This window comes from Vicia villosa, unplaced genomic scaffold (assembly GCF_029867415.1).
Source record: "Vicia villosa cultivar HV-30 ecotype Madison, WI unplaced genomic scaffold, Vvil1.0 ctg.000318F_1_1_3, whole genome shotgun sequence".
In the NCBI taxonomy this organism is placed as follows: domain Eukaryota; kingdom Viridiplantae; phylum Streptophyta; class Magnoliopsida; order Fabales; family Fabaceae; genus Vicia; species Vicia villosa.
The window spans coordinates 360,892-432,980 of NW_026705141.1; positions in this window are offsets into that span (position 1 = coordinate 360,892).

Sequence of the window (72,089 nt, forward strand, 5' to 3'; positions counted from 1 at the left end):
TTTTTACCCTTTTCATTTTATTAGCTATAAACTTTATTTCTTGCCATAAACCTATCTTTACAATGTTAGCCTTTAGGAAAGGGTTGAGGGTGCCTAACACCTTCCCTCAACCTGATTATAATAACTTACCCTGAATCTCATATCTGCATAGGGTTTCCTATTCGCCCTTCAGAATAGGTGGCGACTCTAAACCTTTCAATTTTTAGGCAGGTTGCTACACATTAGATGAATGGTAAAGTCGTTATATTCTTATGGAGAATTAACAAATCCACCATACTCAATCCTTTGGTGTATATCTCACTAATTTATAATATAAACTTCATATCCTTATTCGGTCGGTGAAAGTAAAATCAAGCGCTATTATAGTATGTTAATTCAAAAGCCACTACCAGTGGTCTCCTATCCCTATTTAACCTGAAAAAATAGATTAGTTATCCTAGTTCAAACTCATAGGCGCAGGTTCAGTAATCCTTACTCGTATAAGTTCATATTATCAGCACATCCACAAATTATAGGAGTTAAGAACAAGGACAATTAAATAGAAAATATAACTTAAATTATTCATAAAACATAAAACCAAACATCTAACCCAACAAGTTCATCAGGTAAAATTGAATCTAGAGTAATTTAGCTACTCATAGTAATACAATAAAATATCAAGAGTTGAGAAGATGATTGCATGTGAAATCTTTGAAGAGTCTGGCCTTCGATGGCTTCCAATGCTATCAAAAATGCCTTCCTGGGACTCCTTGCTCATCGAGCCCATGATGAGAAGTATTGCCTCACGATGGCTTGTATCGTGCCCATGTTGAGGCGCGATAGGGTACGAGAAATCCAATATCTTTTCATCCTTTTGTGCTTTTTTTCACCAATTTTTACTAAGTCCATATTTTCTCCATACTTGGTCATTCTAAGCACTTCTTTGGCACTTTTGCTTCGTATTGACTCGGTATTTGATTGAAATTGATCCTAATTCATATTGAAAAAATGTAATGACATAGTGTTATCACAATTCTAAACTTAATTTGTCGCTTGTCCTCAAGTAACTTGCTTGCAATTGCACATTTCACCATAAGAACAAAGCGCTACTATTAACCAATGAACATCATATTTATGTATTTTTGTTACTTGATCATCATTTTTGCTCCAAACTTCAACCAAGAAAATTTGGAAAAATCCTTTCAACATGCTAAGTACTCAACCTGTCTCTTTTCTCACCATATTTCACTCAAATTGACAAGGTATTCTCTCAATGAACGTGTAAAAGCATTTTATATTAAATTTCAAAATTTTCTAATAAAGTAGATCAAAGCACACACTATATGAGGACTTTCTCGATAGTAATAGGGCTTTTGTCGGAGTAGGATAATTTGGGGAAAATGGGCTTAAAGTTCCTTGGTTTCTATATAACAAAGCGAGAAATATAAGCCAGCCCCGTCAAATGCAGGGCTTTCTCCGAGCTCCTAACGCCAAGCTCAAAGAAGTCGATTCAAACTCTGAACGGGATGCTCACCTCCCTATCCTGCTTCGTGGCAACATCTACCCAGCACGCCTATTAGTGAATATTAACGGGAACATGAAATTACTAATCAAATTATTGAATATTAACGGGAACATGAAGTTACTGATTAAAATATTGAATATTAACAGGAACGTGAAATTACTAATCAAATTAGTGAATATTAACGGAAACTTGAAGTTACTGATTAAAATATTAAATATTAACCGGAACATGAAATTACTGAACAAAATATTGAATATTAATGGGAACATGAAATTACTAATCACAATATTGATTGTTAACGGGAATCCAGAGTTACTGATTAAAATATTGAATATTAACGGGAACTTGAAGTTACTTATCAAAATATTGAATACTAACGGGAACATGAAGTTACTGATCACAATATTGAATATTAACGTGAATATAAATTTACTGATTAAAATATTGAATATTAACAGGAACATGAAGCTACTGATCACAATATTGAATATTAACGGGAACCTGGAGTTACTTATTAAAATATTGAATATTAACGGGAACATGAAGTTACGGATCAAAATAATGAATATTAACGGGAACTTAAAGTTACTGATCACCATATTGAATATTAACGAGAACCTGAAGTTAGTGATTAAAATAGTGAATATTAACGGGAATATGAAATTATTGATCACAATATTGATTATTAACGGGAACATGAAGTTACAAAAGACTATTTAGACACAATTTAATTTTGGTGGTTTAAATTTTGTTCCTGATTTTTTTAGACACAATTTAATGTTAAATATTCTTTTTTTTCTTCACAAAATGTTAAGGATGACAAGTTTCATAGGAGTAAAAAGGATGACAAAAAGATGACAAAATTAAACCATGATACACATCTTACTTTTGAGGAGATGTAGATGTGTTGTCATCTCATAGGAGTAAAAAGGATGACAAAATTAAACCATGATACACAATAGTATAAGGCATAGGGTATATCATATAACCCTTAATCTTAAGATACATCCCACAACATGGTGTATTACTGTTGAAAGTATTTTTGGGTAAATATTTTCTAGTATATCGTATCCACAGAGACTGAGTAATATTGCTGCCGTTCTATAGTTGATTTATTATGAGTCATGAAAAGTATTGGTTTGATTGTTTGTTCTCAAATTGCATATAACAGAATAATAATTGAATGATAAAAAGCTTAAAGAAGAATAACAATGGTGAATGAATATGTTGAGTTCTAGGGTTCATCAACCTATTCACATACAATAATCAATTAATCCACAAGTGAACATTATCTAAGTTATTATCTTCATTCATCCTCAAAACTGATATTATGTCTAATGATCAATCTAGAACCACCTCTACCGGTATGATATTCGATCTCTCAGAATAACTATAAAGATAAAGGGAATTTAACCGCGATGATTTATGAAAACTTCTTCAAAACCTCATCTCTGAGTATTAATCAACAAGTCAATGTAAAAACCTAGGGCGAAAGTACGAACCCTGTCTCTCGATTGATAGTTCAACAATGATATAAAATAAAGGCAAGGTTTTTCATTGATAATAAACTTAAGGCTTAAATACACTTTTGATCCTCGCGTTTTGATCAACTCACGAAAATGGTCCTACCTTTTTCAAATCCACGAATTTGGTCCTTACCTCCACTTACGCCCACCATAAATGCATATTCTCTAGGTATAATTGGGTTAAGATCTTCCAACAGTAGGTCAATAAACCACTTCCAAGAATCCCTTGTCTCAGATTCAACCATAGAATATGCATTTCTGGAGGGCGTAAGTGGAAGTAAGGACCAAATTCGTGGATTTGAAAAAGGCAGGACCATTTTCGTGACTTGATCAAAACACGATGACTAAAAGTGTATTTAAGCCTAAACTTAAACAATTGTTCACAGGAATTAATCAAGTAATTGTATCTTCATAGGTTAACTACTACCTTAAACTCAACACAATGGGATTTAGCTCTCCATAGTCATGAAGAACATACAAGATTTCATGGAAGGATTCATCTTCATCAAGGGAATGTCTTCAATTGATGTTGAATTCTCCGTCGGAAGTTATTGTTTGCTCTGGAATAGAATTTCTCTCTCAATTTCGCACACCACCGATCTCTCTCTTATGAGGATTAGGGCTTCTATTTATAACAATTAATCTTTGTCACGCAGCCACCGCGCCTCGACACAGATTGGCGCGACGCGAAAGCAAGTCAGAGGCGATGGCGCACCTCGCTTCTTGTTGGCGCGGCTCGGCCTTTGCTTCACCTTCCTTCTTTGTGATTCTTCCTCTCCAGATGCTTTACACTTGCGTGTTTCTTCGGCTTTGCTTCTAAACTTCAATATCTGCACAAATTGCACCCAAAGTGACGCAAGTTGTTCTATAATTAGTATCAAACCGCTAAAGTTCAATTCTAACCATAAAATCCTTAAAATACATAAGATAAGTTCACTTTTAGCTCAAACGGTAGTTAATTTGTCAAATGAAAACACTACTAATTCACTCCTAACAAACTCTCCCCAACTTAGAGTTTTGTTTGTCCCTAAACAAAATTACTTACCTCCATGAATACAACAAAACATACCAACAATCATGCAATAAGTTTTTCAAAAAGGTTTTTCAAGTGGTTCAATACAGTGACCAAGTCAGATACTCCTCCTCTTCCTGCAAACTCAGAACATACACATGAAACAGATTCTGAAAGAAAATTACCTCCAGAAGCTCAAAACACTACACAGTTTCAATTGACTCAGCACTAATCACTCTCATCAAAAAGTATGATGAATAACAGAGGGGTTAAACACTCTGTCATACCCCAAAATTTGCCTTCCTATATTCAATCAAAGGTTCCTCTATGCATCTTCAATGACTCAAGGTTCAAAGGCTTATTCAGGCCACTCTCTCCTAATCAAAGACCTCCAAAACTAGGGTTTTCATTTTATCAAAGGATTGTGATTATTCAAGGCATCAAATGGATCTCAAGGTGTCTCACATACATCAAGGCACCTCCATGTCAAAAGTCAAGCTTCCATTCCAAAGATTGCTCACTCAATGGCTCAAATGACCAACAATCGACTATGTTGACCTAAAAGTCAACCATAGTCAAAGTACAGTCAAACTTCAAGATTTTTTGGTTAACATCAAGTATGTGAGGTTATATCCATCATTTGATCAAAGGTTGATCATGATTCATCAATAGAAACTCAGAAATGAACAAATGCAAAAAGGTTCAAATTAGGGTTTCTTTAGGGGAAAGTCAACTCAACTTTGACTGACCATAACTTTCACATAGAACATCAGAAATCACTCACTCAAAGCCTGTTTGGAGGGAAATTGGATTCTCTACAACTTTGTCTCTCAAAAGCTAAGGCCAGAAATGCTTCATTCAAGAGATATGGTCCAATACATTATAGGTCCTCCAAAAAGTCAATGAAATATACCTTTTGGGTCAAAGCTCATAACTCGAGCATGGAAGCTCCAATCTGAATGAAACCAAAAAGGCCATTTAGAGGAATCTTTGAGCTTTCTAAAAAGTCCTAGAGCGCATTCATATGATTAAAATTGAAGAAGATACAAAGCTTAGAAGTTGGTCGATTTTGGAAAAATACATATAAACCTAATTAAGTGATTTCGGGTTTTCTTGACCAATGGGCCTAAGATGTAGATTTCAAACTTAACCTTGGGCCTTATAATGATTTTTAAATAATTATTTTATTATGATATTTATTTTTATTTATTTATTTGGATTTTAATTCAATAAGTATTAATAATTCATATAAAATATAAAATAAATTGTTTAAAATCAAATATTGATTTTCCAATCAAATAAAATCAATCTATATGTCAAATATATGGTACAAATTCGTGGGCATGGAGATTGGAAAGAGAAGATTGCATTTTAGCCAAATTTGGAAGCTTAAGATCAAGGTTTCAATAAGTTTCAATCCCAATAATGATAGAGATTTGATCCAATGTAATTGACCTAATATGATTCTCTATAAGTACAGAAGCTAGAACCAAGCACAAGGGGCGAAAAATCTGGCCTCCAAGGGGGCGTGGCCGAATTCAAAATTTCAAGGAAAAAAGTGAAGTATGATTTCGTTATTGCAGGGGGATTCAATTGGTTTTAATGGTTCTAACACGTTCCTGGACATTCTCTGAAGTGAATCCCATCTTTATCAATGATCGAAGCGTCATATATCATGGCCGGGACAATCACGGTTTGCTCTAATAAAATTCGCGTTCGTTTCTTTAGATTCACCGCGTATAAACACTGTTTGATTTCATATTACTGATTGGTTTGACGTTTAGATCGTTTCTGGGCAGTTAAATCGTTGTTTTCGCTCGTAAATCGCGATATGCCATTGCTAGGGGTTAGGGTTTCGTTTTGGGGCTTTTGGATATAGGGACGATTCGGTTAAATTGATGGTTCCATCGAAATCGCACGAACAAGACGAGTCCATCAGTGGCATCATTTTTAATTTTGGCGGTTGCATGGGGAGTTTACAAATTAACAGGTGTTATAAACCTTGTTTTTTATAGCTAACATTTAAAGAGGCGCTGTAAAAGTATTTTCAAAGGTTTTATTGGAGAAGACGAAGTGTTGTCGTGACGCTATTGGGGGGTTCAAAAATCGCGCGCGTTTTCCCAGTAAGCGCTACAGATTCTCCATATTATCAAATGAATGCGTAGATATATCACAAAGCACGCTTGGCTGAGTTGGCAAGGCTGGAACGCGAGGTGAAGGTCCTGGGATCGATTCCTAGGTACCACAATAATTTTTAACAAATTAAGCTACTCACGGATCTGGTACATGTGTGTCGCTACCGCGAAAATTAACAGAGTAGCCACTAACATAATTATCCTGAAAAGGAAGGGAATGCCAGCAAACCACAAAAACAAAACAATGGTCTCACGACCAGAGAAAAAGGGTAAGGGAGTCGGTTACGCGAGGGGAAGGTGTTAGCACCCCACGCGCCCATCGTACTCGATGGTATCCACGCTTGTGTCTAAAACTAAGGGAATCTGGACTAAAATGAATGCAGAATGTAGGAAAAAGAAAGGATTATACTCGCACGGGCCCTACCTCGCTGCCTACGTATCCTTTTTGAGGAATAAGAGGTACCGTAGCTCGGCTAACTAGTTTCTGTTTGTTTTGTGTTTTTTAGGTGAACGAGTTACATTCACACTCCGCTGCTCGACCTTTGGAGACTTATGCTTGGGAATGGAGCGGAAATAACAAGCTCTTAAGAAAATAAAATCAAAGAGTGTGGTTTGTGTTTTAAAAGATGCATGAGGAAGACCTAAGCTAAGGGGGGAAAGCTTGCTACCTAATGTTAGCATACAAAGGGTACCAGTCTAAACTAAACTAAACAACCTACGGAGAGAAGCGAAAGCAAACAAATAGCACACAAACGAGCATCCGCTCGTAAAGCAAACAAACCAACGACACTGGCCGAATGGTAGAAAAGCGGTCCCGCCATAGCCAAGGGGAGCAGCTCAACCCAAGTCAACCAAGCATTAGACCTCGCGAAAATGATCGGTCCATAGACAAGAGGGCGGACCCCTCTCAGCAACCAAGCCGTCACGGATCGTAAAGGAAAACGGTGCGTGCGTACACCTAGCATCAACGTCGAGCGACGCGAGCTATAAGAAATGCGGGGGTCCGGCTGCATGAACCCTTTTCCTGACATACTCGATAACAAGATCTTGTGCAGGTTCAGAAGCGAGCCACGCGTAGCATGCGCATAATGAACGGACTCGATGAGACTAGGCGGGGGTTGATTACTAACCCTTTCCGCGTGCCTTCCATGAGGACTTAACGGAGTGCCATATAGGACTTATTACACCGTGACTCCCTGCCGCAAAGCACAAATATAAACACACCAACAAAAACAGAGCCTCTTTCGAGGGCTTGGCCAGATGAATGTCTAGGTCCTACTTCTCATGTTATTGGATGATGCGAGAAAGCGATAAAGTGCAATAGAAATAAAATGAAACGGGATCAATACCAAATGGATGATGATCCGTAAACTACAGCGAAGCAAAGCGAAGAAACTAAGAATCCCGCGAGCGAGCTAGCAAAGCAAAAGCAAGTGATCATCACACCGATTAGCCACAAAAGAACATAAAGGTCGACATGCGCGTCGAGCATAATCACAATACACCTGCAAGAGGAACAAGCAAACCAAGCAAGCAAGTATAAAGTAATAGGAACGTGTCTCCCGGATGAGAACACGATACAAGTGAACAGGGATCGTGTTCCGCAGGTAAAACAGAACACTCAAGCAATAAGCGCCAGTCGGTGACTATCCAAGTGCCTTGCACACTAGCACACAAGTTAAAGATAACAAAACATCGCAATCGGAATTGCGTTATTGCATTCTAATCTAAAAGAAAATGAATAACTAATGCAAACATGAAATGAACAACAAAATTTCAAGGGGAAAACAAAGATGAATAAACCACAATCAATCAATGCCAATTATCTCACAAGATAGCACGTTTCACAAGCTTTCCAACGATATAAAGAACGCGCAAATCGGAGTTACGAGTAAAAAGATATGAAAGATTGAAGTTAGGAAGTAAAGGAAGCAAAAGTAGGTCGACCTACCTTCGACCTAGGTCGACCTAACAGGTCCAGAAACGAAAGAAACAGCTCCAGGTCGACCTAAACTCACCCTGGGTCGACCTAACAGTGCCAGAATCGAAAATGAAGGTTTTAGGTCGACCTAAACTCATCCTGGGTCGACCTAACAGTGCCAAATGCCAAAAATTGAATTTTCTCGCAAGGAAACATGATGCCATTCTTCATGAATGTTCAGCATACAAGCAAATATCAAACATGCAATGCTATGAGTCAAGAGCAAACACATTATTCAGCAAATTGATTGGTCTTTAAGAGCAAAATTAAACATTCCATCGAACAATTAGCATGCAAGCATTGAATCGTAAGCATTGTGATTATATCATCAAGAGTAATCGTTATCAAACCTCAAATGGCATCAATTTAGCATAGGCATCATGAATTATCATTCCACAATCAATCATCACATGCTAGAACTCAAAATTAAGCACAAATGCTTCACACATTCAAATCATCGAACACTTATCATGCAATTTCTTGGATCATAAGCAACATGCATGTGGCATCATCAACAATTCAACGATAAATTTCAAATTCAATCAAATAATCAAGATCAACGCAAATCAATCAATCAACAAGCAATTATCATCATCAATTATCATAAATCCATCATCCACAATCAAAAATCATCATGATCGATGTCGAATGAAGCAACAAAACCAATGATCTAGCAAGGTTTGTAGTGAATTTACCGGATCGAATGAAGAGAATGAGATCAGATGAACACGAACGCGAACACGACGCGAACACGAACGAAATCCAAGAGATGTGAGGGAGAGAGTGGCGCGTGAGATCCTTTGATAGGGAGAGAGACACGCGACACTTCAATCAGAGGAGAAGATCTTGATTTGTGCTTTGATCTTCATTTGTTCTTGAGATTTGATCTTGAATTGATGAAGTTTTTGTGAGTTTTTATGGTTTTGATCCAAGAAAATTGAGAGAGAATTGAGAGAAAGTGTTTTTGATCTTTTGGGTGAGATTGAAGTTATGAGAGTCCTCCCTTGATTTATGAAGAGCAAAATGTGTATATATTGTCAACGCGAAATATCCAAATTGCCCTCAATGCGTCTTATTTTGGCTCGTTTTTAAGGAAACTCGGTTCGGCTCTGAATTTCGGAACGAAACTAATGCCGCTGCGAAGATGACCAAATTTGTGACTCGTCGCCGCGAGAATCGTCTCAATCCGATAAGCGATGAAGAAATTACACGCATTTGAATGACGAGAAACGTCGATTCATCTGGTGCGATTGTGTAGAATTTTGTGAGTACCGCTCAAAGAACTCGATAAAACCCTATCTTCGGCTCAGAATCTGAACAGGCATGTGTGACGAAGAATCGAAGCTAACGAAATTTCCAAGAAAATGCCGCCAGAATGGACTTCATACGATAAAAATCGAAGGAGTTATGAATTTTCGAACTCGGCGCGACATACTCGAAAACACACTTTTTACCGAAACAACGCGACGATCCTTAAAATTCGGGGAATTTTCCGTGCATAATTGGCCTTCGGTCCGAACATATGAAATCTTGGTAATGATGGTACGGAGCTCCAGTTAAATTTTCAAGCGAATCCGACGAGCGGATTAGGAGATATGAATTTTCCGAGGTCCGAAACCCTACATTCAGCACTGTTTTTCACTACGAAACCTCAAGTAAATTGCAAATCTGGCGACCTTCCTCAAAGGATTAGCTTCCAAGCCGAACACAAAAGTTGTAGATATCGTCGAAACGGTCAGGATCACGCGGGAACTTAGCTTATATCACCTTCCAAATATGACTTGCAAATTTTCTCGTATTTCCACTGTTTAAACCATTTTTCACGCCTTTCTTCTAAAACCCATGAAAACTCTTTATTACTTTTCTTCAATTTTTGAATGACGAAATAAATGTCATTATTAACTTATAGCTCAAATTAAGAGGGCAAATTTTGGGGTGCAACAGCTGCCCCTATTCAAACTTCTTGAACCTGGCGAGTGAGAAACGAAAGTTTCGAACCGTTGAGGTGGAAGGAGATTGAATACCAGAATGAACTCAAAAATTTGCGCTCTTGATCAATAGAAGATTCCAACTTTCAATAAGAAGGAATGTACCACACCGCAAGCAGGGAGAAAAACTTCAATTGATCTGGGCATCGAGAATAAGTAAGCCTTCATCTGATCTGACAATTTCAGGAAGAGGGAGACAAACTTCTTCTGATTTAAACATCAGGATGAGCGCCTGTAATGATTAGGCGAGTTGCTCTCTGGGAGGCATTTGTATCTTGATAACTTTCCTGCAGAAAGAAACAGATATGACATGATTTATGCATGGTGCATGTATGAATGTTTGTGGAATAACGTTCCTGAGAAGGAAGACGTTATACGCTTTGAGAATGCAATGGGAATGATGCATGATTTTGCTTTGGGAAACAGCGGAGGAGCAATGAATTGAGGAAGCAGCCCTGGAGAGAGCATAGAACTCTACGGGGAGGATAAGATGAGTGACCAGAAGTCACAAACCGCGAGCTGGCGAAGATGGATCAGAAATCTGCTGGAGATGATCAAATCTGGATGTGAGCTCTGTTTGGGGAATAACTCCTGCTTGGGGATACCCGGGCAACTTCATTGGAGAAGCAAATTCTCGACACCCTGGGGATGTGGAGATAAGGGCAAGTCATGAAGACAACTCTGATGGGGAGTACCAATTTGCTGGTGTAGGATGCATTCCGCTGGGGAAGTCCTAGATGAGAAACAAATCCTGCTGAGGATGCATGTGAATCTCTGTTGAGGAAAGAAACTCAGTGGGGAAGATGAATACTTCTGCACAGCGATCTGCTAGGAAAATGAGAGATCCGCTGGGGATAAGGATCTTAGCATGAGAACCTTTCGTTTAGGCGACTCCACCGGGGAACAAGATGACTCTCCTGGGGAAAACAAGTCAATCTGTTGGGAGAGAAACGCTCTACTGGGGAGAATGAGGAACTCGGTCAAGGAACCTCATTAAGAGCTTGCCGGGGAATTAGATACCATCCAACCATAACTCAACTGGGGAGAAAACATTCCGTCGGGGAATAAGACTTCTGGAGCATGGAGAATGCATCGAGATGTGCTTTGCTGAGGATATGAGAATCTTGGAACAAAGAAAGTCTCGTCTAAATGTACTCAGCTGGGGAATGAGAATCTCTTATTAGGAAGCACTCGACTGGGGAGTAAGAATCTCTCATGGTTGGGTCCACCGACATGCTGATACGAAACGCTTGCAAGGATGTACCTGCGAGACAAACAAATGAAAATGCCCCAGGATATAGCATGGTGTCTTTCACAGGGTCTCCTCACATGGCAGAGAACGGTAATGCTCACCCATAATGGGCAAATGCAAGAGCAAACAGATTGTCAGCCATCTTGGCTTTGAAACTTTCCATACAGGCAATGGATTCAATGAGCTGATAGGCAAGCAATGGTTAGAACACCCAACAAGCATCGGATGGAGCATCAAACAGGCATTAGTTCTTCAAGGGAACGCCGCCAAGAAGTGGGATTAATGGGTCAAGCAAGTGTCGACTTCAAAGGGACCAAACAGGCATTAGCTTTCATAGTGTTCTGCATATTCGTATTGATTGTAAAGATGCCAATCAAGTAATGGGCTTACAGACACATTAGAGTGTATATGACAACTATCCGCAATTGTTAGAAATTCACGACACGAGGGTCGGAAACTCACGACTCGAGGGTCAAAAATGAAATCAAACTCACGACACGAGGGTCGGAAACTCACGACTCGAGGGTCGGAAAGGAGATAAACTCACGACACGAGGGTCGGAAAGGAGGTAAACTCACGACACGAGGGTCAGAAAGGAGATAAACTCACGACTCGAGGGTCGGAAAGGAGATAAACTCACGACTCGAGGGTCGGAAAGCAAAGAACTCACAACACGAGGGTTGGAAAGGAGATAAACTCACGACACGAGGGTCGGAAAGGAATCAAACACACGACACGAGGGTCGGAAAGGAGATAAACTCACAACACGAGGGTTGGAAACTCACGACTCGAGGGTCGGAAAGAAGATAAACTCACGACACGAGGGTCGGAAACTCACGACTCGAGGGTCGGAAACTCACGACTCGAGGGTCGGAAAGAAGATAAACTCACGACACGAGGGTTAGAAACTCACGACTCGAGGGTCGGAAAGCAAAAGACTCACAACACGAGGGTTGGAAACTCACGACTCGAGGGTCGGAAAGTAAAGGACTCACAACACGAGGGTTGGAAACTCATCACGACTCGAGGGTCGGAAAGGAAAGGAATCACACTCACGACACGAGGGTTGGAAACTCACGACTCGAGGGTCAGAAAGGAGAGGAATCACAACACGAGGGTTGGAAACTCACGACTCGAGGGACGGAAAGCAAAGGAATCACAACACGAGGGTTGGAAACTCACGACTCGAGGGTCGGAAAGCAAAGGAATCACAACACGAGGGTTGGAAACTCACGACTCGAGGGTCGGAAAGCAAAGGACTCACAACACGAGGGTTGGAAACTCACGACTCGAGGGTCAGAAAGCAAAGGACTTCGATGTCCACATAACAGGACCCTAGTTGAGGGATACCGATAAGCAACGGGTGCAACCTCTGGAAGGGATTTGAAAATCACACTGAAACGCAAAGAGATGTCATCAAAGATTGGACTTTCAGCTTCTGATTGCTGAGGATGACGACCCTGATGGTTCTCAAGTTTATAAGTTGTTTAGCTCACACCTGAACTTTAAACTGAACACCTCCTGATGAGGATAAAATGCCAATGCATAGTGTCTTGCCCCAACTTGTAAGGACTTTGAAGAGATTCGTCTTGTAAGGACCTTCTGATATTTTTTTACATCAAATTGACTTGCCCCAGTATCAAGAATTTTGGCACCATGCCCCTGCCTGACTTGTATTGTAAGTAGGTTTGACTGTGCTTGGGTGAATGCCCCGGATTGCTTAGCATTTTGAGAGATTTTTGTTGAATCTTGATCTGATTGCCTCAGACTGATTTAAAACTTACTCGATAGAGTAATCAAACGCTTTTGTGCCCCTGAGGGTGATCGGACTTTGAAATATTGCTGCCTCTGCTCAACGGAGTTCTGAAGACAACTCGTCCTTCGGGAGGATACAACTTTTCATCTGAAGTTCATGATGGAAACTTTCCTGATGTTAAGCACTTGTTCATATGCAAAGAATGTTTATTATGAGAAATATAATTCTAATGCAAAGAGTATGTTTGTCCTGAAGTTTAAAGAAAACTTTTGAAAGGATGTCGTAACATCGATTTTTTTTATGAAAGCGAGAAAATATGGTGTGATACCAACTCAAGCATTTAGCGGATCTCCTAGGAGTCAGCTTACCGTATTCTCGTGTATAGTCTGCTTTCGAATTAACCCATGCTTCAGTTAGGACTTTTAAGGGTTATAACGTGGCCAGGTTCACGGTTTAAGAAAAAAAAGATTTATAGCTCAAAATATTTAGTGCCCACCCCCTTCATGATGTTTTCCAGTCCTAAGTTCAGTTAACTCGACACGAGCATTCGTCTTCCAAGAGGAACTTGAGATGGTTGAGGAGTCAACGAGGCGTTCGAACATGGCAGTCACTTTACTTTTCGTTTTTGGTGGCTGATCACACGACTTTGTTCTTTTGATAAGGATTCTTATTTTGTAATCCTTGCTTTGCTTCTTTTTTTTTATTTCTCTAATTTTTGCCTGGACAAATACTTTTGAATTTTGATATGGAAGTCCAGCGGGATGCCCTAACTTTTTCCTAAGTCACATGCTTTCAACTTGTTGACTTAGCGGGCTCTTTTTTCCTTCATTCTTTTTTTCTCTTTTTTTTTGAACAAGTCGTGTGATCCGGCACTACCTTTGCTATATTGGAAGTGATCGTGACTGCCTGAATTCTTGGTAGATGAAGAATTACCATTGTGGTATCGTCATCCTTTGACCTCATGATATGAGGGATAACCACCGCGACTTTGATGTTGGTCTCAACCTCCGGAGGTGAGGGATAATTGATGCCTCGACCTCCTGAGATGAGGGATAACTATTGTGGATTTGAATTTCCTCAACCTTTTGAAAGATAGCCATTATCGTATCTTTGGATGCGTGCTCCTGATGAATTTTGAATGCTCGATCAGGTTAACTGAATACTACCCTGCCCCTGGGTTAAAATAAGGGTTTTTTCGTATAGAAAATAAACTCCTACTTCAAAGGCTCAGAGGGGTTAACGAGGGTTTCACTCCCTTATATCTCCAGTGTTTGGGATTTGAAGCAATGCCTGTACATCATCAACAGGGTTCTACTCAAAAGCATACCATTTGAGGTTATTGGTATTATGCTCATCATTCTCCCTTCAGAGTTATCATGCTTTATTAACAAGAGTTTAGTATCACAAAAAGCATATAAAACATATAAGAGCAAAAGCGAATGAATTTTTTCAAGACAAACATATCCAATGCATTATGATTATAGTTCAAAAACAAACAAGTTTTGCATACAAACAGTATTGAATAAAGAAAGAAAGCTTAAACATGAACATGCATGATGAATTAGGAATTGCCAATGTTGAGGAGATCCTCTCCGTATGGACTTATTGCTTCAAAAGATCCGCTGAGTCGAAGGAGAACTTCAATTCTGGTCTTCAAGTGCGAATGTGATAGCCTTTGCATCAATCAGGTCTTGAACCTTGTCTCTGAACGGCTGACAATCTTCAGTCGAATGACCAAGTGCCCCGGCATGGTAGCCACAACTGACATTAGGGTCAAATCCCTCAGGATACGGGAAAGAAACAGGATCCAACTACTTTGGTTCCACCAAGGAAAGTTTGAGCAATTCAGTTAATAGCTCATCATGAGTCATAGGAATGGCATCATATACTCTTTTTGGCTTTCTACGCCTCTGTCTACCCTGCTGGTGACGATTTTGTTGATGGTTCCGCCATGGCGGCACGTACTGAGCTGATTGATCATGCAAAACCGGCTCCCTTTGGACAAACTGAGTAGGTGGATGACTGAGAGCTGTAGCACAGATTTGTGGGTCATCCTGAATAGAAATAATCGCTTCCATTTCATTACAAGAGATCTGATCGAGAGGATGATTAAGAGGCTCCTCTTCATACTCAAGAATCACACTGGCTCTTCCATCCACACGCCTGGGGATTTCAAAAAGATCATCAACATCTTGGATATTACCGTTCCTAAGACCGTTCTCAATCCGTTCGCCGATGACAACCAATTCTGCAAATTCAGAAGCACCAATCAAGCCTTGGTAGTATGGACCTTCCAACATATCTTTGAACATACCCATGAGCTCTTGTTCTAATAGTGGAGGTTGAACTCTGGCGGCCAGTTCTCTCCATCGTCGGGCATATTCTCTAAAAGACTCATCAGTTCTCTAAGTCAAAGCTTGGAGTTGAATTCTGGTCGGAGCCATGTCACTATTGTGCTTGTAACGCTTGACGAATGCTTCTGCTAATTCTTTCCAAGTTCGGACATGAGTTCGTTCAAGTTGAGTGTACCACTCGAGGATGTACCACTGAGGCTGTCCTGAAAGAAATGCATCAATAGCTTGTCATTCTCAGCATAAGGAGCCATTTTGTTACAAAATGCTTTCACGTGAGTCAACGGACAAGTGGTTCCCTTGTACTTCTCGAAGTTAGGGACTCTGAACTTAACAGGAATCTTGACACCAGGGACTAGGCACAACCCATCAGCATCAAAATCAATGGAATCACGACTTTCTATAGCTTTCAACCTTTTCTCTAAGAGGTGGAACCTTTTGTCAGTTTCATTAATCGGGAACCTGAAGGCTTCAGGTTCTAAGTTGTTCTCATAATGTGCATTCTCCTTAACAGGAATAGGAATTTCAACAACATTTCTGATATTCTGATTCACAAGACCTTCTCCTGGGGTGATATTACCGTCTGTAGCTGGCCTCTGAAGAACCTGTCTCAACTCTTCTTGTCTAAGAGCAAGGGTTTGAATAGCCTCCATAAACTGACCCATGTTAGTCCCCATTTCTGTCCTCATCTCATTCAAGTTTTCACGGATTTATTCCATGGCTAACTCCTGATTGTTGATCGGTGTCGAGAAGTCAGAATCGTACTTCTGTAGAGAAAACCAAATGGAGAGAAGGTTGAGAATAAGAGCTCCATATTTGATTATCTGTCATGAATGCATGTATGCATGAATGGATGCAATGTTATGTTCCCATCATTTCTAAGGAATCCTCATGTTTTGACTGATTTAGCAAGTAAGAGATGGAAAAGCTCGGCACGAGGCTTAAAGATATGATTCCTTGGAAATGAAAGGAACATGTATGCTAGTTATTTTTTGAACATCATTTTTTGGAAAGTAAATATGCAATGATGCAAAGTGGTGGGGCTTGTTGCCGCCCACCAGGCATTCTGGACTGCCGGTAACACACATAGTACAGAGCCAAAGGTTCGGCCCCCAAATGGTATACCACACGGAACATAGAATGTCAGTCCACGGAACCAAAGCCCATAGACAATAACACACTGGAATAGAACACAGACTACTACTCGAACAAGAACCATAGTACCCCACGAACAAGGACCATAGTACACTCGAACGAGAACAGCGGTAACCCACGAACGAGAACAGCGGTAACCCACGAACAAGAACAGCGGTCACCAACAATGTACCTGTTAATATGATCATTTATTCCCGCCCCACTCACGGGTAGAATCTAGGCCAAGGTAAGGTCATGAAACGCAGTATACGGTCCGCCCGAAGGTAAGCATCATCATAGCGCGGATGCGGGTGACGATAATACCTCCGTTTGAAACCACTACTCTGCTCGTGGTGACATAATCCATCCCGAGACGTACACCTCGAGACAAACCATGCTCCCACTCTATCTTAGGGTTCCTATGGTTCACACATAGCCTGGGTATTGGGCCTTTTACCTCTTGAAACACCCACCCAACAGACAGAGATCCAGCCAGTCCAGAATATGATGCAAAAAAGTAAAAGCGCACATAGAATGCAATGCAAACAGGTAAATATGCAAAGCAGTAAAACACCCAAAGATAAACACACAAGCGCTAGGATCGACTTGCTGAGTCCGGACCAGCAACAGGTCGAGACGTCCCCAGCAGAGTCGCCAGCTGTCGCTAACGCGAAAATTAACAGAGTCGCCACTAACATATTTATCCTGAAAAGGAAGGGAATGCCAGCAAACCACAAAAACAAAACAACGGTCTCACGACCAGAGAAAAAGGGTAAGGGAGTCGGTTACGCGAGGGGAAGGTGTTAGCACCCCACGCGCCCATCGTACTCGATGGTATCCACGCTTGTGTCTAAAACTATGGGTGTGTAAGCAAACTACGCTAATCTGGACTAAAATGAATGCAGAATGTAGGGAAAAGAAAGGATTATACTCGCACGGGCCCTACCCCGCTGCCTACGTATCCTTTTTGAGGAATCAGAGGTATCGTAGCTCGGCTAACTAGTTTCTGTTTGTTTTGTGTTTTTTAGGTGAACGAGTTACATTCACACTCCGCTGCTCGACCTTTGGAGACTTATGCTTGGGAATGGAGCGGAAATAACAAGCTCTTAGGAAAAGAAAATCAAAGAGTGTGGTTTGCGTTTTAAAAGATGCATGAGGAAGACCTAAGCTAAGGGGGGAAAGCTTGCTACCTAATGTTAGCATACAAAGGGTACCAGTCTAAACTAAACTAAACAACCTACGGGGAGAAGCGAAAGCAAACAAATAGCACACAAACGAGCATCCGCTCGTAAAGCAAACAAACCAACGGCACTGGCCGAATGGTAGAAAAGCGGTCCCGCCATAGCCAAGGGGAGCAGCTCAACCCAAGTCAACCAAGCATTAGACCTCGCGAAAATGATCGGGCCATAGACAAGAGGGCGGACCCCTCTCAGCAAACCAAGCCGTCACGGATCGTAAAGGAAAACGGTGCGTGCGTACACCGAGCATCAACGTCGAGCGACGCGAGCTATAAGAAATGCGGGGGTCCGACTGCATGAACCCTTTTCCTGACATACTCGATAACAAGATCTTGTGCAGGTTCAGAAGCGAGCCACGCGTAGCATGCGCATAATGAACGGACTCGATGAGACTAGGCGGGGGTTGATTACTAACCCTTTCCGCGTGCCTTCCATGAGGACTTAACGGAGTGCCATATAGGACTTATTACACCGTGACTCCCTGCCGCAAAGCACAAATATAAACACACCAACAAAAACAGAGCCTCTTTCGAGGGCTTGGCCAGATGAATGTCTAGGTCCTACTTCTCATGTTATTGGATGATGCGAGAAAGCGATAAAGTGCAATAGAAATAAAATGAAACGGGATCAATACCAAACGGATGATGATCCGTAAACTACAGCGAAGCAAAGCGAAGAAACTAAGAATCCTGCGAGCGAGCTAGCAAAGCAAAAGCAAATGATCAGCACACTGATTAGCCACAAAAGAACACAAAGGTCGACATGCGCGTCGAGCATAATCACAATACACCTGCAAGAGGAACAAGCAAACCAAGCAAGCAAGTATAAAGTAATAGGAACGTGTCTCCCGGATGAGAACACGATACAAGTGAATAGGGATCGTGTTCCGCAGGTAAAACGGAACACTCAAGCAATAAGCGTCGATCGGTGACTATCCAAGAGCCTTGCACACTAGCACACAAGTTAGAGATAACAAAACATCGCAATCGGAATTGCGTTATTGCATTCTAATCTAAAAGAAAATGAATAACTAATGCAAACATGAAATGAACAACAAACTCAAACGGTAGTTAATTTATCAAATGAAAACACTACTAATTCACTCCTAACAAACTCTCCCCAACTTAGAGTTTTGTTTGTCCCTAAACAAAATTACTTACCTCCATGAATACAACAAAACATACCAACAATCATGCAATAAGTTTTTCAAAAAGGTTTTTCAAGTGGTTCAATATAGTGACCAAGTCAGATACTCCTCCTCTTCTTGCAAACTCAGAACATACACATGAAACAGATTCTGAAAGAAAATTACCTCCAGAAGCTCAAAACACTACACAGTTTCAATTGACTCAGCACTAATCACTCTCATCAAAAAGTATGATGAATAACAGAGGGGTTAAACACTCTGTCATACCCCAAAATTTGCCTTCCTATATTCAATCAAAGGTTCCTCTATGCATCTTCAATGACTCAAGGTTCAAAGGCTTATTCAGGCCACTCTCTCCTAATCAAAGACCTCCAAAACTAGGGTTTTCATTTTATCAAAGGATTGTGAATATTCAAGGCATCAAATGGATCTCAAGGTGTCTCACATACATCAAGGCACCTCCATGTCAAAAGTCAAGCTTCCATTCCAAAGATTGCTCACTCAATGGCTCAAATGACCAACAATCGACTATGTTGACCTAAAAGTCAACCATAGTCAAAGTACAGTCAAACTTCAAGATTTTTTTGGTTAACATCAAGTATGTGAGGTTATATCCATCATTTGATCAAAGGTTGATCATGATTCATCAATAGAAACTCAGAAATGAACAAATGCAAAAAGGTTCAAATTAGGGTTTCTTTAGGAGAAAGTCAACTCAACTTTGACTGACCATAACTTTCACATAGAACATCAGAAATCACTCACTCAAAGCCTGTTTGGAGGGAAATTGGATTCTCTACAACTTTGTCTCTCAAAAGCTAAGGCCAGAAATGCTTCATTCAAGAGATATGGTCCAATACATTATAGGTCCTCCAAAAAGTCAATGAAATATACCTTTTGGGTCAAAGCTCATAACTCGAGCATGCAAGCTCCAATCAAAATGAATCCAAAAAGGCCATTTAGAGGAATCTTTGAGCTTTCTAAAAAGTCCTAGAGTGCATTCATATGATTAAAATTGAAGAAGATACAAAGCTTAGAAGTTGGTCGATTTTGGAAAAATACATATAAACCTAATTAAGTGATTTTGGGTTTTCTTGACCAATGGGCCTAAGATGTAGATTTCAAACTTAACCTTGGGCCTTATAATGATTTTTAAATAATTATTTTATTATGATATTTATTTTTATTTATTTATTTGGATTTTAATTCAATAAGTATTAATAATTCATATAAAATATAAAATAAATTGTTTAAAATCAAATATTGATTTTCCAATCAAATAAAATCAATCTATATGTCAAATATATGGTACAAATTCGTGGGCATGGAGATTGGAAAGAGAAGATTGCATTTTAGCCAAATTTGGAAGCTTAAGATCAAGGTTTCAATAAGTTTCAATCCCAATAATGATAGAGATTTGATCCAATGTAATTGACCTAATATGATTCTCTATAAGTACAGAAGCTAGAACCAAGCACAAGGGGCGAAAAATCTGGCCTCCAAGGGGGCGTGGCCGAATTTAAAATTTCAAGGAAAAAAGTGAAGTATGATTTCGTTATTGCAGGGGGATTCAATTGGTTTTAATGGTTCTAACACGTTCCTGGACATTCTCTGAAGTGAATCCCATCTTTATCAATGATCGAAGCGTCATATATCATGGCCGGGACAATCACGGTTTGCTCTAATAAAATCCGCGTTCGTTTCCTTAGATTCACCGCGTATAAACACTGTTTGATTTCATATTACTGATTGGTTTGACGTTTATATCGTTTCTGGGCAGTTAAATCGTTGTTTTCGCTCGTAAATCGCGATATGCCATTGCTAGGGGTTAGGGTTTCGTTTTGGGGCTTTTGGATATAGGGACGATTCGGTTAAATTGATGGTTCCATCGAAATCGCACGAACAAGACGAGTCCATCAGTGGCATCATTTTTAATTTTGGCGGTTGCATGGGGAGTTTACAAATTAACAGGTGTTATAAACCTTGTTTTTTATAGCTAACATTTAAAGAGGCGCTGTAAAAGTATTTTCAGAGGTTTTATTGGAGAAGACGAAGTGTTGTCGTGACGCTATTGGGGGGTTCAAAAATCGCGCGCGTTTTCCCAGTAAGCGCTACAGATTCTCCATATTATCAAATGAATGCGTAGATATATCACAAAGCACGCTTGGCTGAGTTGGCAAGGCTGGAACGCGAGGTGAAGGTCCTGGGATCGATTCCTAGGTACCACAATAATTTTTAACAAATTAAGCTACTCACGGATCTGGTACATGTGTGTCGCTACCGCGAAAATTAACAGAGTCGCCACTAACATATTTATCCTGAAAAGGAAGGGAATGCCAGCAAACCACAAAAACAAAACAATGGTCTCACGACCAGAGAAAAAGGGTAAGGGAGTCGGTTACGCGAGGGGAAGGTGTTAGCACCCCACGCGCCCATCGTACTCGATGGTATCCACGCTTGTGTCTAAAACTAAGGGAATCTGGACTAAAATGAATGCAGAATGTAGGGAAAAGAAAGGATTATACTCGCACGGGCCCTACCTCGCTGCCTACGTATCCTTTTTGAGGAATCAGAGGTACCGTAGCTCGGCTAACTAGTTTCTGTTTGTTTTGTGTTTTTTAGGTGAACGAGTTACATTCACACTCCGCTGCTCGACCTTTGGAGACTTATGCTTGGGAATGGAGCGGAAATTACAAGCTCTTAAGAAAATAAAATCAAAGAGTGTGGTTTGTGTTTTAAAAGATGCATGAGGAAGACCTAAGCTAAGGGGGGAAAGCTTGCTACCTAATGTTAGCATACAAAGGGTACCAGTCTAAACTAAACTAAACAACCTACGGGGAGAAGCGAAAGCAAACAAATAGCACACAAACGAGCATCCGCTCGTAAAGCAAACAAACCAACGACACTGGCCGAATGGTAGAAAAGCGGTCCCGCCATAGCCAAGGGGAGCAGCTCAACCCAAGTCAACCAAGCATTAGACCTCGCGAAAATGATCGGGCCATAGACAAGAGGGCGGACCCCTCTCAGCAACCAAGCCGTCACGGATCGTAAAGGAAAACGGTGCGTGCGTACACCTAGCATCAACGTCGAGCGACGCGAGCTATAAGAAATGCGGGGGTCCGGCTGCATGAACCCTTTTCCTGACATACTCGATAACAAGATCTTGTGCAGGTTCAGAAGCGAGCCACGCGTAGCATGCGCATAATGAACGGACTCGATGAGACTAGGCGGGGGTTGATTACTAACCCTTTCCGCGTGCCTTCCATGAGGACTTAACGGAGTGCCATATAGGACTTATTACACCGTGACTCCCTGCCGCAAAGCACAAATATAAACACACCAGCAAAAACAGAGCCTCTTTCGAGGGCTTGGCCAGATGAATGTCTAGGTCCTACTTCTCATGTTATTGGATGATGCGAGAAAGCGATAAAGTGCAATAGAAATAAAATGAAACGGGATCAATACCAAACGGATGATGATCCGTAAACTACAGCGAAGCAAAGCGAAGAAACTAAGAATCCCGCGAGCGAGCTAGCAAAGCAAAAGCAAATGATCATCACACCGATTAGCCACAAAAGAACATAAAGGTCGACATGCGCGTCGAGCATAATCACAATACACCTGCAAAAGGAACAAGCAAACCAAGCAAGCAAGTATAAAGTAATAGGAACGTGTCTCCCGGATGAGAACACGATACAAGTGAATAGGGATCGTGTTCCGCAGGTAAAACGGAACACTCAAGCAATAAGCGCCGGTCGGTGACTATCCAAGTGCCTTGCACACTAGCACACAAGTTAGAGATAACAAAACATCGCAATCGGAATTGCGTTATTGCATTCTAATCTAAAAGAAAATGAAAAACTAATGCAAACATGAAATGAACAACAAAATGTCAAGGGGAAAACAAAGATGAATAAACCACAATCAATCAATGCCAATTATCTCACAAGATAGCACGTTTCACAAGCTTTCCAACGATATAAAGAACGCGCAAATCGGAGTTACGAGTAAAAAGATATGAAAGATTGAAGTTAGGAAGTAAAGGAAGCAAAAGTAGGTCGACCTACCTTCGACCTAGGTCGACCTAACAGGTCCAGAAACGAAAGAAAAAACTCCAGGTCGACCTAAACTCACCCTGGGTCGACCTAACAGTGCCAGAATCGAAAATGAAGGTTTTAGGTCGACCTAAACTCATCCTGGGTCGACCTAACAGTGCCAAATGCCAAAAATTGAATTTTCTCGCAAGGAAACATGATGCCATTCTTCATGAATGTTCAGCATACAAGCAAATATCAAACATGCAATGCTATGAGTCAAGAGCAAACACATTATTCAGCAAATTGATTGGTCTTTAAGAGCAAAATTAAACATTCCATCGAACAATTAGCATGCAAGCATTGAATAGTAAGCATTGTGATTATATCATCAAGAGTAATCGTTATCAAACCTCAAATGGCATCAATTTTGCGTAGGCATCATGAATTATCATTCCACAATCAATCATCACATGCTAGAACTCAAAATTAAGCACAAATGCTTCACACATTCAAATCATCGAACACTTAGCATGCAATTTCTTGGATCATAAGCAACATGCATGTGGCATCATCAACAATTCAACGATAAATTTCAAATTCAATCAAATAATTAAGATCAACGCAAATCAATCAATCAACAAGCAATTATCATCATCAATTATCATAAATCCATCATCCACAATCAAAAATCATCATGATCGATGTCGAAGGAAGCAACAAAACCAATGATCTAGCAAGGTTTGTGAGTACCGCTCAAAGAACTCGATAAAACCCTATCTTCGGCTCAGAATCTGAACAGGCATGTGTGACGAAGAATCGAAGCTAACGAAATTTCCAAGAAAATTCCGCCGGAATGGACTTCATACGATAAAAATCGAAGGAGTTATAAATTTTCGAACTCGGCGCGACATACTCGAAAACACACTTTTCAACGCGATGATCCTTAAAATTCTGGGAATTTTCCGTGCATAATTGGCCTTCGGTCCGAACATATGAAATCTTGGTAATGATGGTACGGAGCTCCAGTTAAATTTTCAAGCAAATCCGACGAGCGGATTAGGAGATATGAATTTTCCGAGGTCTGAAACCCTACATTCAGCACTGTTTTTCACTACGAAACCTCAAGTAAATTGCGAATCTGGCGACCTTCCTCAAAGAATTGGCTTCCAAGCCGAACACGAAAGTTGTAGATATCGTCGAAAAGGTCAGGACTTCGCGGAACTTAGCTCATATCACCTTCCAAATATGACTTGCGAATTTTCTCGTATTTCCACTGTTTAAACCATTTTTCACGCCTTTCTTCTTAAACCCATGAAAACTCCTTATTACTTTTCTTCAATTTTTGAATGACGAAATAAAGGTCATTATTAACTTATAGCTCAAATTAAGAGGGAAAATTTTGGGGTGCAACAATGTGCTCCGTGATAACACATCATGCGCCGCCAGATCTCTTACGTTGGATCATCATCTCATGCCGATCCAAAGGCCCTAAGTACATAACTCCATGGTACTCTTCTATGAAGCAGCAATACATGATTGAAGCCCAGGTTTTATCTAGTATTTTCTATTTTATCTTATTTTTGTATATGATTATGTAATTATAATAAATATTTTGTATAGGATTAGGAAAATGTAATTAGATTACGTTCATAATAATTATTTTCCCGATTGTAATCCTGATTATTCGATTATTTCGAGTAATTTGATTTAATTAACTTTTAATTATTATAGATCACAAAAACCCTAGAAAGTTGATCCGAGTTCGCCCAATCCCACTGGCCATTAGCCAAAGTGTTAGGATTTTTATTTATTATTCGTTCCGACTAAATCTATTGGTCGCAATGATTAATAATCGATTAATTTAATTAATCAAATCCTATAAATTAAAATAACATTTATTTTGCTAAAGGGTTTTAACCAAATCTATTGGTTACGATGATTAGCATTTCCCCTTTAAAAATTCGTTATTATTCTTAATCAAAGCTATCGATTATGAGGAGTAACGATAATTAAAACACACACATTTGCTATTCGTGATAATCGAATCTATCGATTATAGTGGTTAGCAATCCTCCCTTCAATCCGTTAGCCTTGGTAATCAAACCTATTGATTATCGCAACTAACGGTAACATATTAAAACCAGGGTTGTACGCCTAAATCCTAAAACACTTCCCAAACCTTTTCAAACTACTAGTACCAAACTACGGATTTTCATCCTTTTCAATCAGGCAACTCAAAATGCCTTTCAAAGCACAAAACAACTTCAAACACCTCCATATCAAATTCTAAGGCGTACAACCCTGTGCCCGAACTACGTTGACTCTGATTCTCTATAAGGAGATACGTAGGCACTTGGTAACAAGGCGAGTCCCCCTCCCTAAAATCTCAATTTTCCCCTATTCAATTCTTTAGCTATTAAACCTCAATATTTTAGCCATAAACCTTTACCTTAGATTCAAAGCCAATAGGAAAGGGTTGAGGGTGCCTAACACCTTCCCTCGACCTGATTATAATAACTTACCTTGAATCTCATAACTGCGTAGGGTTTCCTATTCGCCCTTCAGAATAGGTGGCGACTCTAAGTCTTTATTTTTAGGGCAGGTTGCTACAGCTGGCGACTCTGCTGGGGACACACTATAATGGTGAATTATTATGCCCCTATAGGTTTTGGCAGGGTTTAGGTTTTTGGCGAAATATTTAGGTTTTTGGCAAATTTTTTAGGGTTTGTTTAGTTCGCCATTTTAGGATTTATTTATTTGCATAAATATTTAAATTTAAATTTTTATTTATTTATTTATTTCCCTTTCCATATATTTACATCAGTTAAATAAAATGTCTCTTTATTTAAATAATATCTGTTTATTTAAATAATGTCTGTTTATTTAAATATTTGTTGTGTATTGCATTTTTTAAATTGTAAGCAGCCGGATTTCGAGGTTAGTTTGAATATTTAAATTTTATTTATTTATTTATTTTCCTTTGCAATTTCATTACTGCAACTTAATTAAATATTTATTTAAGTGAATATTTTTTTTATTTCTATTGCATCTGCTGGGTTATATAAATTATTGTTAAACCTAAGTGTGGGAGTTATCTTTAAGACTAGGGGGACTTGAATCGCCTACGAGTCTTATTGATAATTCCACTCAGAGTGGGTTGAATATCCGGAAATGTCCAACACGAAGCTTGACTTTGTTGAGGGCAGGACTTGGTATTTGGCTGATCTCTCTGAGAACCTACCCCAAAAATTTGAACCTCATGGATAAAATGAGTTGTTCTAAAACCCAAAGAGACAAAAAGTCTCGGAGGCTACGAACGACCCCATGAGACCTTCTAGAACACTCCCATGGAAAGGGTAGGCTCCCTAAAGCCGCTACGTCGAACCTATGAACCTAGGACTTTTGTGCTTCTGTGCTCTTTATATGTTTGCAATTTATATACTTCGAATATCTATGCGTTTCAATTTTGCAGGTATCCCTACGTGGTCCCTAGCCTGTAGGGAATCTAATTTCTAAGACCACGTCTTTCCTACGAAGGATATCACCGCCTATGCATTCCCTAGCTTGTAGGGATTTTACTTTTATATCCTTGTATTTCTGTAACTACGCGTCCTTCCCACGAAGGACATTTCTATTAACGCACGTCGATTGGCCTCTCGATGGCCATGAGATATAGTGACTGTCTCGAACGGTCACTCTGTGCTTGCTTCTACGAACCCCCTAGCCAATAGGGATTTTCTTTTACGTTCATGTGTTTCTACAACAATGTGTCCTTCTCCTGTGTGTGCATGTGTGTGCATAGGATCTCACTTGAAGATGCAGCAAAATTAGCGAGGCAGCCCCATAACCTTTGGTTCCTTGATGTTGTGAAAGATGAGAGCACCTTCACGTGCCCATTTGACACTTTTACTTTTAGAAGAACATTCTTTGATCCTGGAATAAAAGGCGAAGGAGCTAAACCACTTTTTAAGGACGATGAGAATTATCGAAAGCTACTCCATGAGAGCCCCACTTTGGAAGAAGAGAATATAGAAGATCTCTCTTTGGGAAAGGCAGCTTATGTGATCACTTATCCTCCTTGACTACTCGGGTGTGTTCTTTCCTTTCTCTCACTCTTATTTTATATTAATGTTCTTTCATTGAGGACAATGTATGTCTTAAGTGTGGGGGAGAGAATCATTTATTTGTTTTGTTTTCTTTCAATTTTTTTTGTTTTTGTTTTAATTTCAACCAATAAAAAAATGCATCTTCTTGAAAGTTTTAGGCTATAGACTGATTTGAGTCGAGTTTGCGGAGACGTGGGAAAAATTCACAAGATCGGTATCGTTCTAACACCGTACGTCTCCTGCATATGGAAATCGATTTGAATTTTTTATTATGTTTTAGCCTTAAATTCTCATTCTCTGACAGCTCTTGAGTAGTTTATTTCAGCAGTCGGCACCATCTCTCACACACTTTACGCAGGGAAGCCGATGAATATAAGTGAATGTTCCGAAAAGAAAAAAAAAGAAAAGAAAAAGGTAATACACCTTCTAAGTTTGGTGATCCTCACCCGGTCACTTAACCCAACGGTTGTGTAATCTTAAAAAAACAAAAGTTTTCAAAACTCTTTGTTAGTTGGTTCAGCGGTTTCTGGTGCTGAACTTGGTAGGGAGGATTACAGTCCAATCCCCCGCAACTACATCTGAGTAAGCAAAGGGTTATGCCACGCAAGTAGCGGAACCCCGTGCAAAAGGATCAGAGTCACTAACCGGTCGTCCTGCTATAAGTGTGTGGAGATAACGGGCTTAATGTGATTGCGCCTGAATGAAAAAGAGCAAAAAGGATGAGTAAGTTAGGCTATGGTATAATAATATGATTTGAATTGGTTTGTGTATTTAGGAGGCTTATGTCTGCATATCTATGGTTAGTGTTCTTACGATGTCCTTAGTGTGCAAGATTAGTACCTATCGATGCAAACTTACCCGAAGAAGATTTGTAGCCTAGGATGAATAACTGTTGATGTATTTGTGCTTTCTTTGTTTTGTTTTTCATTTTGCTCGGAGTGCAAAAGTTCAAGTGTGGGGGAATTTGATCAGTGCATTTTTATGCACATTCCTCTACGGTTGTACTTATACATTTCCATGGTTTGCTTGTCTTATTTTGTATTTTATAATGTTTTTATATTTTAATTTATTTTTATTGTTATTTGATTTTCGTATTTAATTTTCAGCTTTAACAGTCTGCACGGAAACGATCATATCTAGAGTTCCAGGAGTCCGATTGAGGCGTTCTAAAAATCGCCGGAAAGCTAAGAGAAAGAGCTACAATTCTTATGTTGGAGCCGAAGTCAGAATCGGACTGTAGAAGGGCCAGAAAATTCGTTGAAGTTGCAGCACTAGTTTTAGTTAAGTTTCGGGTCATTTAGTTTTGGGCCTGGGTCGTATGTTTGACCCAGTTAGATTGTAAAACGGGTTGCACTCTTTCCCCTTAGGGTAGCAGCCGCGGTACTGTTCACGAGGGATCACGATTCACGGAAAAAATCGAAGCTCTGTACGCTTGAATGGAGAACTAAACATCCAGAGTCGATCTACTGTAATCAGATGCCGCTTTGAGGTTCTTTTATAATTTTCCATTAATCTGTTCCTTTGAATTCAATCTATAATTACAATTGCTTGCTTAATTTAATTGTTTTTATATGATAGAATTCTTTAATTTGATTGTTGTCTGTTCTTGAATCAATTTCGTGATTAGTGTAGCTTTTGCATTGTCGCGTTCGATCATATTGTGTTTGCTTAATTCACAATAGCTTATAATCCGTTTGCTTTATCCGGAATTCAGGGACAGACTTCGTATAATTGCTATTGCGCTTGTCAGTAGTTTTTGTAGTCGAATAGGATCAGACCCGTTTAGGGAATTGGAATTTTATAGGGATCAATGATAAGTCGGAAGTTGATACAGTGGGTTGATTCGTTTCAGCTTATTCAGATAATCACTTTTTTATAATAACTTATTTTCTGCATTTTTATAATTGAACACGAAACAACCCCCCCTTAATTCGAATTCCATTCGGTTAGTAACAACTAAGAATCCTTGTGAGACGATATTCGAGTCACTTGTCGCTATCTATAGTTTTATTCAAAATAACTCGTTTTTGATCCGCGTGCGACAGCGGATCAAGGGACAACTTCGTAAGTACACGTCGAACGACCTCTCGAAGGTCATGAGACTTGGTGACTGTCCTGAACGGTCATCAGCTGCTACTTTCCGCGTACCCCTTAATCTGAGGGATTCCCATTGGCGTATTATAATCTCAAGCTCGCACGTATGTCACAAGGGTCTAATGTCATCCCTAAATCCGCATAGGCCATCCTTAGGATTATATCTATCGCACGTCCGCATTACATTACATACAAGGAGTCATAATATACAAATAATAAAGGAGACTTTTGCATACGCACGCATTTGCATTTTCATGCATTCATACATTTACATTTCTATCTTCGCCCGCATCTATACTTACCATGCTAGCCGGTTTCCCGAGACTCGCGGAAAAATCAAAGGATCAAAAACTATGGAGAAAGGAGAATAAGAGATCTTGGTCTTGCTAAAAAAGAGGATGTCTTCCATTATGCCAACCGCATGTCCATGCCTTTTCGAAACAGGATTATGATTACAACAAAGGTTGTCGTCGAGCAAGGATTAGCTCAACAACGAAGTTCCCTCATAGATACACTCAAGGGGTATCTAGCCATAAAGAGGTTCATCTTAGAACACATCAAATTTACAAGGACGCTCTACGATAACCTAGGGGGCAAGGATTAGTCCGACTGGGGCAATATCCTGAACAAAGATGCACAACCACAATGAAGGGAGGGCGACATATGTTAGCTCCCCACCAAGGGGCAAATGGGTCATAAGCTTTCTTCATCAATCTACGAATTTCAAAGGTCGCGAACGGTGTGATACTATCCTTAGAAAAAGCAAAAGAGGTTCAGTCAAAGGAAACTCATGAAGTTCCGATACGACGAAAACCCACCACTAATAAATTTATTCCCGACAGATTCAACGTGCCCAAGGAGAATTCGAGATTACCCTTCACTTCTACAAGTCCACGAACTAAGGAGTAAAACAAAGTCGACAGATTAACAAAGGAGATTGCCTCTAGGATCAATAGGTTTATCATTTCAAGTTGTAACTTCTACGACCACAAAGTGTTATTTGATGTAAAACGTTGTACCTTTCGAATAGTAATTCAATAAAATAATCATGCATGCTTTGAAATCAATTCATTCGCTTACTACTACGACTTTCCACTCGCACCCTTCTATTCTATTTCAATTTCGACTTTCAATTATTAACAAACTTGAGGGAGAATGACGAATACAAATAACTATGTCTCGCTAAATATATGCTTTCAAGGTAAGACCGAACCGAGGATGTACATGCATAGTTTCAATCCCCAAACAGTGGAGACAAAAGGATGTTAATCCCTCGTTACCCCCTCGAGCCAGGAGTTGGAGTTTGTTTCTACATTTTCAATCAAACCTTGATTTCAATCAGGGGTAGGGTAGATTTCGATTAATTCAATGGTGTATTTTGGTTGTCAAGAGAATCAGTCAATCCAAGCAAGGATTCAAGCAAAGGTTCAAGCATGAGGATCAAGCTAAGCAAAGGTTCAAGCATATCTTCCTCCTCGCATTCATCCAAGATTGAGGAAACAATGGAGATAACATTCACAACATTTTCTTCCTCATTACATCATTCAAGATTGAGGAAGTATCAAAGGCGAAGCTTACAAATCAAAATTGACATGGCAGTCACAACATTCAATATCCAAGGATCAAATCTCAAAAGGAGAAAAAACGCCCGCTAAGTCAAAATGGAAAATTCTATAAAAGAAAACAAAAAGACTTGGGCAAAAATTAGGGCATCCCGGTGGATCAAACTCAAAGGAGTTGGTTCAGGCAAAATAAGGGATCAAAACGAAGGCGAAATACAAAGGATAATCATGTGACTGCTAAATCATCAAAGCTTCACATCAATGCTTGGATCTTCACAACATTTTCATCAATGCTTGGATCTTTACTAAGGTTTCTGCTTAACATCAAAGTTGATTCTCTTACAAACAAAGCACATTCATTGGATTAGGCGAATCTTAGGATCTGGAGGACATCAAGGAGAAAGGGGTGGGATAAATAAATTTTTGAGCCTTATATCCATTGTTTCTTAAAACATGAACCAGGCCAAGTTACAACACGCAAAAGTCCTAATTGAGGCAAGGTTAACCATGAAAGCATATTAAGCAGGATTTGTTATACTGACTCCTATGATTGTTAAAACTATTTCTAATCACTACGCTTCTTCAAGCATTCATTTCTAATCATCTAGTCCTAATTCATAACGGACTTCAATTCCAAAACTTGCATACGCATCGCATTGGAGTTACTTCTCGAAGAGTACTGTCATACCCCAAAATTTGCCCATACAGTTTTCCCCATTTCAATTTAAATTAAGATGTAAAGCTCCAAGACACACTCTCCTATACAAGGCTCTGAAATTAGGGTTTAACCTATTCAAAGGAAACTCAGTGAATCAATGGCCCCAAGGCATCTCATATGGCTCAATATATCTCACATCATCCTCATGACAAGTATCAAGTCTCTGTTAGAACAAGATTTGTTCTGATCAATATTCTTAGTTTTGATGATAACAAGGATATGAATTTTGTGTGAGATAATGTGGTACTCTAATACATTGCAATTTCCATTTCAGGAAATATATAAAGAGTATGCACAAATCAGCGCTCAGAAGCTTTGTCTCAGAAGGTTCAGCATGCAACATCAGAACATGGTCTGGCAAGACATCAAAAGATGGTCAAGGCAGAATCAGAACATGGGTCTATGAAAGCATCGGAAGAACATGAGATCAGAAGCAGAAGTACTGAAGTTCTCATGGTATCACGCTCAGAAGCACTTCAAGGTCAGAAGACAAGAAGATGCTATGCACCAAGCTGTTTGACTCTGATGATATTCAAATATTATATTCACAAACATCATATCAGAAGAAAGTACAAGTGGCAGGCTACGCTGACTGACAAAAGGAACGTTGGAAGCTATTAAAGGCAACGTCAGTAGACATAGCGTGAACAAGGCTCGAGGTAGTTGACAAAAGCGTGAAACATTAAATGCAATGCTGTACGGAATACGCAAAGCATTAAATGCGCCCAACGGTCATCTTCTCAAACGCCTATAAATATGAAGTTCTGATGAGAAGCAAGGTTGACGATTTGCTAACAATTAACTTGTTGAAACGCTGTTCAAATTCAAAGCTCAGAAACTTCATCTTCATCAAAGCTCACTACATTGCTGTTGTAATATATTAGTGAGATTAAGCTTAAACGTTAAGAGAAATATCACTGTTGTGATTATAGCTTTTCAGAAGCATTTGTAATACTCTTAGAATTGATTACATTAATTTGTAAGTAACTAGAGTGATCAAGTGTTGATCAGGATACTCTAGGAAGTCTTAGCTTGTGTCTAAGCAGTTGTAATTAGAGTGATCACGTGGTGGTTAGGATACTCTAAGAAAGTCTTAGCTTGTGTCTAAGCATTTGTTCCTGGAGTGATCAGGTTGTGATCAGGATACTCTAGAAGACTTAGTCGCGGACTAAGTGGAAAACCATTGTAATCTGTTGCGATTAGTGGATTAAATCCTCAGGTGAGGTAAATCACTCCGTGGGGGTGGATTGGAGTAGTTTAGTTAACAACGAACCAGGATAAAAATAACTGTGCATATTATTTTTATCGTTCAAGTTTTTAGACTACACTTATTCAAACCCCCCCTTTCTAAGTGTTTTTCTATCCTTCAATTGGCATCAGAGCGCCGGTTCTAAGGTGCAAGCACTTAACCGTGTTTAGAAAAGATTCAGGAAGAGAAAAACGCTTCAGTAAAAGATGGCTGGTGAATCTCAATCAAATCCAACTGCATCTACATCTGGCTCTGCTGAGCAATACAATGGTAACAATGGTTATACTAGACCACCAATATTCGATGGTGAAAACTTTGAATATTGGAAAGATAAACTGGAAAGTTACTTTCTTGGTCTGGATGCTGATCTATGGGATCTTCTGTTGGATGGTTACAAACATCCTGTTAAAGCTACTGGTGTAAGGCTCACGAGAAGCGAAATGACTGATGATCAAAAGAAAGATTTCAAAAATCATCACAAATGCAGGACTGTTTTGCTGAATGCTATCTCTCATGCTGAGTATGAGAAGATATCTAACAGGGAAACGGCCCATGACATATATGAGTCCTTGAAAATGACTCATGAAGGAAATGCTCAAGTCAAGGAGACTAAAGCTCTTTCTCTAATCCAGAAATATGAAGCCTTCAAGATGGAGGATGATGAAGATATTGAGAAGATGTTCTCAAGATTTCAAACTCTAACTGCTGGATTGAGAGTTCTGGATAAAGGCTACACCAAGGCTGATCATGTAAAGAAGATTATCAGAAGCTTACCATGAAGATGGGGTCCAATGGTAACAGCATTCAAGATTGCCAAGAATCTGAATGAAGTTTCTTTGGAAGAGCTTATCAGTGCCTTGAGAAGCCATGAAATTGAGCTGGACGCAAACGAGCCTCAGAAGAAAGGTAAGTCTATTGCATTAAAATCTAATATTAAATGCACTAACGCTTTTCAGGCTAGAGAAGAAGATCCTGAAGAATCAGAATCTGAAGAAGAAGATGAACTGTCCATGATCTCCAGAAGGGTGAACCAACTCTGGAAGAGCAAGCAAAGGAAGTTCAGAGGCTTCAGAAGTTCAAAGAGATTTGAACGTGGAGAATCTTCTGGTGACAGAAGATCTGACAAGAAGAAGGCTGTCTGCTATGAGTGCAATGAGCCTGGACATTACAAGAACGAGTGTCCAAAACTTCAGAAGGAGAATCCCAAGAAGAAGTTTCATAAGAAGAAAGGTCTTATGGCAACATGGGATGATTCTGAATCAGAATCAGAATCAGACTCTGAAGGAGAGCAAGCCAACTTTGCGCTGATGGCTACAGAAGATGATGGATCAGAATCTACATCAGAATCAGATTCTGAAGAGGTATTTTCTGAACTATCTAGAGAAGAGTTAGTTTCCGGTTTAACAGAACTTCTGGAACTCAAGGCTCATCTTAGTATCAAATACAAAAAGCTGAAAAAGCAGTTTGAATTTGAAACTAAGAAGCTGGAATTGGAAAATTCTGAACTGAAGGAAAAAGTTTTAAATCTATCCAAAGATAGTGGATCTCCTTCTGAAACAGAAAAATCCATTCCTAGCATGAATCATATTCTGAAAGAATATGACTCGAGCTTCAGAAAGTTCTTATCTAGAAGTATTGGCAGAAGTCATCTTGCTTCTATGATATATGGTGTTTCTAGAAACAGAAGGTTTGGTTTTGGCTATGAGGGTGATACCTCACATAAATTTGAACCTATTGATGATCTGAAGATCACATACATGCCATTGTATGATCAGTTCAAATATGGCCATGCACATGATATTAGGCTCACTTCACATGCACAGAAGTTTAACACTGTTCACACCAAGAAGCATGTGACATATCCTAAGAAATATCATGCTGACAAACCTAAAGAATATCATGCTGTTCCTCCTGCTAAATATTTTGCTAAACCCAAGTTCAATCAGAACTTGAGGAGAACTAACAAGAAAGGACCCAAGAAATTGTGGGCACCTAAGGAGAAGATAATTTCTGTTGCAGATATCCTTGGCGGCAAAGAGGACAGAAAGCAAAATGTCATGGTACCTGGACTCTGGGTGCTCGCGACACATGACGGGAAGAAGGTCTACATTCCAAGACCTGGTGCTTAAACCAGGTGGAGAAGTCAAGTTTGGAGGAGATCAGAAGGGCAAAATCATTGGCTCTGGAACCATAAGTCTTGGTAACTCTCCTTCCATAACTAATGTACTTCTTGTAGAAGGATTAACGCATAACTTATTGTCCATTAGTCAATTAAGTGACAATGGTTATGATATAATCTTCAATCAAAAGTCTTGCAAGGCTGTAAGTCAGAAGGATGGCTCATTCCTATTTACAGGCAAGAGGAAGAACAACATTTATAAGATTGATCTTTCTGATCTTGAGAAGCAGAAGGTGACTTGTCTTATGTCTGTTTCTGAAGAGCAATGGGTTTGGCACAGAAGATTAGGACATGCTAGTTTGAGAAAGATTTCTCAGATTAACAAACTAAATCTGGTCAGGGGACTCCCAAATCTGAAATACAAATCAGATGCTCTTTGTGAAGCATGTCAGAAGGGCAAGTTCTCCAGACCTGCATTCAAGTCTAAGAATGTTGTTTCTACCTCAAGGCCGTTAGAACTCTTGCACATTGATCTGTTTGGCCCAGTCAAAACAGCATCTGTCAGAGGGAAGAAATATGGATTAGTCATCGTTGATGATTATAGCCGCTGGACTTGGGTAAAGTTCTTGAAACACAAGGATGAGTCTCATTCAGTGTTCTTTGAATTCTGCACTCAGATCCAATCTGAGAAGGAGTGCAAGATCATAAAGGTCAGAAGTGATCATGGTGGTGAATTTGAGAACAGATTCTTTGAGGAGTTCTTCAAAGAAAATGGTATTGCCCATGATTTCTCTTGCCCCAGAACTCCACAGCAAAATGGAGTTGTAGAGCGAAAGAATAGGACTCTACAAGAAATGGCCAGAACCATGATCAATGAAACCAATATGGCTAAGCATTTCTGGGCAGAAGCAATAAACACTGCGTGTTATATTCAGAATAGAATCTCTATAAGACCTATTCTAAATAAGACTCCTTATGAATTGTGGAAGAACAGAAAGCCCAACATTTCTTATTTCCATCCTTTTGGATGTGTATGTTTTATTCTGAATACTAAAGATCATCTTGGTAAGTTTGATTCTAAAGCACAAAAGTGTTTCCTTCTTGGATATTCTGAACGCTCTAAAGGCTACAGAGTATACAATACTGAAACATTGATTGTAGAAGAATCAATCAATATCAGGTTTGATGATAAGCTTGGTCTTGAAAAACCAAAGCAGTTTGAGAATTTTGCAGATTTTGATATTGATATATCAGAAGTTGAAGAATCAAGAAGCAAAGCTGCAGAAGCTGGCAGTCTCAGAAGCAATGAATCAGAAGATCAAGTTGCTGCATCTTTAGAGAATCTTAGGATTTCTGAAGAACCAACTATCAGAAGATCACCTAGACTTGCCTCAGCTCATTCAGAAGATGTGATCCTTGGAAAGAAAGATGATCCCATCAGAACAAGGGCATTCCTTAAGAACAATGCAGAATGTCAATTAGGTCTTGTTTCTTTGATCGAGCCAACTTCTGTTGATCAAGCTCTAGAAGATCCAGACTGGATAATTGCCATGCAAGAAGAACTAAATCAGTTTACAAGGAATGATGTATGGGACTTGGTTCCTAGACCAAAAGGATTTAACATCATCGGTACTAAGTGGGTTTTCAGAAACAAGCTAAGTGAGAAAGGTGAAGTGGTAAGAAACAAAGCCAGACTGGTTGCTCAGGGTTATAGTCAGCAAGAAGGGATTGATTATACAGAAACCTTTGCACCAGTGGCCAGGTTAGATCTATTCGTCTATTAATTTCTTTTGCCACTCAACACAACACCACTCTTTATCAGATGGATGTCAAGAGTGCCTTCTTAAATGGTTATATAGATGAAGAAGTTTATGTTCACCAACCTCCTGGTTTTGAAGACTCCATGTCTCCAAATCATGTTTTCAAATTAAAGAAATCATTATACGGATTGAAATAAGCTCCCAGAGCTTGGTATGAACGTTTGAGTTCTTTCCTTCTGGAAAATGATTTCACTAGAGGAAAAGTGGACACTACTCTCTTTTGTAAAACATTTAAAAAGGATATTTTAATTTGTCAAATATATGTTGATGATATTATCTTTGGAACATCTAATGCTACTGATCGGTCACCATTTCTACTTAATTTCGTCATACATTCGGCATAAGATCGCCATACTTGGTAACACTTTGTGGTTGTTTTTAAGTATTTTTCTTTAATTCATCTAATTCTAGTTATTCTATGAGCAATGTATTTTTATGTCGTTTTCTTTGTCAATTAGGTGCTTTTGATCTCGTTTGGTAATGGTTTCAGGTTAGCTTCAGAGTGATGGAAGATCGCGTGGCCAAAAGATGTGAAGAAAGAAGCAAAAAGCAAGGAAAAAGCATATGGGCAGAGGCGGACACGGTCTGACCGTGTCACCTGACACGACCGTGTCAGGCCTCAAGAAGAATTGATCTCCCAGACCAGAAGCGGACACGGTCTGCCCGTGTCAAGGGACACGGCCGTGTCAGCGGTGCGGGCAGAATTTCTGAATTTTGGTTTTTCCAATCTTTTTAAAGTTCAGGGGCAGTTTGGGTATTGCGGCGGAGATCTGAAAACCTAGAGGGATTAAAAGAGGATTGAGAGACAAAGAGAAGACACTTTTTGATCGTACGAAAGAATTCCAGAAGAGAGCAAGATAGCGTATTCAAGGTTGTGGAAGACGAAGAAATTCAACGGTGGAAGCCATTGAAGATCAGAGTTCTCCTAATCTTTTGTAAATGTCTAAACTTTCTGATTTTGGTTTCTTGAATATTATGAGAGGCTAAACCCCCCAATGCCAGGGGGGTGTCCCTGATTTGAATTGTAATGACTTTTGAATTCCGTATTTCTTTAATCAAGTATTAGTTTTATGCAATTTGATTGTTTAATGTTTTTATGCCTTCTTTGTCAGAAAAACAAAGATTGATCTACGGTTAACAATTTGTAGGACTACGGTTGTTAAGGTTTTTAAACAATTTGATCTAGTAGTTATCACCTAGGACTAGGGATACCGAAAGGTTATTTGAACATTCTTGATTATTTACATCTTTGGTTTACAAACCTTTGTTTCTAAGGACTTAGGCAATAGGATTGCAAACCAAAAGGTTTTCCACTAAGGACTTAGGGAAACACCCTTAAGAACAAATAGTTGCATTCTATGAACTTGTTGAAGAGATCTTTTTACAGAGTCATTATAAGGAAGATCAAACACCTACCCTGGCATTACCTCAAATTACATCTAAAAAGTCAAACTTTAATTTCAGCTTATTTTTATTATTTCTTTTATTTAAATTTACTTATTGCATTATAACAAAGCACCTATTTGCTCTTTTGTTTAATTGACTTAAATAACTTGTGTTTCCTACGCAATCCTCGTGATCGATACTTGGGGTAAAACCCATTATAACTACACCGGTGAAAATAGTACACTTGCTATTTTTCCGATCAAGTTTTTGGCGCCGTTGCCGGGGATTGCCAAAATATAAGTTTTATTTTAGTCAATTAAAATTTTATTGCTCTGCAATTAAAATTCTTTTTGCTGAAATTTTTATTTGCTTATTTTAATTTTAATTTTTTTTAACTTATCTACTAATCGATTTCTAATCTTGTATGCGAGGTAAAGCCTCAGCTGAACTTCTTTTTAACGCAGAACCAGAAAGACTATTGAGAGCACGACTCCGAGAAGTCAAGCGAAAAAGACTGGCATCGAAAGAAGACTCCCCTGTAGTTTCAGAATCAGAAGACGAAGAAGTAATATCTATTCAGTCTGAGCAGTCAGATTCTGAGCCTGAAACTATGGCAGCTGATCCACCTCCTCCAGAGAGACTTTTGGGTGATTATGGAAGGGCCAATGCACCGCTTGGAAGAATGACCATTGTAAACCAACCGGTCAATGTTGCACACTTCCAACTTCATCCTTCAACTATCCGACAGTTGGAGAGCAAGCCGTTTGCGGGACGAATCAATGAAGATGCAAATAAGCATCTACAAAGATTCCTCACCACGACAACGTCATTAAAGATTGAAGGTCATTCTGAAGAAGCTAAGAGACTTGTAATGTTTCCTTTTACCTTATCTGAAGATGCGGAAGAGTGGTTTTACTCACTTCCAGCTGGAAGCATCACAACATGGCAACAGATGGAAACCGCTTTCTTGAACGAATACTTCCCCGCATCAGTCTTCATTCGAAAAAGATATGATATAGTGAATTTTAAGCAGAAAGAAGGGGAATCGTTGGGAGATGCATATAAAAGGTTCAAGAGGTGTTTGGTTGCTTGTCCTACTCATAACATGGACCCAACCGAGCAAATGCAGACTTTTGTTAATGGTCTCCGACTTAAGACAAAACAGCTTATCGACACTGCTGCCGGTGGCTCAACTAACTTTGCAACAGCCACTGGTATCAAGAGAATCATATAAGCGATTGCCGCCAATGAGCACATTGAGTTATATGACCGCGCTATGAGCCAACCAGAAGGTAAAATTGATTTGAAGCTTGCTGATCAGGTAGTTAAAATGGAAGACCAAATTGCAGCTGAAGTAGAAAGAAGACTGAAGAAGATGAATCTTAGTGAACAAAAGGTAGCACAAATTGAACCAGCTGCCTCAGTTGTATGTGAAATATGTAGTGGACCACATTTTGCTATGCATTGTGTGGCAACGCAGGAACAGGTGGAACAGATTCATATGTTGAGGCAAAATAATCCATACGCCAATACTTATAATTCGGGTTGGAAAAATCATCCTAATTTCGCATGGAAGGACCAACAAGGAAACTTTCAAAGGCAAGGATCAACCCAATTTCAAACTCCAGCGCAACCACAACAACAACTTCCATATCAACAACAATTCCAACATCATCCTCAACAATTTCAACAACAGGTACCAAAGAAAGAAGATTGGGAGATCGCTCTTGAAAAAGTGGCAACCCAAAACTCTCAGTTTCAAGAAGAGACAAGAGCCAACCTCAGGAACACCACGGCTTCAATCAAAAATCTTGAAGTTCAAATAGGTCAAATAGCACAACATCTCACTCTACAGGCACAAGGAAACTTTCCGAACGAAACTGTGAAAGATCATAAAAATCTAGAGAAGATTAATGCTGTTACTACAAGGAGTAAGAAAGTGGCAGAATCGGAAAAAGAAAAAGAGGAAATAGATGACCCCTTGGTAATTGAGGTAGATTTGGAGATAAGAGAGAATGTGAAAGAGCCCGAAATTGTGATACCACCGGTTAAGCAACTTGAAGAGAAAAATAAGAAAGATGCTAAACCGGCAATCAAGCTTCCTTTTCCCTCTAGAGTGACAAAGAAGAATTCAACAGAGAAGGATTTTGAGAAGTTTACAGCCTTGTTTAAAAAATTAGAGGTTAATCTACCTTTCTTTGAAGCACTTGAGCAAATGCCTTTGTACAAGAAGTTTATGAAGGAGGTTATTGGTAAAAAGAGGCCAATGGGGGGAGAACCAGAAATTGCAACAGAAAAGTGTAGTATAGTCTCTCCAGCAAGGAAGATCCCCATCAAGAAGAAAGACCCTGGAGCGGCGGTGATACCATGCACTATCAAGAACAGAATGTTTAAAAAGGTACTCATTGATTCGGGTTCTAGTGTGAGTTTAATGCCACTATCTATCTTTAAAAAGCTCGAATTGGGAAAGATAAGTGAAAGTGAGACAAAGTTGAAGTTCGCTGATCACACCATCAAGAAATCATATGGGATAGCTGAAGACGTATTAGTGGAGATTGACAAGTTTGTATTCCCTGTTGACTTCCACATCATGGACATTCCTGAAGATGAAGAAACTCCTATCCTTCTTGGGAGACCATTTTTGTTGACAAGTCGTTGCAACTTTGACATTGAGAAAGGGACTTTAACGGTGAAATCATTTGATGAAGAAGTAACCTTGAAGATGTTAGAAGTCAAGAAACAAAGTGAAGGGGTACATGATCAAGCTTCTGTTGGTATGATCGAAAGTGAGGGAGAAGACAAAAGTCCTAAACATCTCCAAGAAAAAGTTTCAAGCATAGCTTCTCAGGTGGAACTAGCTCATGCTTCTATCAAAAGTCCTAAGGTCGCTATAGAAGTTAAGAAGAAAAAGAAAGAAGAAAACCAAGGTGAGAAGATGAAGGTTGAAAGTGAGTTAAAGAGAAAAGTGGTCCATGCCTTTCATCTTCATGAGTTATTGGTTGAGAAAGTAAAAAGCAACAAGGTTTGGAGAAGGAAATACCCTCCATAATAAAAGGTAATGGACCATCGAGCCATGCGACGTTAAACGAAGCGCTTCGTGGGAGGCAACCCACGGTTTTAATAATTAATTTTTCTGTTTGTTTGTCTTATTTTCAGAAAATAAAAGAGAGCATCTCTAGTGGAAGCTAGGAAGTGATCATTGGAATGCAATACCTCTGTAAGCAACCTCTCCAAGGCTGGTTCTAAAACATTGAGGACAATGTTTAGTTCAAGTGTGGGAGGGGTTCTTCTCAAGTGCTTTTAGTTGATTTCCATTTTTTGTTCTTGTTTGTGTGTTGTGTTGACATTGTGTGATAGATTGAGTGATGGATGCCGAATGAATGATGATTGGTAGTTAGTGGATGAAAGGTGCAACCCGAACTTAATCTCTCGAGGTACTTTGGAAGTGGACATAGTCGAAAGTGTCGGACGCAACTTGATGAACTGGACTGAGAAGGTAAGTGGTGAAATCGAGCCGGAAAGGAAGTCACATGACATAAAGGGTGTGTTGAAACTGCAAACTTAGCTTACATGGTGAGGAACATAAAAAGCCAAACACATGTAAAGATCATCATGAGAGTGAAATCAAGTATGACTTTATCTCCCTAATTTTGCGTTTGTCCTGCCGACACAGTACAAATATGAAATCACACACTGAGGCACTTGTTTGTTCTCCCCAGAGCCTTTCCGTCCTTCATTTATTTTTGTTTTATCCCTCGTTAAACCCGTTGAGCCATTCCCCCTTGTTTGTTTAAATCCACACATGTCATCCTTAACCATAATTCTATCATTTTTGTTCGGCACTTGTGTAATTATTGTTTCTTTTGAACTTGTGTGAAATCGTAAGTTTGGGGTGGTGCTTAAGAAAATAAAAGGGCAAGTGTGATATGAAAAAAAAAAAGATAAGAAAAATGTGTAAAGCACAAGAAAAAGAAAAAAAAATAGTTTGAAACACTTGCCTAAAAAGATTTGAAAGACTCGAACGATGTTGATTACCCGGTAATTAGGTAAAAAGGAGAGTCTAAGAAGAAACCCCCTCACACAAAACCGAACACAATGACAAGAAAAATAACATAAGTGCTAGTTCATAAATCATTTGCATATCAATCTCTTGTTTACCCTTCCTTCCACCTCAGCCCCGTTACAACCTAAAAAGTCCTCAAAAGTGTGTGAATTATTTTTGTGTAGTGAAAGTAGGATGTATGCAAAGTCAAGGGTTGATATTGCATATCATGATGTTGAGCGAAAAGCACTCTAACCCCGAGAGACAATGTGAGAAGTGTGAAAAGTTTGCAGGTAAAATACACTCTGTTGTGAAGTGTGATGGACAACAAGGTTCGATAAGTCCAAAAGCTTAATCAAGAAAGGGAAGTAAGTTGCGAAAGACATCGACTATGTTGTGGAAAAGAAAAGTTTAAGGTGACCTCTATTTGATCTCTTGCATCACTTGAGGACAAGCAATGAGATAAGTTTGGGGTTGTGATCGGTCACCATTTCTACTTAATTTCGTCATACATTCGGCATAAGATCGCCATACTTGGTAACACTTTGTGGTTGTTTTTAAGTATTTTTCTTTAATTCATCTAATTCTAGTTATTCTATGAGCAATGTATTTTTATGTCGTTTTCTTTGTCAATTAGGTGCTTTTGATCTCGTTTGGTAATGGTTTCAGGTTAGCTTCAGAGTGATGGAAGATCGCGTGGCCAAAAGATGTGAAGAAAGAAGCAAAAAGCAAGGAAAAAGCATATGGGCAGAGGCGGACACGGTCTGACCGTGTCACCTGACACGGCCGTGTCAGGCCTCAAGAAGAATTGATCTCCCAGACCAGAAGCGGACACGGTCTGCCCGTGTCAAGGGACACGGCCGTGTCAGCGGTGCGGGCAGAATTTCTGAATTTTGGTTTTTCCAATCTTTTTAAAGTTCAGGGGCAGTTTGGGTATTGCGGCGGAGATCTGAAAACCTAGAGGGATTAAAAGAGGATTGAGAGACAAAGAGAAGACACTTTTTGATCGTACGAAAGAATTCCAGAAGAGAGCAAGATAGCGTATTCAAGGTTGTGGAAGACGAAGAAATTCAACGGTGGAAGCCATTGAAGATCAGAGTTCTCCTAATCTTTTGTAAATGTCTAAACTTTCTGATTTTGGTTTCTTGAATATTATGAGAGGCTAAACCCCCCAATGCCAGGGGGGTGTCCCTGATTTGAATTGTAATGACTTTTGAATTCCGTATTTCTTTAATCAAGTATTAGTTTTATGCAATTTGATTGTTTAATGTTTTTATGCCTTCTTTGTCAGAAAAACAAAGATTGATCTACGGTTAACAATTTGTAGGACTACGGTTGTTAAGGTTTTTAAACAATTTGATCTAGTAGTTATCACCTAGGACTAGGGATACCGAAAGGTTATTTGAACATTCTTGATTATTTACATCTTTGGTTTACAAACCTTTGTTTCTAAGGACTTAGGCAATAGGATTGCAAACCAAAAGGTTTTCCACTAAGGACTTAGGGAAACACCCTTAAGAACAAATAGTTGCATTCTATGAACTTGTTGAAGAGATCTTTTTACAGAGTCATTATAAGGAAGATCAAACACCTACCCTGGCATTACCTCAAATTACATCTAAAAAGTCAAACTTTAATTTCAGCTTATTTTTATTATTTCTTTTATTTAAATTTACTTATTGCATTATAACAAAGCACCTATTTGCTCTTTTGTTTAATTGACTTAAATAACTTGTGTTTCCTACGCAATCCTCGTGATCGATACTTGGGGTAAAACCCATTATAACTACACCGGTGAAAATAGTACACTTGCTATTTTTCCGATCAGCTACACTTGGAAAGGAGTTTGATGAGTCTATGCAGGCTGAATTTGAAATGAGCATGATGGGAGAACTCAAGTATTTCCTTGGGATTCAAATCAACCAAACTTCCGATGGAACCTATGTTCATCAAACGAAGTATGTGAAAGAACTTCTGAAGAAGTTTAATCTTTCTGAAAGCAAAGAAGCCAAAACTCCTATGCATCCAACTTGTGTACTGGGTAAGGATGAGGTAAGTAAGAAGGTAGATCAGAAGTTGTACAGAGGTATGATTGGATCTCTTCTATATCTAACTGCTTCTAGACCTGACATTCTCTTTAGTGTTTGTTTGTGTGCTCGATTCCAATCAGATCCAAGAGAATCTCATTTAACAGCGGTTAAAAGAATTCTAAGGTATCTGAAAGGTACTACTGATGTTGGTTTAGTTTACAGAAGATCTAAAGACTACAACTTAGTAGGATTCTGTGATGCTGACTATGCTGGAGATAGAATAGAAAGAAAGAGCACTTCTGGAAGTTGTCAATTTCTTGGAAGTCATCTGATCTCATGGTACAACAAGAAGCAAGCTACTATTGCCCTCTCAACAACAGAAGCAGAATATGTTGCTGCTGCTGGTTGTAGCACACAAATGCTCTGGATGAGAAGTCAGCTGGAAGATTATCAGATATATGAGAGTAACATTCCTATTTTCTGTGATAATACTTCTGCTATATGTTTATCTAAGAATCCTATTTTACATTCAAAAGCTAAACATATTGAGATTAAACATCATTTCATAAGGGACTATGTTCAGAAGGGTGTTATATCTTTAAACTTTGTGGATACAGACCATCAATGGGCTGATATCTTTACAAAACCCCTTGCTGAAGATAGGTTTAAGTTCATTCTGAAGAATATCAGTATGGATTTATGCCCAGAATGAGAAGATGAGAAGATCTTATGTATGAGTATCTTCTGAAATGAAATTGGATTTCTTTTTAAGAAGTTCTGATTGAAATCAATTAGAAATTGTGATTCAGTTATTACTAACGTTTCATTGTCTAAGTTGATTCAGAATCTCTTTAAAAGCAAAACAGCTGTAACTGGCTATCCAGATGGTAAACACGTGTTCACTATTTCTGGACAAGCGTGCGTGCAGTTGAGGGGACGTCTACTTAGGTAACTGTGCAAATCTCGTCTTTTGTCATTATTATCTCTCCTCACGTCATGTTACATTAAATGCCATTCATCTTTTCTTTTATTTTCCTTCTTTTCTTTTTTATATTCCTCGAACGTTTCCCTCTTCTTTTTCCCTCTATTTATTCCTTCATTTCGTTGCATTTTTTTCAATAAGTCTTGGCTCTCTTTCTCTTTCTTTTTCTCTCTTGTCCAACAAAGTTTTTCTTTGGCATAAACCCTAGTTCATTCATCTTCAACCTAGCGTTCATCATGAATCCTTTCAACTCAATGAGAACGGATGGAAGGCTTAATCAGTTACAGGATGTGAAGCATATCTTGGGATGGCTCTCCAAGTCTCTTTCAAGACAGATCTCTTCTTCAATGCTGTTATCAACATTTATCCAAAGGAAGAAGACCTTCTTGAGTCACTGGAGCCCGTTTGCAACATTAGCTCCCTGTCTATGAACTGTCCCTCACTTCCTCTTTGGTCTCTTGGATCTCTCCTACAGTGGAGGTTCTAGTCTGGACAGGCATGAAGAGTTTTCAAGCTTTCATGGCTGAACAAACTGAAGACCAGAGGGTTCTTGAGTTGTTTGCGCAGTCTTTGCGTAGGATAGAGTCTTAGGCTTTAAGTCTTTGTAGTTTTCTTTCCTTGTTGCATCTGTTTTCTGCATACATCTTTTGTAATCCTTCTTGTTGAAATCAATGAAAAGTTATTTATGTTTCTTTCCTTTTGTCTCTTGCTTTACATCTAAATCTTTTATGCTTTTTGATGTTATGACAAAAAGGGGGAGAAAATATATGATAAATGATCTGATTAATATTATCAGTTACCGAGTAAAAAGGCTCCACATTTACTAACAGAACTTGCAAAGTTCTATGTTTTTAAGTTGTGTTGTTGCAGGAATCAAAGATTCAAGATCAACATAAGAAGCAACAAAATGAATCAAGCTCTTGGATTCTTGAAGCAAGCTGAGTGCTAGGAAGCTTCAGAATCAGAAGCAAGAAGGAAGAATGATCAAAAATAGCTATTGGATTCTTGAAGCAAGCTGAGTGCTAGGAAGCTTCAGAATCAGAAGCAAGAAGGAAGAATGATCAGAAATTCTGATAATAGAATATGATCCAAATCATTGTCTATTTGCTCTGATACATTGTCTATTGGATCTGATATATTCTATATGGCTTATATGGCTCTGATACATATTCTGTGTTCTGATACACATTTTATGTTCTAACTCATTCATGCTGACTTTTGTCGTTTAGTTTTGTTCTGTAACATTTCAGGATGTAGAGATGCTCTGATGATGCTCTGGTACATTCAACAATGTTCTGATACAATCTAGCATGAAGTGATGTAAGAAGAAATTCAAAGCTCTGAAGCTATCCGAGGGAAGCAGAAATCAGAAGCTGTGAATGTTCTAAAGATCCAGAAAACTCAAGTTCTGAAGCTGTCCTAAATGGAAGCATGAATCAGAAACTGTGAATATTCTGAAGATCAAAGAAATTCAAGTTATGAAGCTGTCCTAAATGGAAGCAGGAATCAGAAGCTGTGAATGTTCTGAAGATCAAAGAAATTCAAGTTCTGAAGCTGTCCTAAATGGAAGCAGGAATCAGAAGCTGTGAGTGTTCTAGGGATCTAAAGAAATTCAAGTTCTGAAGCTGTCCAATGGAAGCAGAAGTCAGAAGCTATGAATTATCAGAAGACAGAAGCTTATGTGATCGTCTCTACCGAAATAATCAGGGAAGTCTTTTATTATTAAAGTTCTTCGAGTATTTATTTCAGGGGGAGATTATTCATCTCAGGGGGAGATTGTTAATCTCAGGGGGAGACATATTCACATGCTTATGCTATAGCTGTGTAATTTGTCTTTAGCCGTCTGCTCTTTCTGATCGCAAATTCATATCATTTATATATGTTTTTGTCATCATCAAAAAGGGGGAGATTGTTAGAACAAGATTTGTTCTGATCAATATTCTTAGTTTTGATGATAACAAGGATATGAATTTTGTGTGAGATAATGTGGTACTCTAATACATTGCAATTTCCATTTCAGGAAATATATAAAGAGTATGCACAAATCAGCGCTCAGAAGCTTTGTCTCAGAAGGTTCAGCATGCAACATCAGAACATGGTCTGGCAAGACATCAGAAGATGGTCAAGGCAGAATCAGAACATGGGTCTATGAAAGCATCGGAAGAACTTGAGATCAGAAGCAGAAGTACTGAAGTTCTCATGGTATCACGCTCAGAAGCACTTCAAGGTCAGAAGACAAGAAGATGCTATGCACCAAGCTGTTTGACTCTGATGATATTCAAATATTATATTCACAAACATCAGATCAGAAGAAAGTACAAGTGGCAGGCTACGCTGACTGACAAAAGGAACGTTGGAAGCTATTAAAGGCAACGTCAGTAGACACAGCGTGAACAAGGCTCGAGGTAGTTGACAAAAGCGTGAAACATTAAATGCAATGCTGTACGGAATACGCAAAGCATTAAATGCGCCCAACGGTCATCTTCTCAAACGCCTATAAATATGAAGTTCTGATGAGAAGCAAGGTTGACGATTTGCTAACAATTAACTTGCTGAAACGCTGTTCAAATTCAAAGCTCAGAAACTTCATCTTCATCAAAGCTCACTACATTGCTGTTGTAATATATTAGTGAGATTAAGCTTAAACGTTAAGAGAAATATCACTCTTGTGATTATAGCTTTTCAGAAGCATTTGTAATACTCTTAGAATTGATTACATTAATTTGTAAGTAACTAGAGTGATCAAGTGTTGATCAGGATACTCTAGGAAGTCTTAGCTTGTGTCTAAGCAGTTGTAATTAGAGTGATCACGTGGTGGTCAGGATACTCTAAGAAAGTCTTAGCTTGTGTCTAAGCATTTGTTCCTGGAGTGATCAGGTTGTGATCAGGATACTCTAGAAGACTTAGTCGCGGACTAAGTGGAAAACCATTGTAATCTGTTGCGATTAGTGGATTAAATCCTCAGGTGAGGTAAATCACTCCGTGGGGGTGGACTGGAGTAGTTTAGTTAACAACGAACCAGGATAAAAATAACTGTGCATATTATTTTTATCGTTCCAGTTTTTAGACTACACTTATTCAAACCCCCCCCCCCTTTCTAAGTGTTTTTCTATCCTTCAGTCTCATCTCAAAGGATTGGTCACTCAATTGTTCAAAAAGTCAATTGTGGTCAAAATAAAGTCAAAACTCCTGATTTTTTGTCAAGATCCTCATATTGAAGTATAATTCACCATTTGATCAAGAATTGATCATGTCTCATCAAGGAAAGATCAAAAATCAACAAATCAAAAAGTTTCTAAATTAGGGTTTGTATAGGAAAAGTCAAGTGAACTTTGACCAACCATAACTCCTACATGGAACATCAGAAATTTTCCATCCAAAGCTCATTTTGAAGGAAATTTGATTCTCTACAAAATTGTGTCTCACATGCCAAGTCTAAAAATGCTTCATTTGTGAGATATGGACCAAAACATTATAGGTCCTTTTCAAAAGTCAACAAAAGGTCACTTTTTTCAAAAGGACACACAAGGAGCATGGAAAATCATTTTGATATGAGACCAAAGACACTGGTTAGAGGACTCTCTAAGGTTTCTAAAAAGTCCACAAGCTTGAAAAAATATTGAGATATGAAGAAATGGCATGGTGTACAAGTTCACCTATTTCTAAGGGTGTACAAAAGGAAAAGGGCCTAAAACTCAAATATTTCTAAATGGGCTTGCATTCTTTTTGCTCCACCCTTATTATAGGCCCACCCACGTCTTGAAAACAAAGGCTTTTTATTTTTTTAATTATTTTATGGTTTTAATTCACTTAAATCATGATTTAATTATATAAAATATAAAAATAATGCAAGATTTGATTGTGCTTCAGTTTTAAGCCAAGAAATATATCATATTTCACCCACAAATAATTCCAATTTCTTTCATGATGCTTGGAGCTCAAGAAAATCAAATTTTAGAAAGATTTGGATGCATATTTCAATCAAATTCAATCTCAAGATTTACCAAGATTTAAACCAATTTTATTGCCCTAATGTGTTCACCTATAAGTATACAAACTATTAGCATTTAGAAGGGGTCGGATTCACTAGGATTGCAGTAAAAAAGAATCAATACAACTTCAAAAAAATCAAGGACGAGTCAAAATTGGTTTCCAAGATAGAGGTCGGTTCAAGGCAAACAAAGTGTCATAACACATTCCTCACAGATCAACACAACACGCAGAAATTCGACCCCTTCAGTCACGGTTTGAAATTTTATTTTTGGTTTCGATTCCGGAAATTTGTGCATGTTCATCGTATTTTGATTATGTATTCATGTTTACATGAGTGTCTATGTGATTTCTGGATAGTTTGGTGAGGTTTGAGCGTGGGTTTTGCGTGTTGCCATTGTTAGGGTTTTATGGTCCTCAAATAGGGGTTTTGTGTAGGAACGATATTAAGCCAAATTGATGGTCCTGCCAGGCTTAGAAGATGATTTTAGAATGAACCACATGCTTATTTGGGATTTATTCATGGTATTTGTTGAGTTGTGTGTCGCAGGGTATTAACTACGCTTGGAACCGTAGCAAAAAAGTCGCAGAATCGTAGCTAAAGCTGTTGACATCAGGGACGATGATGAATAGTGGAGGGCGCGAAATTTCGTTTAAATTTTTAATATTATTTGTTATTATTTATTATAAACGGCAATGGGCACATTGACAACAAACGTTTGCAGCAGAGATGGTAGGAGTAACGCGCCGGCAACCCACAAGACATGGGTTCGATTCCTTTTGCTTGTCCTTCTTTTCCATTATTTTCTTGGCTTACTTTCACTTGCAGATCTAGTGCGCCTCAGGCACACACGCCTATCATAGGCCTTCAATGAGAACCTTTAGATCTCTTCCCAAGCCAGATCTGACGCCTAAGAGGATGAGGGCTCACCACGGACCTTCAGACTTCTACCACACAAAATAACCAGCTAAGTTTTTTTGTTTTTTTATTTATTATTATATAAACTTATTTTTATGTGTATATATATACATATATTTTTGTCTTTCTCTTCACAAATATTTTAATTAGTTTTCATCCAAAAATCTTTTTACAAATAACAATTTATTTTATTTAAAATTAGTTTTTTTCTATTCATTTAATTTCTTTTAAAAAAACCATAACTTATTAATTTTAATTAACAAAAATTATGAGTTGTTTTTTTGCCCAATTAAATTATTTTCTTTTCTCCGATTTAATTAATTAGGTTGCGAAACCAATAATTAATTAAATCAATCATTGTTTTTTATTCAATTGGCGCCCGAATTAGGGTTTACTAAGAATTTGCCCTACACTGAATTTTTGTTTCTTTGTGCCTTTTCAGGGTTACTCTTCAAGTACATCCCGACTACGCGCCCGATCAAGACCCAAAGCTAGGTACCCTATTTATTTTCAAAGTCTATTTTGTTTCCTTTTAAAATCAGGGTTTGTCTTGCCTTCATTCTCCATTGCCTTTGCCATTTTTCAGGGTTATCCCGAGGCTTCCTCCGACCGCCAACCATATCAGATCAAATCAGAGCTAAGTACCTTTGTTTATATATCTTATTATTTTAATTTCTTTTTGCCTTCTTATTTTAGGGTTAATTATGATTGCCTCCGAACCGATAATGCACTCACCCCTTCTTTTGTTTATTCTTTCTTTTCCAATCTTCAGGGTTTGTCAATTGCCAAAGCTACGAGTATCGGTAACCCTAAACCCTAAACTCTAATATTTTCTATTTTAATTGTTATTTATTATCCTGCTGGTTTCAATTCCCCTCTCCTCCGCTGGTTTCAATTTCCCTTCCCCATAATTATTTATGCTATTGCGTGGTTAGTAATCCTAGGGAGTGCAAGCCTTAAATCAATTTAGATAATTAATTATAAGATAATTTTTTGAATATAACCACATGATTGTTGCACCCATGCACACTTTTGGGGTAACCTCTTTGCTGCCTGTTGCCTTGTTGCTCTGTTGCCTTGTGTTTTTTGTAGAATAGCCATGTCCCTCGAATACGAGGATACCTCAGCCATGCTGCCTCGATACAAATAAAGGTCATAAGTCCCTAATGATGCTGCCTTCGATACACTAATATGACCTCGACCCTTGGAAGTTGCCTACGAAAAAGGCTGAGGTATCCTCTGGCTGCCTACGAAAAGGCTATTCTGATCCTTCCCTTTAGACTACCTGCCTCTCTATGGCATGGGACAATCTTAAGGCGAACGATAACTCGACGACCCTTCAACATCCAAATGAAAGGCTTCCTGCCCTCTTATGGCAAGGATAGACCCTTTCACCCTGAAAGGCTAAAAGAACCTCTTTTTCAAACTATAAGGTAATTGCCCCTAATTGCTTTGCCTTGCTCTAAACTTTTCTATATTCTTTCTCATAATTCTTCAAAAATGGCTACGCTCATTTACGAGCTAAAGTCCACTTTTCTTCCTCTTCTACATTTCTTTTCAAAACGAGCAAAGCAATTAAGAGCCCATGGAAAACCATGGATGAAAATGGTGCCTTATACCTTCCCTTTGCATAATTACCCCCCGAACCCGTTTTCTTTAAAAAGGTTTTTTCTGTTCTTTTAGCCTTTCTAATATTTGGATAAAATAAAAGTCGGTGGCGACTCATGCTTAACCGCGACATTTCGATTAAAGTCAGTTCATCGTATTACAGAACTGGCGACTCTGCTGGGGATTTTTCGATAAAAGAGGGGTTACCTTAAAAGTTTAGGATTCACTTAAATGTTTTCTATTGTTTGCTTTGTTTGTTTTATTTTTCAGGGGCGTTTTGGGAATTAACTGAAGGACGAATCCTATTCCCGAATTCAAGAACACTTAAGATTAGGAGTGGCATAGTCATGGCGACCTCTTTCACATATGTGGGAGATGAGTCAATATAAAGTTCACGTTTGAGTTAGGACTCCATAGCATATGTACACCTTTCTCAAATGAGGGAGGTCTATGTATGTGTCTGTGGGTGCGCCGGAGCTCAAGGACCTTTAGTTACCCTTAACCCATCCTGGCCTTTAGGAACGTAGTGGGGGGACTACTCTTGACAAATGTTAAGAACTAGTCGCTACCCGATGCTACAATTCAGATAGGTCCTTTCTCAAAGTATCATTGCATGATGCGAATGTATCATGTCCGAGGGTGCTTTAGAAGGGCTGACAATTCTGGATAACTTGTAGAACCCGTTGCTGAAATCTCCTTATCCATAGAAATACCCTTGGGAAGGACACCTGATCAGACTCCATGCAAGCCTTAAAGCCAAAAATTGTGTGACTTATGTGACTTGCGTGACTTGATTGTGTTTGTTACTAACCTTCGTTTCCTCGCAGGTTTTGTTGAAAGGATTTGTTTGTCCTTACTATCTCACACTATGCCTAATGAACTGCATTCGCATGACATCATGACATCATAAGCATAACATGATTTAACTAACCCTTTCAAGGATCTCAGGGATTTAGGGCGCACAATTTCAGGGACTCCTATCAAGGACTGATTTCCTAATCAAGGGGCAAGAGGATTTATTTTCCTCTGGTCACACACCTTCCAATTCAAAGACTCAGTACCTAGCAAGGGGCAAGAGGATTTACTTTCCTCTAGCCATGTATCTTCAAATTCAGAAGTATCCCGAATCAGAGGCGATGACCCACTCGATATGGTGAGCTTGATTCTCAAAGAAGGATGTTCAAAGACAAGAGTCAGAATTCTTCAAACAAATATGCGACCAAATCACTTTCCAATGTTGCTAACTAAATTCCTTAAAGATCCTTGAAAACATTTCATTTGCATTCATGACATTGCATATTTCTAACTTTGTTTTCAGGTTCCGCCTCGACAATCATTCCTCTCAGATATAATCGAGCTGGAGATTCATTCTGGAAAGCCTTTTTACATTCCAAAACTTCGAGCAAGCATTCTCTATCAGATATGGTCTAATGTATGACCCGTTCCGGTATTCTCTACCAGATATGGTCCAATGTATGACCCGTTCCGGTATTTTCAGTCCGATATGGTCTAATGTATGACTCGTTCTGGTATTCTCCTTCAGATATGGTTTAATGAATAACTCGTTCTGATATCCTTCCTCAGATATGGTCCAATGTATGACTCGTTCTGACATTCCAATAGATATGGTCTAATGTACGACTCATTCTGCTATTCCTCAACAGATATGGCCTAATGTACGACTCGTTCTGCTATTCCTCTTCAGATATGGTCTAATGCATGGCTCGTTCTGATATTCCTCCTTAGATATGGTCCAATGTATGACTCGTCCTGACATTCCTCTACAGATTTGGTCTAATGAATAACTCGTTCTGGCATCCTTCAACAGACAAGGTCTAAATGTACGACTCTTTCTGATATCCCTCAATATATATGGTCTATTTGCTCTGACGTCCTCTATCACATATGGTCTAAATGTATGACCCGTTTCTCTCATCACGAACAACGCTGTGCACAATCTGAAAGGTCGCAATAGACACAACCAATCTGTGGGGACAATTCTGATCTCTACACTAGTTCCACAACAAAGACGCAAGTTAGATGCACCTAAGCGTCAATTCACCCAGATCAATATGTCATTGGCTCATGCATTACGACACTTGTTGAAGTCAGAATTGATTACTTTGAAAGACCCTCCGAGGAATCCTAGTACTTCCTCTTCTCATTATAATCCCAATGCAAGGTGTGCATATCACTCTAATAGTCCTGGACATGACACTAATAATTGTTGGACAATGAAGAATCAGATCAAAGACATGATCAATGCTGGCGAAGTTGAGTTCAATCTTCTTAAAACTCCTAGGGTGATCACCACTTCCACGCCTAGTCATGACAAGACTGATTAACGTCTAGAAGGATGCAATTTTGGATCATTAGTCCTACTTCCAGTTGCAATTTCTTTTCTGTTTGTTTAAACATTCGACTCATGATAGACATTATCTGTTTTAATAATCATCATCAGTGCATTGCCTATGCTTGTCTTGAATTAATTATTTCGCTATCACTCATTTTAAATTATGTCTTTACTTTGCATGTGTTTTGTGATATTCAACTCCTGCTAAGCTGTAAGCCTTTTTAGGGAGGATGACGAAAGCGATACCGCCACCTCATACATTATGCTTTTGAGCGGACTATGCTGACGATGTACAGGCATTGTTTCAATTCCTAAACAGTGTAGATATAAGGATGTTAATCCCTCGTTAACCCTTTTGAGCCTAAGAAGTAGAAGTTTCTTTCTTGTACTAATTAAAACCCTTGATCATAACCTGGGGCAGGGTAGTTCTCAGTTAATTCGGCTGTGCATTCTATTTTAAGAGAATCATTCAGTACACCTTTCAACAAAGGTTTTAATCACCAACGTTCATCCGCACACATCAAAGAAGTGTTGAAGAGACCAATCAAAAGACAATGATGATTCATCAATCATCAAGCAAGGCAGTCAATATCTTTCAAAAAGAAAAAAATGATGATGACAAAACATATATACAAAGAAAAGCCTGCTAAGTCAAAAATCAAAAGATGACTTAGGCAAAAATCAAGGCATCCCGCTGACTGTAAGCTCAAAATAGACAGTTCAGGCAAAAGTTAGGGATATCAAAAAGATGAAAAAAGAGAAGTCAATAAACTCCTGAACAACACAATGTTGTGACTACCAAAAGGAAGAAGTGACTGCTATCTCAAAAGTTCTCTTTGCTTGTGAACCATCATCATTATCAAAGGTGCAAATCCAAAGGTCTCTTGGAACCTGAAGGCATAAGTTGAATTAACTGAGCTTAGGACTGAAGATCATCACGAATAGGGGTGGGTACAATAAAATTTTGAGCCTTTATCCTTTGTTTCTTAAACCGTGAACCAAGCCACGTTACAACCCTTGAAAGTCCTAATTGAAGCATGGTTAGTTCGAAAGCATACTGTCACCAAAAAAGTATCCCAACTCCTTAAGGTTTACTACAAATGTTAAGTTGATATCCTGTTTTTTACAAACATCATGTTTTTATAAATATAATGATTTTACATCTCCAGTTTTAATGTTTTTCAAAAACTCAGGACAAACGTATGCATTGCATCTCATGAATTCATTATTAAACATATTCTGCTACATAATTTCAAATGTTAGCATCAGAATAAATTTGCACAGGGTATGGCTAATGACTGAAAGTTATCCCGACAAACAAAATTACTCCAAGAAGCCATGTCTCCTACGTATACAAGGGGCATGACATGTTTTGTCCAATCAATCTGGGGCAATCAAGTCAAGATTCCGAGAATCTCTCATGGATGCTCGAACAATCAGGGGCATGCATCCAAGTATATTTAAAGCTACTCCCCAATCAATGTGAGACATTGTCATGAGCCTATGATTACTGGGGGCATATCGCCCATAGTGAACATCTCATAAAGTCCTCGCGAGGCGAATCTTTCCAAAGTTCCTGCTAACTGGGGCAAATCTATGCAAGTCCAGTTCAACATCTTGATCAATACTCAGTGGCGTGTCCTGAATCAAGTAGTAAGTTACTATGATACTGGGGGCAACTTTCAAGACCCCCATGTCTCCCCACAAAGCCAGGCTTATAAGATCATATCCCCACAGAGTAACCATTAAGAAGATATCTTCAAAAGTTCTCGTCCCGACAAAGATATGGATCCCCAACAGGGTTTACATCTTCAACACTGTCACTTCTCCAACACTTTGCTCTTTGCCAACATGGTTTATTAATGTCTTTATCCCCAATCAGGGAACATCAAGTCATTGATCATCCCCAAGCGGAAACCATGAATCCCCAGCTGAGCATCCTCAAGACAAGATCCGACAATAAAATCACAAAGACATAGAGATTTATTTTCTCAATCAAGACAACATAAATCATATTCACATATCATGTGTCATAAACATATTCATACATTGCATACATTACCTCATAATGAACTCATGCATAACATACAAAGTTTCTCATTTATTTTGAGGGACTCATTACATAACTCATGCATCATGACATGGCATATAAAAACTAACTTTACCTTTTTCAGGTTACTGTTGCAGTCAAATAAACAAAATCTTTCAGATCTAAGTCGATACCTTGGACGGTTCCTTAATGATCTACCTTTGGATCTAAGTCGATACCTTGGACGGTTCCTTAATGATCTCCCTTTGGATTTAAGTTGATACCTTGGACGGTTCCTTAATGATCTACCTTTGGATTTAAGTCGATACCTTGGACGGTTCCTTAATGATCTACCTTCGGATTTAAGTCGATACCTTGGACGGTTCCTTAACAATCTACCTCCAGATCTAAGTCGATACCTTGGACGGTTCCTTAATGATCTACCTTTGGATTTAAGTCGATACCTTGGACGGTTCCTTAATGATCTACCTTCGGATTTAAGTCGATACCTTGGACGGTTCCTTAACAATCTACCTCCAGATTTAAGTCGATACCTTGGACGGTTCCTTAATTATCTACCTTTGGATTTAAGTCGATACCTTGGACGGTTCCTTAATGATCCACCTTCAGATTTAAGTCGATACCTTGGACGGTTCCTTAACAATCTATCTTCAGATTTAAGTCGATATCTCAGACGATTCCTTAAACAATCAACTTTTCAAAATCTAAAAACGGTAACCTCGGACAATTCCGTAACTATTAACACTCAAACAACTACTTCTCAAACACTCCAAACATAATCTAATGCATGATTTACTGGATGGCATCTTCAAGCCCATCTCCGACAAAGGTCCCTACTTCAGCTAGGGCAAATTTCTTGGTATTCTAGTGTTCAATCATCTTCCACCTTCAGATACCGACTGGCATACAAACCACTCTACATCTTCAGGTTTAAGAAAATTGAACAGGGGCAGCTGTCATACCCCAAAATTTGCCCATACAGTTTTCCCCATTTCAATTCAAATTAAGATGTAAAGCTCCAAGACACACTCTCCTATACAAGGCTCTGAAATTAGGGTTTAACCTATTCAAAGGAAACTCAGTGAATCAATGGCCCCAAGGCATCTCATATGGCTCAATATATCTCACATCATCCTCATGACAAGTATCAAGTCTCATCTCAAAGGATTGGTCACTCAATTGTTCAAAAAGTCAACTGTGGTCAAAATAAAGTCAAAACTCCTGATTTTTTGTCAAGATCCTCATATTGAAGTATAATTCACCATTTGATCAAGAATTGATCATGGCTCATCAAGGAAAGATCAAAAATCAACAAATCAAAAAGTTTCTAAATTAGGGTTTGTATAGGAAAAGTCAAGTGAACTTTGACCAACCATAACTCCTACATGGAACATCAGAAATTTTCCATCCAAAGCTCATTTTGAAGGAAATTTGATTCTCTACAAAATTGTGTCTCAAATGCCAAGTCTAAAAATGCTTCATTTGTGAGATATGGACCAAAACATTATAGGTCCTTTTCAAAAGTCAACAAAAGGTCACTTTTTTCAAAAGGACACACAAGGAGCATGGAAAATCATTTTGATATGAGACCAACGACACTGGTTAGAGGACTCTCTAAGGTGTCTAAAAAGTCCACAAGCTTGAAAAAATATTGAGATATGAAGAAATGGTATGGTGTACAAGTTCACCTATTTCTAAGGGTGTACAAAAGGAAAAGGGCCTAAAACTCAAAATATTTCTAAATGGGCTTGCATTCTTTTTGCTCCACCCTTATTATAGGCCCACCCACGTCTTGAAAATAGAGGCTTTTTATTTTTTTAATTATTTTATGGTTTTAATCCACTTAAATCATGATTTAATTATATAAAATATAAAAATAATGCAAGATTTGATTGTGCTTCAGTTTTAAGCCAAGAAATATATCATATTTCACCCACAAATAATTCCACTTTCGTTCATGATGCTTGGAGCTCAAGAAAATCAAATTTTAGAAAGATTTGGATGCATATTTCAATTAAATTCAATCTCAAGATTTACCAAGATTTAAACCAATTTTATTGCCCTAATGTGTTCACCTATAAGTATACAAACTATTAGCATTTAGAAGGGGTCGGATTCACTAGGATCGCAGTCAAAAAGAATCGATACAACTTCAAAAAAATCAAGGACGAGTCAAAATTGGTTTCCAAGATAGAGGTCGGTTCAAGGCAAACAAAGTGTCATAACACATTCCTCACAGATCAACACAACACGCAGAAATTCGACCCCTTCAGTCACGGTTTGAAATTTTATTTTTGGTTTCGATTCCGGAAATTTGTGCATGTTCATCGTATTTTGATTATGTATTCATGTTTACATGAATGTCTATGTGATTTCTGGATAGTTTGGTGAGGTTTGAGCGTGGGTTTTGCGTGTTGCCATTGTTAGGGTTTTATGGTCCTCAAATAGGGGTTTTGTGTAGGAACGATATTAAGCCAAATCGATGGTCCTGCCAGGCTTAGAAGATGATTTTAGAATGAACCACATGCTTATTTCGGATTTATTCATGGTATTTGTTGAGTTGTGTTTCGCAGGGTATTAACTACGCTTGGAACCGTAGAAAAAAAGTCGCAGAATCGTAGCTAAAGCTGTTGACATCAGGGACGATGATGAACAGTGGAGGGCGCGAAATTTCGTTTAAATTTTTAATATTATTTGTTATTATTTATTATAAACGGCAATGGGCACATTGACAAAAAACGTTTGCAGCAGAGATGGTAGGAGTAACGCGCCGGCAACCCACAAGACATGGGTTCGATTCCTTTTGCTTGTCCTTCTTTTCCATTATTTTCTTGGCTTACTTTCACTTGCAGATCTAGTGCGCCTCAGGCACACACGCCTATCATAGGCCTTCAATGAGAACCTTTAGATCTCTTCCCAAGCCAGATCTGACGCCTAAGAGGATGAGGGCTCACCACGGACCTTCAGACATCTACCACACAAAATAACCAGCTAAGTTTTTTTGTTTTTTATTTATTATTATATAAACTTATTTTTATGTGTATATATATACATATATTTTTGTCTTTCTCTTCACAAATATTTTAATTAGTTTTCATCCAAAAATCTTTTTACAAATAACAATTTATTTTATTTAAAATTAGTTTTTTTCTATTCATTTAATTTCTTTTAAAAAAACCATAACTTATTAATTTTAATTAACAAAAATTATGAGTTGTTTTTTTGCCCAATTAAATTATTTTCTTTTCTCCGATTTAATTAATTAGGTTGCGAAACCAATAATTAATTAAATCAATCATTGTTTTTTATTCAATTGGCGCCTGAATTAGGGTTTACTAAGAATTTGCCCTACACTGAATTTTTGTTTCTTTGTGCCTTTTCAGGGTTACTCATCAAGTACATCCCGACTACGCGTCCGAGCAAGACCCAAAGCTAAGTACCCTATTTATTTTCAAAGTCTATTTTGTTTCCTTTTAAAATCAGGGTTTGTCTTGCCTTCATTCTCCTTTGCCTTTGCCATTTTTCAGGGTTATCCCGAGGCTTCCTCCGACCGCCAACCATATCAGATCAAATCAGAGCTAAGTACCTTTGTTTATATATCTTATTATTTTAATTTCTTTTTGCCTTCTTATTTTAGGGTTAATTATGATTGCCTCCGAACCGATAATGCACTCACCCCTTCTTTTGTTTATTCTTTCTTTTCCAATCTTCAGGGTTTGTCAATTGCCAAAGCTACGAGTATCGGTAACCCTAAACCCTAAACTCTAATATTTTCTGTTTTAATTGTTATTTATTATCCCGCTGGTTTCAATTCCCCTCTCCTCCGCTGGTTTCAATTTCCCTTCCCCATAATTATTTATGCTATTGCGTGGTTAGTAATCCTAGGGAGTGCAAGCCTTATATTAATTTAGATAATTAATTATAAGATAATTTTCTGAATATAACCACATGATTGTTGCACCCACGCACACTTTTGGGGTAACCTCTTTGCTGCCTGTTGCCTTGTTGCTCTGTTGCCTTGTGTTTTTTGTAGAATAGCCATGTCCCTCGAATACGAGGATACCTCAGCCATGCTGCCTCGATACAAATAAAGGTCATAAGTCCCTAATGATGCTGCCTTCGATACACTAATATGACCTCGACCCTCGGAAGTTGCCTACGAAAAAGGCTGAGGTATCCTCTGGCTGCCTACGAAAAGGCTATTCTGATCCTTCCCTTTAGACTACCTGCCTCTCTATGGCATGGGACAATCTTAAGGCGAACGATAACTCGACGACCCTTCAACATCCAAATGAAAGGCTTCCTGCCCTCTTATGGCAAGGATAGACCCTTTCACCCTGAAAGGCTAAAAGAACCTCTTTTTCAAACTATAAGATAATTGCCCCTAATTGCTTTGCCTTGCTCTAAACTTTTCTATATTCTTTCTCATAATTCTTCAAAAATGGCTACGCTCATTTACGAGCTAAAGTCCACTTTTCTTCCTCTTCTACATTTCTTTTCAAAACGAGCAAAGCAATTAAGAGCCCATGGAAAACCATGGATGCAAAGGGTGCCTTACACCTTCCCTTTGCATAATTACCCCCCGAACCCGTTTTCTTTAAAAAGGTTTTTTCTGTTCTTTTAGCCTTTCTAATATTTGGATAAAATAAAAGTCGGTGGCGACTCATGCTTAACCGCGACATTTCGATTAAAAGTCAGTTCACCGTATTACAAGTACAATGTCATCGAGATTGGTTTAATCAAAGGTGATCATCTCTAGTAAAGACTCTGGAATGGGGGGAACCACATCTAGGGGGTTCTCCTAAACAGGGGCAAATTCTCAAGGATCACAGGGGCATGCGATCAAACATCCTATTCACTAGGGGCATTCATCCTGAAGGTTCAATCGACTTGGGGCACACCTCGAAGCAATCACAAACAGGGGCATATCAAACATGGGAAGAATTCAAATTCAAAAGGATAGAACATTATGGATAGTCCTCCATACCATGGAGATCAAGAGCATACTCTTCAATCTAAACGTCGGAGCATATGACAAGGTCATTTCCCGGGGCACTCCTCTCATGACTTGGGAGATCATAGGCACCTTTTTCCACTAAACATTGGGGCATTGGATATCAAATCCATAAGGTGAACAATTCAAAGGTTAAAGGTGTGGAGAACCCCAAAAGGTTAAAGGTGTGGAGAACCTCCAAAGGTTAAAGGTGTAGTGAACCTTGAAAAGGTTAAAGGTATGAATTGCAAAAAGGTGAAAGACTTGGAGAACTTCAAAATTCAAAAACGTGGAGTAATTCAAAGGGTCAAACTGGGGCAAGACGCACAACATAAGGAAAAGGCGTTCTCGCACTTTACAACATCGGACAAATCTTTCTCCTAACTACGATCTTCAAAATGCAAAAAAACAGGGATTGGGAAGTCGCGCTAGCATCACACCCCACCTTATCAAACAAACCTACAACTCCAGCGAGCTATATACGCTTTGGTTGTCAACAACCTATCATTGGAGCATCATGCAAATAAATATAAATCATGCATTACATACATTGGTCGATACATCACACCACACCTTTTTAGGTAGTCTTCTTTAAGACAAATCCCACGATCCTTTCTAGGAACCTTTTCAGGTAGTCTTCTTTAAGACAAATCCTATGATCCTTTCTAGGAACCTCTTCAGGTAGTCTTCTTTAAGATATTCTTTTTCCGAGAACCTTTTTAGGTGGTCTTCTTTAAGACAATCATCGTCCTCTCTAAGAACCTTTCTAGGTAATCTTTTTAAGACATCTTTCAGCCTTTTCAGGTAGTATTCTTTAAGACAAAACTCACAATCCTTTCTAGGAGCCTCTCCAAGTAGTCTTATTCAAGACAAATTGTCATCCTTTCCAGGAACCTCTTCAGGTAGTCTTATTTAAGGCATTATCTTTCTAAGAACTTTTATAGGTGGTCTTTACTAAGACAATCATCGTCATTTCCAAGAACCTTTTCAGGTAGTCTTCTTTAAGAAATTCTAAGAACCTTTTTGGGTAGTCTTTTAAGACATCTTTTCAGCCTTTCCAGGTAGTCTTCTTTAAGACATTCCTCACCCGTTGCTAAAAATCTTTTCAAATAGTCTTCTTTAAGACAAACATTCACATCCACTCCAGAAACCTTTTCAGGTAATCTTATAGAAGACATTGCTTCGTTCCACTCATTACATCAACCAACATATGCATAAGCATTATCCACATACATAAACATTACCAAGCCGGCATAAGCATAGTCGTGGTGTAGGTGTAAATATGATTTAAACAAGTTCAATAAGGAGATAAAATCTTGGGGTTGACATCAGCATCGGCATCAACATACATACATACGCATTAGCATATGCATATCATCTGGGGCATTCACATACTACATATCACAGAGGTCCAATTTTCATTTGCAATTCAAATCCTTACAAAGTCCAATTCTCATTTGGTAGTCAGTTCCCGTCTGACTGGTACATCAAAATCCAATTCTCGTTTGGTAGTCAGTTCCCGTCTGACTGGTACATGAAAATCCAATTCTCGTTTGGTAGTCAGTTCCCGTCTGACTGGTACATGAAAATCCAATTCTCGTTTGGTAGTCAGTTCCCGTCCGACTGTTACAGCAAAACCCAATAATCCTATTGGTGCAGGTGAGTTGCTATAACCCTAGCAATGATCCTAATGGTGCAGGTGAGTTTGCGATAACCCTCGCAAATGATCCTATTGGTGCAGGTGAGTTTGCGATAACCCTTGCAAATGATCCTATTGGTGCAGGTGAGTTGTTATAACCCTAGCAATGATCCTAATGGTGCAGGTGAGTTTGCGATAACCCTCGCAAATGATCCTATTGGTGCAGGTGAGTTGCTATAACCCTAGCAATGATCCTAATGGTGCAGGTGAGTTTGCGATAACCCTCGCAAATGATCCTATTGGTGCAGGTGAGTTGCTATAACCCTAGCAATGATCCTAATGGTGCAGGTGGATTTACTATAATCATAGCAAATGATCCTATTGGTGAAGGGATTTATTTTTCCATATCAGGATTTTCTACACGGAGTTATCAATACATTTCAACCACATAGTGGTCATTCTACAATTAAATGAATATTATCAGTCCTTTTCAGGAACCTTTCCCGGCAGTCTTCTTTAAGACATATTCCATCCTTTTCAGGAGCCTTTCCAGGCAGTCTTCTTTAAGACGTATTCCATCCTTTCTAGGAGCTTTTCCAGACAAACAGGGTTTTACAAAGGATTTTACAACAAGGATCTACAAAAGGGTTTTTCAATTGGGTTTCTTATCACGTTAGTCCCTCGGCAGTGATATCTTTCAAAACATCATCAATAACACGCAAAGGTTTTATCTTTCTTTTCAGAATTACTAACATACTTCAACTAACATAGCTAATAGTCATGCATCATTCAACTAACATACCTCATTCACACATAGTGCATATACATACATCGCTCTCATTTATTTTGAGAAGCTCATTGCATCATACATCGCATGCATCATGACATTGCATAAAATTCAGGTTGCCTTTTTAGGCCATGCTACAACCAATATACAGTGGTCCCTTTCAAAAGTATCTGCTTCACATCCAAGAAAAAAAGGGTATTTACCTTGGATGGCATCTTTAAGCCCATCTCCTACAGAACTTCTTCCAAACAGATGCAAATTTTAGGGCATTCTCAGTGTTCAATCATCTTCCACCTTTAGATCACGATAGACAGATGTGCCTATCCGATTCTTCAGGTTTAAGAAGATTGAACAGGGGCAGCTGTCATACCCCAAAATTTGCCTTCCTATATTCAATCAAAGGTTCCTCTATGCATCTTCAATGACTCAAGGTTCAAAGGCTTATTCAGGCCACTCTCTCCTAATCAAAGACCTCCAAAACTAGGGTTTTCATTTTATCAAAGGATTGTGAATATTCAAGGCGTCAAATGGATCTCAAGGTGTCTCACATACATCAAGGCACCTCCATGTCAAAAGTCAAGCTTCCATTCCAAAGATTGCTCACTCAATGGCTCAAATGACCAACAATCGACTATGTTGACCTAAAAGTCAACCATAGTCAAAGTACAGTCAAACTTCAAGATTTTTTTCTTTAACATCAAGTATGTGAGGTTATATCCATCATTTGATCAAAGGTTGATCATGATTCATCAATAGAAACTCAGAAATGAACAAATGCAAAAAGGTTCAAATTAGGGTTTCTTTAGGAGAAAGTCAACTCAACTTTGACTGACCATAACTTTCACATAGAACATCAGAAATCACTCACTCAAAGCCTGTTTGGAGGGAAATTGGATTCTCTACAACTTTGTCTCTCAAAAGCCAAGGCCAGAAATGCTTCATTCAAGAGATATGGTCTAATACATTATAGGTCCTCCAAAAAGTCAATGAAATATACCATTTGGGTCAAAGCTCATAACTCGAGCATGGAAGCTCCAATCAGAATGAAACCAAAAAGGCCATTTAGAGGATTCTTTGAGCTTTCTAAAAAGTCCTAGAGTGCATTCATATGATTAAAATTGAAGAAGATACAAAGCTTAGAAGTTGGTCGATTTTGGAAAAATACATATAAACCTAATTAAGTGATTTTGGGTTTTCTTGACCAATGGGCCTAAGATGTAGATTTCAAACTTAACCTTGGGCCTTATAATGATTTTTAAATAATTATTTTATTATGATATTTATTTTTATTTATTTATTTGGATTTTAATTCAATAAGTATTAATAATTCATATAAAATATAAAATAAATTGTTTAAAATCAAATATTGATTTTCCAATCAAATAAAATCAATCTATATGTCAAATATATGGTACAAATTCGTGGGCATGGAGATTGGAAAGAGAAGATTGCATTTTAGCCAAATTTGGAAGCTTAAGATCAAGGTTTCAATAAGTTTCAATCCCAATAATGATAGAGATTTGATCCAATGTAATTGACCTAATATGATTCTCTATAAGTACAGAAGCTAGAACCAAGCACAAGGGGCGAAAAATCTGGCCTCCAAGGGGGCGTGGCCGAATTCAAAATTTCAAGGAAAAAAGTGAAGTATGATTTCGTTATTGCAGGGGGATTCAATTGGTTTTAATGGTTCTAACACGTTCCTGGACATTCTCTGAAGCGAATCCCATCTTTATCAATGGTTGAAGCGTCATATATCATGGCCGGGACAATCACGGTTTGCTCTAATAAAATTCGCGTTCGTTTCCTTAGATTCACCGCGTATAAACACTGTTTGATTTCATATTACTGATTGGTTTGACGTTTAGATCGTTTCTGGGCAGTTAAATCGTTGTTTTCGCTCGTAAATCGCGATATGCCATTGCTAGGGGTTAGGGTTTCGTTTTTGGGCTTTTGGATATAGGGACGATTCGGTTAAATTGATGGTTCCATCGAAATCGCACGAACAAGACGAGTCCATCAGTGGCATCATTTTTAATTTTGGCGGTTGCATGGGGAGTTTACAAATTAACAGGTGTTATAAACCTTGTTTTTTATAGCTAACATTTAAAGAGGCGCTGTAAAAGTATTTTCACAGGTTTTATTGGAGAAGACGAAGTGCTGTCGTGACGCTATTGGAGGGTTCAAAAATCGCGCACGTTTTCCCAACAAGCGCTACAGATTCTCCATATTATCAAATGAATGCGTAGATATATCACAAAGCACGCTTGGCTGAGTTGGCAAGGCTGGAACGCGAGGTGAAGGTCCTGGGATCGATTCCTAGGTACCACAATAATTTTTAACAAATTAAGCTACTCACGGATCTGGTACATGTGCTCCGTGATAACACATCATGCGCCCCTAGATCTCATACGTTGGATCATCATCTCATGCCGATCCAAAGGCCCTAAGTACATAACTCCATGGTACTCCTCTATGAAGCAGCAATACATGATTGAAGCCCAGGTTTTATCTAGTATTTTCTATTTTATCTTATTTTTGTATATGATTATGTAATTATAATAAATATTTTGTATAGGCATAATTTAGTTTGGAATTAAATTAATGATTTATTTAAGTTAGGATTAGGAAAATGTAATTAGATTACGTTCATAATAATTATTTTCCCGATTGTAATCCTGATTATTCGATTATTTCGAGTAATTTGATTTAATTAACTTTTAATTATTATAGATCACAAAAACCCTAGAAATTTGATCCGGGTTCACCCAATCCCACTGGCCATTGGCCAAAGTGTTAGGATTTTTATTTATTATTCGTTCCGACTAAATCTATTGGTCGCTGTCGCGGGCGAAAAATCGTTTTGTTCCTCTTTTTTGTGGATGAGACACCTGATGCCTTCTTTGGGCTCGAGTGCTAAAAAAAAATGATTTTTCTTTTGTACCGACCAAACTTTTTATTGTTTCCAAAGTAGGAAAAGGAAAAAAGCTGCAATAACCTAAAAAGTGGGGGAGAGATTCCGGGTAAGAGGGTTGGTTATACGAAGGGAAGGTATTAGCACCCAACGTATCTATAGTACTCTATAGGTTTCTTTATTTTGTTTATTCCATTCTTGTTGTGGTGGAGGTTCTTGTGAAATAGGTGGGACCTAAGGTGTTTGTTTGATTATGCTCGCAAAGATCATCGCGATCCTCTGCATACATATCCCTTAGAGGGAATCAGAGCATCTGTAGCTCGGGGTCTACGGGTGCTAAGGTTTGAATGGTTTTTTTTTGTTTTGTTTTGCTCGCCAAGGATCGACCTTGTGCCTACGTATTCTCAAAGGGATGTTGAGAAAGTCAGAGCAATCGTAGTTCCCACTTATGCTAGTGGAAGCAAAGGAAAATAGACAAATGTCGTCTAAATGCTAGATGTATCTAATCTATATCATCACATACATCTGTTTGATTTGTTTGAAAATCTTTTCATTATAAGCCCGGGGCCATGCCACTTAGGGTGCTTAGAATGATAAAGATGTTTTTGTTTGTTTAACCAGCCTTGTGGCAAAAGTTTCAATGAAGTCAGCCTTGTGACAAAAACTTTGATTAATCAGCCAGCCTTGTGGCAAAAGTTTCAATGAAGTCAGCCTTGTGACAAAAACTTTGATTAATCATCCAGTACGGTGGTAAAACAGTTTGATTGATTAGCCAGCCTTGTGGCAAAAAGAAGTTTGATTGATTAGCCAGCCTTGTGGCAAAAAGTTTGATTGATTGATTGTTTGTGATGATATATAAGAGATACTCCTAGCATAGAGATGAAAAATGTCTAATCTCCTAGGGTGTTTGATTTGGATATTTGGGATGCTTATAAGAAGCCCGTGGGTCCTTGTACGAAGCCCAAGAGGAGGCTATCCGAGGGTCCTTGCATTGTAAGCCCAAGAGGAGGCTATGGGAGGGACAATCCAGGGTCCTTGCATTGTAAGCCCAAGAGGAGGCTATGGGAGGGTCACTCGTTTGTACAAAGCCCAAGGGGAGGCATGGTATAGTTGGTTTGAGCTCTTAGAGCGATTTCACCGGGAAACCATACTCTATGTCCTAACCTAAACTAGTGGAGATTCTTTGCACGAAGCCCAATAGGAGGCTATGGGGAACCTAGTGTTGTACTAAGTTGAACAAGCACACATATCACACAATCACAAATATGAACAAGTACGAACAAATATGAACAAGTACATGAACAAATATGAACAGTTATACATATAATGGAGTTTATGAAGGAAATATACCTGTAAGCATGATCCATTTGTATACACAGGGCTCGGGACTCACACTCGGGGAGAAGTCCACTTGAGTTTATTCAAAGCTATGTAAACAGGTATTTACAAAGGGGCTTGGGACTTATACCTACATGGAGGCCCATGATATTTTTGGGAAGATTTAAAGAAACCTTCATTTTTGGTTTGTTATTCAAAGTTAAAAAAAAACGCATTGATTGAGATATGTACAAGAGGCGTACAATGAAATACCTAATTTCATGTACTAGAGTGGGTATGTACAAAAGGGGCTTGGGACTTATACCTACGTGGAGGCCCAGGGTATATTTACAAAACATGGTTGATCGTTTTATTTAGAGACGCGTCGTTTGTTGTTTTGAAAACAGTTTGAGAAGTATTGTTTCGAAAGAGTTTTCTGTACAAAGAAAAACTGTATAAAAGGAAAAAAGGAGTGGGTCTTATACTCTCTAATATTCGAGAGGCCCCTGTTTTATTTTCATAAAACAGGGTGGATGGTTTGAAAAAGATGTGTGATTTGTTGTTAAAAAACTGTTTTGAAGTTTTGGAAAAAGTTTTCTGTTTAAAAACTGTACAAAGAAAAAGAAAAGGGACTTATACTCTCTAATATTCGAGAGGCCCCTGTTTTATTTTCATAAAACAGGGTGGATGGTTTTGAAAATGATTTGAAAATGATTTGAAAAGATTTTATTTTGAAAAAGTTTTATTGTTTAAAAAACTGTACAAAAAGAAAAGAAATGGGACTTACACTCTCTAATATTCGAGAGGCCCCACATCATTTTGAAAATCAATTGATCAATTAAAAAGATTTAATCAATAGTTTTCTTTGAAAATCAAAAGAAAATGGTTTATTGTTTTTGAAAAGAAACGCGATCGCTTACTTTAAAACGATTTGAATTTTGAAAGAAGTTAATTTAATCAAGATAAACAAAAAGATTGTCTTCAATTGACACTTAGATGATTACAAGTGATTAAGTTTGAGAAATCAAGTGAAAAACAATATTTAAAAGTATTAAAAAAACACTTAAAATATGTTATTTTAAACTTAATTAAAAATGTATTAAACAAATATATTTTTGTGATTTTTTTTTATATTCATAAAATACATATATAAAATAATAAGTGTGTAAAAAATGAAGTAAAAATAATTAATTTTGATTGGTTAAAATGATTAATGAAATTGTGAAGAAATGAAAGAAAATAGGTTGCAAAAAAAATGGTTTTGTCTCCACTAGGACTTGAACCCACGCCCTGAGGTTCACTACTCAAAACAACAACCAACTGAGCTGCGCGCGCAGCTTGTTTATGATACACGCTCATTTAATTATATTCAAAAACGAGTGTTTGAAATCTCTGAACAAAAAATGGCGCCAAGAACACATCCCTATTTTGATTTTGAATTTCTCTAAAACTGGATTGTTTTGATCAAGTAGATAGTCTATCTTGCTCGGTTTTGGACGAGAAACATGATGGTGCCCTCATAATTCATTTATATTTGCTCTAAGGTGATCAATTTTGTGATGAACACCAAGAACCCTAATTCTGAATTTGAACATGGAATCGTGTAGGATTGATGAATTGTAAAATTGATTGAGGGCTATTGATCAGTGATAGTGCAGAAACAAGATAGCAATTCAATTTTTCATTTATGATGCATGTATGTATGAGTTTGGAGTTCATGAGGCTTACCTTCAAAAACGGCCAAACTGGGAATCGAATTCTGCAAATGAGAGGTTCCAGATGTTGTTTCTTGATCTGGACAGCTTCAGTGGACCTTATGGAACATGTTTGGATGATTGGAATGAACTGAAAACCTCTGGACCAGTTGGTGATGCTCGATCTGCAGTAGGGCTCAAGTGAGGATCAAGCTTGGTGATTTTGGAGTTACAGGTCAGGGATGATGATTGGAATAGTTCATATATGGTACATGGATGGTGTTTGGATGGTTAGATTGGACATAATTGAGCTTGAATGAAAATTGGCATGATAAGGCTTAAGTTATGCATATTTGAGAAGTGAGGTAGTGATTCTGAGTTCTTGGTGTTTTTGGGGTGTATGGATGGTTCAAACACATCACATTTGATGTTTATGAGATGTTAGAACCCTCACTTTGCTCAGAAATTGCAAGAGATGGAAATTGCAATTCTTCCTCTTTGAAACTTATGAAACTTGCAAATCAAGAAAGAAGAGAGAAAACCTATGATTATGAGGTTTTGGTGTGATTTGAAGAGTGATTTGAACCTCTATTTATAGGGCAAGGATTCTGAATGCAAAGCTCTTGCAAGTTGATCAAGAAATGATGATTTGGCTTAAGAGATAAAATGGAATCTTTCACATTAAATGCAAATGGTTAAAAGTGACTTAACCATGGTTATTTTGCCAAGCTTCTTATCTCTTCCATTCTGATCTTCAAATCAGAAAATATCTTCAATCATTGCATCTATGCATCATTATTTGGATCATTTGGCAATTTGGTTCATAACTTTGGCAAAATGACTTGAAATTTCAAGTGAAAAGTTCACTAATGGCAAAATTCAAAACCATAGCTACACTTCAAATTTTTTCATGCTCTTGGACATTTTGGAAAGCTCATATTACACACTTCAAAACCCTAGTTGAAAGTTCCTTCAAGATCTTTAAGGAAGTGGGTGAAAAAGATCCATGAACTTTGAAGAAAATGAAGTTTTAAGTGAAATTTTCAAAAAGTACCAACTTTGAAGCTCCATATCTCTTAAATGGTTGATCTTATGGAAAAAAATTATATGTGTCAAAGTTGTTTATTGGATCAAAATCTACAACTTTCATGTTGGAAGTTTTTTTCAGTTTGTAGGTGAAATTTTGAGTTATTCCCTTCCAAAGTTTGGAAAAAACCATTGAAAAACACTTAGAAATTTTTCTAAGTATGAAAAGTCAAACTTTGACTTTTTGATTCTTGATTGATTTTCTTGATTTTTCTTGATCAAATGACTTCATATATCATATATTGATGATTTTTAACTTCAAAAGTCATGGTTGACCAAAATTCCCCAAAAGTCAATGGTGATCTTGTTGAGTTGACTTTTTCAGACGAATCGCGTTTCTGGAGATTTCAAATGAAACAGGCTATCCTCACCATATGAATGGTATGAATGGATCATATTGAAGCATTAGAGGATATTGAGCCATGGTTTGAGTTGTGACACCATGTCCTGATTAAAAAGTCAGTTATTCAGTGAATTAGGTCAAAACCCTAATTGTCGACCAGATGAAATTGATGACTGTGGATCTTGAATTGAGATGTAATTTCCATTGGATATTGTCATAGGGATTATTTGAATATGATTGAAACCTTTGATTGACTCCCTGGGGATTTTTAGGGTTTCCCAAATGTGATCCCTGATCTTAGTCCCTGATAGTTCAAAACCCTGATCTGAGGATTTGTCTGATCAATCTTTGTGTAGGAGATATTATGAGCCAATGGATTAGGTCAAAATGATGCACTTGAGGTCTTGATATCATGTCCCAAGCCATTAGGTCAAATTCTGAGCACAAGTCAGGAGTGTGCTGTCTTCAGTCAAAACCCTAATTCAGTCGACTCAAAGTTGTTGAGCTTGTTGAAATGAATCTCTGAGGACCAAATGTTGATTATTGATGAAGATGATTCATTTGAGATGAAGGGAGAACAAAACCCTAATTGAGTGTTATTTGCACTGATGAGTGATTTCCTGATTAAATCCTGCTGAGTCACAAATAGCAAACACAAGCTATGCAATTTGTTAGAGATGCAAATGATGCATATGCAAATGATATGAGGTGGTATCTTAGGTCAAAAATTGGGGTATGACAGTCGCAATGATTAATAATCGATTAATTTAATTAATCAAATCCTATAAATTAAAATAACATTTATTTTGCTAAAGGGTTTTAACCAAATCTATTGGTTACGATGATTAGCATTTCCCCTTTAAAGTTTCGTTATTATTCTTAATCAAAGCTATCGATTATGAGGAGTAACGATAATTAAAACACACACATTTGCTATTCGTGATAATCGAATCTATCGATTATAGTGGTTAGCAATCCTCCCTTCAATCCGTTAGCCTTGGTAATCAAACCTATTGATTATCGCAACTAACGGTAACATATTAAAACCAGGGTTGTACGCCCAAATCCTAAAGCACTTCCCAAACCTTTTCAAACTACTAGTACCAAACTACGGACTTTCATCCTTTTCAATCAGGCAACTCAAAATGCCTTTCAAAGCACAAAACAACTTCAAACACCTCCATATCAAATTCTAAGGCGTACAACCCTGTGCCCGAACTACGTTGA